The sequence below is a fragment of the Rhinopithecus roxellana genome, chromosome 20 (genome assembly GCF_007565055.1).
Source record: "Rhinopithecus roxellana isolate Shanxi Qingling chromosome 20, ASM756505v1, whole genome shotgun sequence".
NCBI classification, from domain to species: Eukaryota; Metazoa; Chordata; class Mammalia; order Primates; family Cercopithecidae; genus Rhinopithecus; species Rhinopithecus roxellana.
Window position 1 is genome coordinate 8,420,609 of NC_044568.1, and position 68,097 is coordinate 8,488,705.

Genomic DNA, 68,097 nt, shown 5'->3' on the forward strand with positions numbered 1-68,097 from the left:
ATGTCTGGGCAGGGCAACAGTAGTCCCTGCTATGCACAACTGTCCCCCACATCCCATTGGTTTTCCAGGATGGCTTCCCCTCTCCAATGATCCCCTGTGCCTGGCTGGCCCTCCCATTAATCTCCAGCATTTAACAGCTCCAGTTGGTTTCTGTTGCTCTGAAGGATGCAGAGGGTCTCTCAGGCTCTGGTGCCTTGCAGAGCCTGCCACGGCTGCTGGGATCCCAGCCCTGCCACTCAGTGAGTGGCCCTGTGGTCTCGGACGGGTGATCGACGGCGCTGCCAGGTTGTGATTAAGAGACGGTAGAGCCAGAGAAGGGTTGTCAGCCACCAGCGGGCTTTGGGTTTCCTAAAATTTCATTCTTCTGAATCTACATTCACCATTTGTGACTTTTACTATATCCATAACTGTCTGTTCCCACTTTCTTATTAGTTTTCTACTTTTTTTTTTTTTTTTTTTTTTTTTTGAGATGGAGTCTTGCTCTGTCACCCTGGCTGGAGTGCAGTGGTGAGATCTTGCCTCACTGCAACCTCTGCCTCCTGGGTTCAAGCGATTCTCCCACCTCAGCCTCCCGAGTATCTGGGACTACTGGTGCCCGCCACCACGCCCAGTTAATTTTGTATTTTTAGTAAGACAGGGTTTCACCATGTTGGACAGGCTTGTCTCAAACTCCCGACATCAAGTGATCCGCCCACCTCAGCCTCCCAAAGTGCTGGGATTACAGATGTGAGCCACCACGCCTGGCCCCCCAGAATTTTTTTATATTTAATATTTTAGAGTCAGCATCTCTCTCTGTTGCCCAGGCTGGAGTGCAGTGGAGTAAACATAGCTCACTGTAGCCTTGAACTCCTGGTCTCAAGAAATCCTCTTGCCTCAGCTTTCCAAGTAGCTTGGACTACAGGCCGGAGTCACTACACCCAGCTAATTTTTAAAATTTTTGTTTTATTATGATTTTTTTTTTTTTTTTAGAGGAATCTTGCTCTGTCGCCCAGGCTGGAGTACAGCGGTGCGATCTCAGCTCACTGCAACTTCCACCTCCCGGGTTCAAGCGATTCTCCTGCCTCAGCCTCCCCAGTAGTTGGGATTACAGGTGTGCGCCATCACACCTGGCTAATTTTTGTATTTTTTAGTAGAGATGGGGTTTCACCACGTTGGCCAGGCTGGTCTCAAACTCCTGGTCTCAAGAGATCCGCCTGCCTCAGCCTCCCAAAGTGCTGGAATTATAGGCATGAGCCGCCACATCCAGCCTATTGTGATTTTCGTCTTAATTTTTTTTTTTTTTTTTGTAGGGACAGAGTCTCACTATGTTGCCCAGGATGGTCTAGAACTCCAAGCCTCAAGCAGTCTTCCTGCCTCAGTCTCTGAGAGTGCTAGGATTACAGGACTGAGCCACTGCCTGTAATCCTGGCATCTCCCCAGGATTTAAGGTGAATGACCTCTGCCTCTGTTTAAAATGGGCATGCATACAGCCAGCTCAGACTTTGACAATGACCAACCTAATTTGATCAGAGTTCTGTCATTTTGAGGGTTCCTAGCTGTGTGACCTTGGGCAGATCACTCAAGGCACCTTTCTGTGCCTCAGTCTCCCTATCTGTAAAATGGAGTTAGTACGAACTCATAGGGTTGTTGTGAAGATTAAAGACTGTCTCAGAGCAAGTGTCTGTTAACTAAATAAGCCCACCACAGTACAGATAGCACCACTGAGGTGCAGGGAAGGGAAGGGATGGGCTCGAGAGTCCTTGGAAGACCCTTGATGCCAGGCCAGAGCCTCGCCTCCTCTCAGCCCCTTGCCAGCCCCCGCTGGCCTCACCTTCAGACACCTGCTGGAGGGTGCTCTCCCTCCACCCCTTGTTAGCCCAAGCCCCACCTCTGCCCTGGCTGCTGGATTTGCCCCTCACCCCAAGCCCGTGAGGGAGGCGGGTTCACATCTGAGGCCCACAGAGGGAACAGAACCTCCCCCACGCCACTGCCTTTGTGTGTCCCAGGGCCAGGAGGAGGGCGCGGTGGATTCTGGGCTCCCACCCCCACCCCCAGCCCCCACACACCCGCATTATCTCTCAGCAGCAGCCACTGAGCCTCCCAATATCTCTCTGATCCCCCAAATTTCCGGTTCCCCAAAGACAACTCAGGATGTGGGGAGGGAGGGGCAGGGAGAGGAGGAGGGAGACAGAAGAGAGAGATCGCAGCAAGAGACAGTGAGCCACACAGAGACCAGAGAGAGAATCTCCAAGACAGAGACCGAAACTAAGGCAGAGACGCAGAGACAGATGAGAGAGACAGAACAGGTCCCAAAGAGTGAGAAAAAGAGAGAGATAGACAGAGGAAGAGAGCTGGAGAGACACGAACAGACTAGAGACAGAGTCAGAGCCAAAGGGGTGCGGTGACCCCGAGACACACAGAGACAAAGACACAGGGAGACGGGGCAGAGGCAGAGAGACTGAGGGCCAGGCAGACACAAAAGCGGCAATGGAATAGGGAGAGGGGAGGCTTGGGGTGTGAGATGCTGGGAGCACCCGGAAACTAAAAGTAGGTTGGTGAGCTTGAGAGCCAGACGGGTGACAGGGAGACATGCACAGGGGCCTCCCAGGTACACAAGGGGGAGGGAGGCAGGGACAGAGACCCTCAGCGTGTAGGTAGGAGGCCAGAGACCCCGTCCCTGTCTTTCTGTCTTTCTTTTTTCTTTTTTTTTGAGATGGAGTCTCGCTCTGTCACCCAGGCTGGAGTGCAATGGCGTGATCTGGGCTCACTGCAAACTCCATCTCCCGGATTCAAGTGATTCTCCTGCCTCAGCCTCCCAAGTAACTGGGATTACTGGTGCTGGCCACCACACCCAGCTAATTTTTGTATTTTTAGTAGAGACAGGGTTTCACCATGTTGGCCAGGCTGGTCTCAAATTCTTGACCTCAGGTGATCTGCCCGCCTCGGCCTCCCAAAGTGCTGGGATTACAGGCATGAGCCACCCACGCCCGGCCTCCCTCCCTGTCTTTCTCAGGGATCCAAGGACCCTCCCAGCCCTCTCAGGGCCACAGATTCTCCAAGTGTCCATCCACGAGGCTTATAAAGCCCTTGGCATAGGCCCAGCCCTGGAGCCCCCCCCCCCGCCACAGCCCCAGAGCCAGCAGCCCCAGGGAGAATCCCAGCACGGGGGTATGCTCGGAAGGGCTCCCGCTGCTCACCACACTCCTTGTTTATGAATGGGTGATAAGGAGAAGAACTCCCACAAGGGTCACAGTAAGAACCAAGTGTCTCTACAGCAGTGGCACCTTGCCCAGCAGATGGTAGGTGCCTGGAGATGGGGCCTTGTTGATGAAGGCTGGTGCTCCCACAGCATCCTGTCTAGATGAGTCAGGATGCTTTCATCTGCAAACGACAGAAACCCAGATGAAGTTGAGCCAAGCCAAAGAAAAGAAGCGTGCTCATTAACTCCTGCAGCTAAACAGTTCATGGGCAGATCCAGCTTCAGGAACAAGTAGATCCAGGACCTCTGTATTAGGGTTCACTAGAGAGACAGGACTAATAGGACAGATAAATATTCGAAGGGGAGTTTATTAGGAGAATTGACTCACACGATAACAAGTGAAGTTCCACAATAGGCCGTCTGCAAGCTGAGGAACCGGCAAGCCAGTCCAAGTTCCAAAACCTCAAAATTAGGGAAGCTGACGGTGCAGACTTTAGTCTGTGGCTGAAGGCCCAAGAGCCCCTGGCAAATTACTGGTGTCAGTCCAAGAGTCCAAAAGCTGAAGAACGTGGAGTTCAATGTTTGGGGGCAGGAAGCACAGGGGAAAGACGAAGGCCAGAAGACTCAGCCAGTCTGCTCTTCCCAACTTCTTCTGCCTGCTTTTTTTGTTGTTGTTGTTTTCTTTTTGTTTTTTTGAGACAGAGTCTCACTCTGTCACCCAGGCTGGAGTGCAATGACGCCATCTCGGCTCACTGCAACCTCCACCTCCCAGGTTCAAGCGATTCTCCTGCCTCAGCCTCCCGAGTAGCTGGGATTTCAGGCACCCACCACCACACCCGCTGATTTTTGTATTTTTAGTGGAGACCAGGTTTCACCATGTTGACCAGGCTGGTCTCGAACTCCTGAACTCAGGTGGATCCCACCCGTCTCAGCCTCCCAAAATGCTGGGATTGCAGGTATGCGCCCAGCCCTGCCTGCTTTATCCTAGCCACACTGGCAGCTGATTAGATGGTGCCTACCCAGATTGAGGGTGGATCTGCCTCTTTCAGTCCACTGACTCAAATATTAATCTCCTTTGGCAACACCCTCACAGACACAGCCAGGATCAATACTTTGCATCCTTCAATCCAATCAAGTTGACACTCAATATTAACTATCATAAGTCCACCCCTTGTCAATTTGAACCCATATACGTCTCCTGAAATCATACGTAATTTTCGAATATAGACAATAATAGGCCGGGCACGGTGGCTCAGGCCTGTAATCCCAGGACTTTGGGAGGCCGAGGCGGGTAGATCACCTGAAGTCAGGAGTTCTAGGCCAGCCTGGCCAACATGGCAAAATCCCGTCTCTACTAAAAATACAAAAATTTCCTGGGCGTGGTGGTGCGTGCCTGTAATCCCAGCTACTCAGGAGGTTGAGGCAGGAGAATGGCTTGAACCCAGGAGACGGAGGTTGCAATGAGCCGAGATGACACCACTGCACTCCAGCCTGGGGGATAGGGCGAGACTCTGTAACATAATACAGCTATCCTTCATACAACCGGAAGCACACCAGTCCTTAACCTAAATGCTATTACATAAAGTTAGCAGCACATAAATGCTGATATGAGGTCAATAAATCTTATGTCACATGATAAAGGAAATAAAATGAAGATATTTTCTTAGTGTATAGATGCACAAACATGTTCTTAACAAAATAACGAGGAAATACTCATGACAATTACAGTCCTCGTTTCTGCAACTGGTCATGCGGTCGTAGCTGGTATTGATGACTACCTTCTTCTACTACCCATTCTGTATTCCCTTTGCCTTTTACAAGCACCTCAGCAAGTTGTGGTTTTTTACCTGGTGGAGTGACCCAAACTTTCATTCCTGAAGGGTCTGGGCCATTTGTAGTCCTGCCTGGATTGGGCTATTGTAGTTTCCCATTGAATTTAATCACAGATCATGGTACTATTAAGAGATGCCCTACAGATCTCCTGTATTCCACGCATACTCTTCCTTACCGCTATTGTGGAGTGGTAGACTGATTTCATCTCGATAGTCCAGTCAATCACCCCAGCCAACACTGTGACTCCCTTCTTCTTAGCCTGTTGACTCAAAGGTAGGAGGAGCTCGACGCGTCCAGGTGGCAATCTTAACTTTCAGTTTAAGGGAATCATTGTGTCTCCTGGTGGCAGTGTTCCTCCCTCTGGAACTAAGACCTCTAGGTCAGCGGAACATAATGTAGTGGGAACAGGAAGCAAAAATGTTGCTCACAGATCACTAGGGTTGATGGTGAGTGGTGCCACTTCCACTTCCACCCCTTGATCCCTGGACCGGTGAATCCTGGCGATGGGAGAAACAGTACCATATATTGGATGCTGATTCAGAGAATACCCGGCCTTCTGGAGAACTTTACCCCAGCCCTGCAAACTATTGTCAACTAGTTGGCATTGTAATTGAGACTTCAAAGGCCATTCCACTGTTCTATCAATCCAGCTGCTTCAGAATAACGGGGAACATGGTAAGACCAGTGAATTCCATGAGCAGGAGCCCATTGCTGCACTTCTTTAGCCGTAAAGTGAGTGCCTTGGTCTGAGGCAATGCTATGTGAAATACCATGATGGTGGATGAGGCATTCCATGAGTCCACAAATCGTAGTCATAGCAGAAGCCTCACATGCAGGATAGGCAAACCAATATCCAGAGTGTCTCTTCCAGTGAGGACAAACCTCTGCCCTTTCCATGATGGAAGAAGCCCAATATAATCAACCTGCCACCAAGTAGCTGACTGGTCACCCCAAGGAATGGTGCCATATCAAGGGCTCAGTGTTGGTATCTGCTGCTGGCAAATTGGGCATTGGGCAGTGGCCGTAGCCAGGTCAGTCTTGGGGAGTGGAAGTCCGTGTTGCTGAGCCCATGCGTAACCTCCATCCCTGCCACCATGGCCATTTAGTTTATGCACCCATTGGACGATGACAGGGGTGGCTGGGGAAAGAGGCTGAGTGGTGTCCGCAGAACAAGTCATCCTATTCACCTGATTATTAAAACCCTCCTCTGCTGAGGTCACCCATTGGTGAGCACTCACATGGGATACAAATATCTTCATGGTCTTCGACCCCTCAGAGAGGTCCATGCACATACCTCTTCCCCAAATTTCTTTATCACCAACTTTCTAATCATGCTTCTTCCAAGACCCTGACCATTCAGTCAAACCACTGGCTACAGTCCATGAATCAGTACATAATCGCACATCTGGCCATTTCTCCTTCCATGCAAAGTGCAAAGCCATGTGCATTGCTGGAAGTTCTGCCCACCGGGAAGATTTCTCTTCACTGCTGTCCTCCAGGGATGTCCTGGAAAGGGGCTGTAGTGCTGCAGCTGTCCACTGTCGGGTGGTGCCTGCATATCATGCAGAACCATCCGTGAACCGGGCCCTAGTCTTCTCTTTCTTTGTTAACTGATCATAGAGAACTCCCCATGAGGCTATCAGTGCAGGCTGGGGAAGGGAAAGCAGGGTGGCAGGAGTGCAGACCATGGGCATTTGAGCCACTTCCTCATGGAACTTACTTGTGCCTTCAGGACCTGCTCAAGCCCAATCACGTATGTACCACTCCATTTGATGATGGAATGCTGCTGTGCATGACCCACTTTATGGCTAGATGGGTCAGAAAACACCCAGTTCATGACAGGCAGTTCAGGCTGCATGGTGAATTGATGACCCATAGTCAAACATTCAGTTTCCACCAGAGCTCTGTAACAGGCCAAAGGCTGCCTCTCAAAAGGAGAGTAGTTATCTGCAGAAGACGGCAGGGCCTTGCTCCAGAATCCTAGAGGCCTCTGCTGTGATTCACCTATGCAGGCCTGCCAAAGGCTCCAGACAGCATCCCTATCTGCCACTGACACCTCAAGCACCATTGGATCTGCTGGATCATATGGCCCAAGTGGCAGAGCAGCTTGCACAGCAGCCTGGACCTGTTGCAGAGCCTTCTCCTGTTACTGGAACCCACTCAAAACTGGCAGCCTTTCAGGTCACTTGATAAATGGGCCAGAGTACACACCCAAATGAGGAATGTGTCTCCTCCCAAATCCGAATAGGCCAACTAGGCATTGAGCCTCTTTCTTGATTGTAGGAGGGGCCAAATGCAGCAACTTATCCTTCACCTTAGAAGGACTATCTCGACAGGCCCCACACGCCTAGACATTTTACTGAGGTAGAAGGTCTGTGAATTTTAATCAGATTTATTTCCCATCCCCTGGCACACAACTTCTCACCAATAAGTTCAGTGTGTTTGCTACTCCTTGCTCACTGGATCCAGTCAGCATAATGTCATCAGTATAATGGAGCAGTGTGATATCCTGTGGAGGGGGAAAGCGATTAAGGTCTCTCCGAATAAGATTATGACACAAAGCCAGAGAGTTGATAACCCCTGATGTAGGACAGTAAAGATATATTGCTGGCCTTGCCAACTGAAGGCAAATTGCTTCTGGTGGGCCTTATGGACAGGAATGGAGAAAAAGGCATTTGCCACGTCAGTGGCTGCATACAAGGTACCAGGAGATGTGTTAATTTGCTCAAGCAACAAAACCACATCTGGTACAGCAGCTGCAACTGGAGTGACCGCTTGCTTAAGCTTATGATGATCCACTGTCATTCTCCAAGATCCATCTGTCTTCTGCACAGGCCAAATAGGAGATTGAACGCGGATGTGGTGGGAATCAACACCCCTGTGTCTTTCAAGTCCTTGATGGTGGCATTAATCTCTGCAATCCCTCCAGAGATGTGATATTGTTTTTTACTTACTATTTTTCTAGGTAGAGGCAGCTCTAATGGCTTCCCTTTGGCCTTTCTCACCATAATAGTACTTACCTTACCAGTCAGGGAGCCAGTGTGGTGATTCTGCCAGCTGCTAAGTATGGCAAGTATGCTAAGTATAATGTCTGTGCCAATGACGCATTCTGGCACTGGGGAAATGACCACAGGATGAGTCCAGGGATCCCTGGACCCACTGTAAGTCAGACCTGAGCTAAAACTCCATTGATTACCTGACCTCCATTAGCCCCTACTTTACCTGCAGACCCACAATGATGTTTTGGGTCCCCTGGAATCAATGTCAGCACAGAGTCAGTGTCCCGTAGTCTCTGAAAGATCAGCTACCCTGGTAAGAGCCCGGAGGTCTCCCTACAGAAGGATGGGAGAAAGATTAACAGCATAAATTGTCGGTAGTCTAATGGGGTCCTTCCTCAAGTGGACACGGCCTCCCTTCATTCAAGGGGTTCTGGGTCTGTAAACTGGCTCAAGTCTGGAAATTGACCGAGGGGGGCCGTGATTCTCTCTCTCTCTCTCTTTTTTTTTTTTTTTTTTTTTTTTTTGGAGACTGAGTCTCACTCTATATCCCAGGTTGGAGTGCAGTGGTGCAATCTTGGCTCATTGCAACCTCTGCCTCCCAGGTTCAACTGATTCTCATGCCTCAGCCTCCCAAGTAGCTGGGATTACAGGCACCCACCTGAAGTAGAGATGGTGAAACCCCATCTCTACTAAAAATACAAAAAAATTAGCTGGGTGTGGTGGAGCACACCTGTAGTCCCAGCTACTCGCTTGAACCCAGGAACCCAGGAGGCAGAGGTTGCAGTGAGCCGAGATCATGCCATTGCACTCCAGCCTGGGCAACAGAGAGACTCTGTCTCAAAAAAAAAAAAGAAAAAATTAGCCTCTCTGAGCCTGTTACATTTTCCACATAATGGGGCTCCTTTTACCTTACAGACAAGGGTGTTGTGCGACTCAGTGAAACAGTAAGTGTGAGGCTGGGCACGGTGGCTCATGCCTATGATTCCAGCACTTTGGGAAGCCAAGACAGGAGGCTCGATTAAGGCCAGGAGTTTGAGACCAGCCTGGGCAACATAGTGAGACCCCCGTCTCTAAAAAAAAAATTAAAATTAGCTAGGCATTGTGGCACACATCTGTAGCCCAGCTACTTGGGAAGCTAGGGTGGGAGGATGGCTTGAACCCAGGAGTTCAAGGCTGCAGTGAGCTATGATCATGCCACTGCACTCCAGCCTGGGTGACAGAGCAAGACTCTCTCTCTCTCTCTCTCTCTCTCTCTCTCTCTCTATATATATATATATATATATATATTTTTTTTTTTTTTTTTTTAGACAGAGCTCTGATCTGTCACCCAGGCTGGAATGCACAGGCATGATCTTGGCTCACTGCAACCTCCACCTCCTGAGTTCAGGGATTATCTTGCCTCAGCCTCCTGAGTAGCTGGAATTACAGGCATCCACCACCATGCCTAGCCAGTTTTTCTATTTTTAGTAGAGATGGGGGTCTTACCATGTTGGCCAGGCTGGTCTCGAACTACTGACCTCAGCTGATCTGCCCGCCTTGGCCTCTCAAAGTGCTGGGATTACAGGCGTGAGCCACCACGCCCAGACTGAATTTTTTTTTTCTTTCTTCTTTTTCTTTTTTTTTTTTTTTTTTTTTTTTTGAGACAGAGTATCACCCTTGTCGCCCAGTCTGGAGTGCAATGGCACGATCTTGGCTCACTGCAAACTCTGCCTCCCAGGTTCAAGCGATTCTCCTGCCTCAGCCTCCTGAATAGCTGGGATTACAGGCGCCCGCCACCAAACACAGCTAATTTTTTAATTTTTAGTACAGACAGGCTTTCACCATTTGGCCAGGCTGGTCTTGAACTCCTGACCTCAGGTGATACACCTGCCTTAGCCTCCCAAGTGCTGAGATGACAGGCGTGAGCCACCGTACCCGGCCTGAATATTTTTTTTTTGATTAGCCCCCAGGGATTACATCAGCAGCCCAAGATGCCCTGATAGTGGTTAGAATGTGGTGGAAATAAGAGTATCTATGGTTATCATTTAGGAATATTTTTCTACAAGTGACAGAAAATCTGGCCAAAGTTGGCCTGGGCACAGACAGGGGCCTTCAATTGCGTCATCAAAGAGAAATGGTTCCCAGTGGGCCAGGTGCGGTGGCTCTCGCCTGTAATCCCAGCACTTTGGGAGGCCGAGGCGGGCGGATCACGAGCTCAAGAGTTCGAGACCAGCCTGGCCAATATGGTGAAACCCCACCTCTACTAAAAAAAACAAAATTACAAAAATTAGCCAGGCGTGGTGGCACACCCCTGTAGTCCCAGCTACTCGGGAGGCTGAGGGAGGAAAATCGCTTGCCAGGAGGCAGAGGTTGCCATGAACCAAGATCACGCCACTGACTCCAGCCTGGGCAACAAGAGTGAAACTCCATCTCAAAATAATAAAAAATAAAAAATAACTTAAAAAAAAAGATTCTGAAGTCAGATAAATTTGGGAAATAACAGATTACGCAAAAAGAAATAAAGACACACATCACGGGATTCCTCAGTGCTGTTGACTCTGAGAGGGGCTATTATGCCCAGGTGCAGTGGCTTACACCTGTAATCCCAGCGCTTTGGGAGGCTGAGACAGGAAGATTGCTTGAGCCCAGGCATTAAAGACCAGCCTGGGCAACATAGCGAGACCTCGTCTGCATAAAAAATTTAAAAATAAATAAATAAAGAATGCTGCTTTTCTCAAACTCTTCTGACCCTGAAGCGTTTCTTGAGAAGTTCCTCACGGGACTCATGGGCCACACAATGCATTTTGGGAAAAACTGCCCTCAAAACAACACAGTGAGTCAGAGCTATTGAAGTCACTGTGACTGCCTTGTTGGCAGCTGCCCTCCTCACCATGTCAGAGCCCCAGCTGCCATCCTCTGCCTTCCTTTGCCTGAGAGCTTGCCCTGGCCACTAGAGCCCACTATGCCCGTGTGAGTGGCAGGCCAGAAGTTTGGAGAATTAACACCCCCCATCCAACCCCAGGAGCAGCCCTCAACTAGTGACTTCCAGAAGAGGAAGTATAAATACCCCAGCTCCCTCCTCCAAGCAGGAGGACTCCACACCAGCCCCCAGTGTTCCCTGCAGCCCTGGACTCTAGTTGCCCACAGTAGTATCTGGCTTTATAATGCACTCTTTGTTGGTGGCCTTCTATTCCCTGTTTCAGTTCCTCACCCACTACCATTGTTTTCTGGGACCACCTCCCAAATAAACCACTTGCACTGGGACCCTCATCTCAAGGTCTGCTTCTGGGAGACCGCCAAATCAAGATGGCTGTTACTGCCTAATAGTTTTTACCAGCATACAGATGTCTCCCCAGAGCAATTCCAGAAAAAAGCTTTCTCTCTCATCACTAAAGCTACATTTTCTATATAACACCAGAGTTAAAGAAAAATATACATCTGGGCTGGGCACAATGGCTCACACCTGTAATCCCAGCACTTCGGGAAACCGAGGCAAGAGGATCACCTGAACCCAAGAGTTCAAGACCAGCCTGTGCAACATAGTGAGCACCCATCTCTATTAAAAACACTTAAAATTATCCAAGTGTGGTGGTGCTCGCCTCTAGTCCCAGCTACTTAGGAGGCTGAGGCAGGAGGATCACTTGAGCTCAAGAGTTCGAGGCTGCAGGAAGCTATGATCTTGCCACTGCACTCCAGCCTGGGTGACAGAGGGAGACCCCATCTCAAAAAAAAAAAAAAAAGAAGGAAGGAAGGGAGGGAGGGAGGGAGGGAGAGAGGGAAAGAAGAAAGAGAGAGAAAGAAGGAAGAGGAAGAGAGAAAGAAAAGAAAGAAGGAAAGAGAGGAAGGAAGGAAGGAAGGAAGGAAGGAAGGAAGGAAGGAAGGAAGGAAGGAAGGAAGGAAGGAAGGAAGGAAGGAAGGAAAGCAGGGAGGGAGGGAAAGAAGAAAGAGAGAGAAAGAAGAAAGAGAAAGAAAGAAAAAAGGAGAAAAAAAGAGGAAGGAAGGAAAGGAGGGAGGGAGGGAAGGGAGGGAGAGAGGGAGGGAGAGAGAGAGAGGGAGGAAGGGCAGGAGAAAGAGAGAAGAGAAGAAAGGGAGAAAGGGAGAAAAAGGGAGAAAGGGAGAAAGAGAAAGGAAAAGGGAAGGGAAGGGAGGTCTCTTTCTGCTCTGCAGCTTCCATCTGTAGGGAGTCTCCCCACCAACCATCCCAATGAGCCAAGAAATCTCAAGCCCAGTCCCGGAGATCTCATTGCAGTGCTTGCTCTGTTTGTTCTGCCTGGTTCATTGGCGGATGAAAGCCACATCCCCTGTCTGGGTCCAAGAAACACAGCTGGGAAACTGCTTAGCACCTTGAAGAAGGCCCCCACACCCCTCCACCAAGGCAACAACCAGAGTCGCGTGAGCCCTCCCTGTGTGGCACAGCCCACCGTGCTCCCATGACTCCACCTCCCAAACATCTCCTGATTCTACCCCTCCTCTCCATGGCCCCTGCCCCTTCGTTAACCAGCCCACCACCTTGTCTCACTGTTTATTCCAGCATGGATTATTCCACGGTCTCCCTGCCTGTAGTCTAATCACTCTTGCCATCCATCCTCCACATGAACCAAGCCAGGGATATTTGCGAGACCCAAATCTCATGTTATCCTCTGCTCCAAAGCCTCCAGGGCAGCTCATGGGTCTCGGGATAGAGTTTGTTTTCTGTTTTTTGTTTTTGTTTTTCTGAGACAGAGTCACTCTTTCACCCAGACTTGGGTGCAATGCCACAATCATAGCTCATTGCAGCCTTCAATGAGATCCTCCTGCTTCAGTTTCCCAAAGTGGTGCTTTCTGGAACCCCATAACATGGGAACTTCTCTCAATTCCTCAAACACACTGCAGGGCCTTTGGGGATGCACTTCCTAAGGTCTGGAATGCCATATGTGATGTATCCACTTGGCACAAACCAGCTAGTGACGCCTGGCCCACTGTTCACCGTCTCCTAAAGCTGTTTATGCCCCACCCTTCCACCCCAGTTCATTCCCTCCTTGGGCCTTGATCTCGCTTGGTTATTATGAAATCATTCAGATCTGCAAACACTTAAAGAAAACTGTGTTTTGGCCAGGCGCGGTGGCTCACGCCTGGAATTCCAGCACTTTGGGAGGCTGAGGCGGGCAGATCACGAGGTCAGGAGTCTGAGACCAGCCTGGCTAACATGGTGAAACCCTGTCTCTACTACAAATATAACCAAATACAAAAATTAGCCGGGTGTGATGGCAGGCGCCTGTAATCCCAGCTACTCGGGAGGCTGAGGCAGGAGAATCGCTTGAACTCGGAAAGCGGAGGTTGCAGTGAGCCGGGACAACGCTACTGCACTCCAGGCTGGGCTACAGAGCGAGACTCCATTTCAAAAAAAAAGAGAGAGAGAGAGAGAGAAGACTGTGTCTGGCCGGGCACAGTGGCTCACGCCTGGAATCCTGGCAATTTTGGAGGCCAAGGCAGGTGGATTGCTTGAGCTCAGGAGTTCAAGACCAGCCTGGGCAATATGGTGAGACCCCACCTTTATGGAAAATACAAACAATTAAGTGGGCATGGTGGGCCGGGCGCGGTGGCTCAAGCCTGTAATCCCAGCACTTTGGGAGGCCGAGACGAGCGGATCATGAGGTCAGGAGATCGAAACCATCCTGGCCTACACGGTGAAACCCCGTCTCTACTAAAAAATACAAAAAACTAGCTGGGCGAGGTGGCGGGCGCCTGTAGTCCCACCTTCTCGGGAGGCTGAGGCAGGAGAATGGCGTCAACCCGGGAGGCGGAGCTTGCAGTGAGCTGAGATCCGGTCACTGCACTCCAGCCTGGGCGACAGAGTGAGACTCCGTCTCAAAGAAAAAAAAAAGTGGGCATGGTGGTGCATGCCTGTAGTCCCTGCTACTTGGGCTAAGGTGGAAGGATCGCTTGAACCTGAGAGGTGGAGGTTGCAGTGAGCCAAGATTGTGCCACTGCACTCCAGCCTGGGCCACAGAATGAGACCCTGTCTCAAAATAATAATAATAATGATGATGATGATGCGACTGGGCACGGCGGCTTATGCCTATAATCCCAGCACTTTGGAAGGCCAAAGCCAGTGGATCACTGGAGGCCAGGAGTTTGAGACCAGCATGGCCAACATGGTGAAACCTCATCTCTACTAAAAATGCAAAAATTAACCTGGCATGGTGGTGCACACCTGTGACCCCAGCTACTCGGGAGGCTGAGGCATGAGAATCGTTTGAACCCAGAAGGCGGAGTTTTCAGTGAGCTGAGATCACACCACTGCACTCCAGCCTGTATGACAGAATGATTCTGTCTCAAAAAAAAAAAAAAGAATAGGACATTGTACATCTCACTAAAGCCTTCCTCGAACTCGTCCCCAGTCTCCTGCCTCTGCCTCCACCCAGGGTGACCACTGTCCTGAATTGGGAATTCCTCACTCCTACGCCTGTCTTGATACTTTTTTCTTTTTTTGAGATGGAGTTTCGCTCTTGTTGCCCAGGCTGGAGTACAATGGCACCATCTCAGCTCACTGCAACCTCCACCTTCTGGGTGCAAGCAATTCTCCTGCCTCAGCCTCCTGAGTAGCTGGGATTACAGGCATGTGCCACCACCCCTGGCTAATTTTGTATTTTAAGTAGAGACAGGGTTTCTCCGTGTTACTCAGGCTGGTCTTGAACTCCTGACCTCAGGTGATCTGCCTGCCTCGGCCTCCCAAAGTGCTGGGATTACAGGCATGAGCCAACTCTGGCGCCTGGCGCTATCTTGATACTTTTACATGGATGCACATCCCTGAACAATATACAGCATTTGCACATAGGGTTTTTTGTTTTTTGGTTTTTTTTGAGACAGCTCTGTCGCCCAGGCTGCACTGCAGTGGTGCAATCATGTAAATGGTTGTGTGTGTGTATATATATATACACACACACGTATATATAAGTATATATGTGTATATATAAGTATATATGTGTACATATGTATATATGTGTATATATGTGTGTATATGTGTATATGTGTGTGTATATATGTTTTATATATATAATATATAATATGTATATATACACATACATACAACCCGTCTCAGCCTCCCAAAGTGCTGGAATTACACGCATGAGCCACCGTGCCCGGCCACACTGTGACTTCTCTGTCTGCTCTTAAGCAGTGGGTGTCTAAGCTGTCTCCAGCTGCAGTCATTACAATGCTGCCCTGCCATAGTCTGCTTGTACCTGCCACTTTGGCCCATGTGCTGGAGTTGGTAAAGGTTTATAACCAGGAAATTTTTTCTTGAGACAGAGTCTCGCTTTGTCGCCCAGGCTGGAGAAAAGTGGTGCACTCTTGGCTCACTGCAACCTCCGCCTCCTGGGTTCAAGTGATTCTCTTGCCTCAGCCTCCCAAGTAGCTGGGGTTACAGGCGCTTGCCACCAAGCCCAGCTAATTTTTGTATTTTTAGTAGAGTCAGGGTTTCACCATGTTGGCCAAACTCCTGACCTCAGGTGATCCGCCCACCTCGGCCTCCCAAAGTGCTGGGGTTACAGGCGTGAACCACTGAGCCCAGCCTGGAGTTGGTGAAGGTTTATACCCAGGAATTTGTTAGGTAAAGGGAGACACATGGCTTCAGCTTCGCCAGACGTTGCCAGATTGGTTACACTAATAGCCCTTGTCGGTCAACTGTTCTTCGTCTATCAGCCCAGGCACAAAGGTGCCTCTGCTCATGTCTATTTCTTCCAAAGAAAATGATTTAACTCCACGTGTTGATGACCAGACTGTCCAATCCCCTTCCCAGACCCTCCCACCATCTTCTCCAACTGGGCCTTTTCTGAGCTTCCCCATTCAGGGCAGTCAGCACTTTATATAATAATCAGAACAAGGCGCGGTGGCTCACGCCTGTAATCCCAGCACTTTGGGAGGCTGAGGCAGGTGGATCACCTGAGGTCAGGAGTTTGAGACCAGCCTGGCCAACATGGTGAAGCCCCGTCTCTACTAAAAATATAAAAAATAGCCGGGCGCGGTGGCAGGTGTCTGGCGCCTGTAATCCCAGCTACTTGGGAGGCTGAGGCAGGAGAATCACTTGAACCCAGGAGATGGAGGTTGCAATGAGCTGAGACCGCGCCACTGCACTCCAGCCTGGGCACCAAAGCGAGACTCCATCTCAAAAGAAAAAAAAAAAAAGAAGATTGTTTCTGGCCAGGCACAGCGGCCCACGCCTGGAATGCCGGCAGTTTTGGAGGCCAAGGCAAGCAGATTGCTTGAGCTCAGGAGTTCGAGACCAGCCTGGGCAACACGGTGAGACTCCGCCTCTACAGAAAATACAATTAGGTGGGCATGGTGGTGCATGCCTGCTTGGGCTTAGGTGGAAGGATCGCTTGAGCCTGAGAGGCGGAGGTTGCTGTGAGCTAAGATTGTGCCACTGCACTCCAGCCTGGGCCACAGAATGAGACTCTGTCTCAAAACAATAACAATGATAATAATAATCCCAGCTACTCGGGAGGCTGAGGCAGGAGAATCGCTTCAACCCAGGAGACGGAGGTTGCAGTGAGCCAAGATTGCGCCACTGCACTCCAGCCTGGGCGACAGAGCAAAACTCCGTCTCAAGAAAATCATCATCATCATCATCAGAACGAGGAGGCTGCCAGTCAGAGCAGCAGTGACCTGATGGGACCCACAGCCACAGATCTAATCCCAGCCGTACCTCTTCAGCTGTGTGCCTTGGGCAAGTCACCTCACCTCTCTGAGCCTGTGTTTCCTCTCCTGCATAATGGGGACACTAAACTGTAACTGACAATAGAGGGGTTATGATGACTGCATGTAATGAGCATGGCAATGCAATGGGCGCTCCCTGAGGAGTCGCTGTCACAGGCATGCACCACTGCACCTGGCTGACCTTGAACGGAGCCGCCGTTATTACCTTTGGAATCCATAGAGAACCACCAACAACTTTTCATCATAGAACAACTTTGGGGCCAGGCGCGGTGGCTCAAGCCGGTAATCCCAGCACTTTGGGAGGCCGAGACGGGCGGATCATGAGGTCAGGAGATCAAGACCATCCTGGCTAACACGGTGAAACTCCGTCTCTACTAAAAAATACAAAAAACTAGCTGGGCGAGGTGGCGGGCGCCTGTAGTCCCAGCTAATGTAGTCCCAGCTACTCGGGAGGCTGAGGTAGGAGAATGGCGTCAATCCGGGAGGCGGAGCTTGCAGTGAGCTGAGATCCGGCCACTGCAGTCCAGCCTGGGCGACACAGTGAGACTCTGTCTCAAAAAAAAAAAAAAAAAAAAAAAAAAAAAGAACAACTTTGGCTGTAGTGACGGATACCCCAAGTAAAGCTGGTTGAAGAAAAACTGCCATTATAGGCCCATGCAGTGCTTCAGGTATGTCCAGATCCAGGAGTCTTTTTTTTTTTTTTTTTTTTTGAGACGGTCTTGCTCTGTCTTCCAGGCTGGAGTGCAGTGGCGCGATCTCGGCTCACTGCAACCTCCACCTCCCAGGTTCAAGCGGTTCTCCTTCCTCAGCCTCCTGAGTAGCTGGGATTACAGGCACACGCCACCACACCGGGCTAATTTTTGTATTTTTAGTAGAGATGGGGTTTCGTCATGTTGGCCAGGCTGGTCTTGAGCTCCTGACCTCAGGTGATCCACCCGCCTCGGCCTCCCAAAATGCTGGGATTGCAGGTGAGAGCCACCACACCGGGCCCAGTTCCAGGAATTCTAATGACACTGTTAGGAAGCTGGCTCTGTCCCTCTCCAGAGCACTCTCTCCTCCACATTGGCTTCATTTCTAGGTGGGCTCTCCAAGTGGTGGCTCCAGGCCTGCATCTGTCCAGCTTAATCACTGCCCGGAAGAGATGGAGCTTCTCCTGCCCAGCACTTCCTGCCTGGATCCCAGGGCTGCTCCTCATTGGTCCAGGCCGGGTCACAGGCCCATACCTGAGCCAATCTCAATGGTCAGGGAAAGGATGGTGACCTTGGCCCAGGTCTAGGTCATGTGTTCAACAATCTCCAGGCCATATGCGATTATTCACCTTAAATCCCAGGGAGACACTGAGCACAGTGGCTCATGCCTGTGATCCCAGCACTTTGGGAGGCCAAGGCAGGAGGCTCACTTGAGCTCAGGAGTTCAAGACCACCCTGGGCAACACAGTGAGACCCCCATCTCTCCAAAAAATAAAACATTAGCCAGACATGGGGGCGTGCGTCTGTAGTCTCAGCTACTCAGCAAGCTGAGCCAGGAGGGTCACTTGAGCCCAGGAGTTCAAGGCTGCACTGAGGCATGATTGCATTACCGCATTCCAGCCTGGGCGACAGAGTGAGACCTCATTTCCAAAAAAGAAAAAACAGGCCAGGTGCGGTGGCTTACCCCTGTAATCCCAGCACTTTGGGAGGCCGAGGCGGGTGGGATCACCTGAGGTCAGGAGTTTGAGACCAGCCTGGCCAACAATGCTGAAACCCATCTCTACTAAAACTACAAAAATTAGCCAGGTGTGGTAGTGGGGGTCTGTAATCCCAGCTACTCAGGAGGCTGAGGCAAGAGAATTGCTTGAACCCAGGAGGTAGAGGTTGCAGTGAGCCAAGATCGCGCCACTGCACTCCAGCCAGGGTGACAGAGGGAGACCCCCATTTAAAAAAAAAAAAAAAAAAATTCTAAAACTACATGAAATGAGACTGGGAAAGGAGTGAATCACGGAGGAAAGCCAGGGTGAAATTCCCAAAATAGGGGAAATGGATCCCGGTCAAGTAAAGGCAATAGATGCTCACCATGCCCTTGCTCCACAAGATGAGGTTCACAGACCAGCAGCATCAGAATCACACAAGAGCGGCTCAGAAATGCAAAGTCTCAGGCCACGTCCTAGGCGAACTGAGTCAGAACCCGCCCCACAGTAAAGTCTGCCGGTGAGTCACCTCCCCATCAAAGTCTCAAAAGTGCTGTGCTGCATATTAACTTTTTCAGTTGCTTAGACGATTTTTTAAGTTCTGTTTTATTGAGAACCACAAAAGGTAAGAACTAAGAGAGTCCTCCCAGGTCATCAGGTCCCATCCCTTGGTCTACGGATAGCAAAACCATTGTCACAGCCAGCAGCCGCCACGTCCTGGGACTGTCTCATGGGGCGATGTGTCCTGAGCCTCAGCAGTGCCAGCCCAGGTCAGAAGGCCTCATTCAGAAGGGGGTGTCCCAGCCACTGTCTGCTGTCACTCACAGCACCTGGCTGAGCCCCCATGAAAGATGGAGACCCACAGACACACACACAGACACAGACACACACACAGACATCTCCAAATCTCTGATTCAGACTTGCACACGGGCACACACAGATGCACGCTCAACACAGACACACGCAGGCCTTTATTCTATTACACAGAGTAGGGCTGGGGCCAGGGCAGGTCATTGTTGTCAGGCTGCGTCAGAAGGTGCAGAGCGTTCGGGGGACACAGGCCGAACTGCAAAGTGGTAATAAGTTACGGGGGGATTTCTCAGGCTGTTGTCAGGCTGTAGCAAGGGCAGGATGCCATGTGAGGACCCCAGAGCCACTTCCAGCCGTCCCAGACAAGCTTGGTTCCAGGACAGACTTGGCCTCCACTGAAACACACCAGGGCAGGGAGGGATATGGATCAGGAGGCTGATGGGGATCTGCAGGTACCCAGAGACAGAGGGACAAGCCGGAGGTAGGGTTGGGCAGGGATCCTGGAGGGAGGGAATAGAGCCTGCGGGCCCAGGGCAAGGTGGGGACAGGGCAGGCCTCTCACCCAGGCCCTCAGTTCAGCTCCTGCAGATTCTCGTAATCTGGAGCCCCCTCTTCCTCCACTTCCTCCGCCTTCTGGGAACTCAAGGCGGCTGTAGGGGAGGGGAGGTTGGTCTCCAGCTTGCAAGCTGTCCCCCCAAGCCCCAGGCAGCCACCCCAGCTCCTGCCCCTCCCACAGCACACACCAGGCTCAGTCTTAGCCGCTCCAGGATGCAGCTCCTGGGACACATTCACATACTCCCGGCTGCCATCTGTGGAGACAGATCAGAAGGAGGGGCAGCCATGCAAAGGGGTCAGGAGGGCAAGAGAGCAGGGGGAGGCCCAGACAGAGGGGGCAGAGGGTGTGGGCAGTCCCAGGGTGGGGTCTGCTCACACTGAGAGCATGGTGGGGCGGCGGGGTGCAGGGGCAGACACCGAGGAGCACCGGTCACTCACCTAGAGACGCTTCTGCGCTCTCCCCGCTCTCCGGAACGTTCACGTAATCATCAATGGACTCCACTGTGGGAAAGCCAGCCCCACCTCAGCACTGTGACCAGAGACCCTTGGCCACAGGTTCCCAGAGAACCCCCAACCTCAGTCATGCAGAGCTCCCCAACGGTAGACCCCAGAGGCTCCCCACACAGCCACCCCCATTAGCCCCACAGAATGGAGAGAGGGCACTCCAGGCTGGCAAGGATGGTGTTGGTGATGGTGATGGTGGCCTAGCCAAGGGTGAGGGCTGTGGAGAGCGGGGGAGGAGGTCCACTTGACCGGGACTGAGGAGGGTTCACGAAGGGTCAGGCCCCAGCACAGCCCCTAGGCTGGGGAACAGGGATGGAGTGCGCCTCAGAGTAGTAGGAGTTTGGTGGCGTGTGTGAAGCGGACATGACACACTTGGCCCAGCAGGAACCTCCTCCTCCCTGACCCCCATCCCCGCCCGCCCCCTGCCAGCCACTGCCTATGTCCCACTCCCATGTCAGCCCCTCATGGCGCCTGTCATCATCCATGTTATTTGGGGGTTTTTTGTTTGTTTTTGTTTTTCTTGAGACAAGGTCTCGCTCTGTTGCCCAGGCTGGAATGCAGTGGTGCAATCTCGGCTCACCGCAACCTTGACCTCCCGGACTCAGATGATCTTCCCACCTCAGCTCCTACCAGGCCAGGCTAAATTTTGGATTTTTTGTAGAGACAGGGTCTCCTTATGCTGCCCAGGCTGGTCTTGAACTCCTGGGTTCAAGTGACCCACCCGCCTCAGCCTCCCAAAGTCCTGGGATCACAGGTATCGGCTACCATGCCTGGTTATTTGGGTCTTTTATTTTATTTATTTATTTGTTTTTGAGATGGAGTCTCCCTCTGTCGCCCAGAGGGCTGGAGGGCAGTGGTGTGATCTTGGCTCACTGCAACCTCTGCCTCCCGGTTCAAGCAATTCTCCTGCCTCAGCCTCCTGAGTAGCTGGGATTACAGGTGCCCGTCACCACGCCCTGCTAATTTTGGTATTTTTAGTAGAGACAGGGTTTCACCGTGTTGGCCAGGTCGGTCTTGAACTCCTGACCTCAGGTGATCCACCCACCTCCCAAAATGCTGGGATTACAGGCGTGAGCCACCACGCCCAGCCTATTTGGTTCTTTTATGTGTTTCATATTTGTTTTTGAAGATCGCCCCGGTTCAATCCCAGCTCCAGTACTAACTAACCACATAACCTCAGCCAAGGGACCTTACCTCTCTATGCCCTAGTTTTCTCCTCTGTAAAATAGGGCCTGTGACACAACAGTGCTGTTAAACAGATAAACCCTGCATCACACAAAGGGGGACAACTGGAGCACAGGAGGGCGAGGGCAGGCCCGGGAGCTCCAGGGCGGTGAGGTTAGTGAGTAAACACATGTCAGACTCTTAGCAAGGCATGCAGGAGGCCCTCGGTGAATCTTAGCTATTTTATCTTTTTTTTTTTTTTTTTAAACACAAGGTCTCACTCTGTTACCCAGGCTGGAGTACAGTGGCATGATCTCGGCTCACTGCAACTTCCTCCTCCTGGGCTCAGGTAATCTGCCCATCTCAGCCTCCTGAGCAGCTGGGACTACAGGCATGTGCCACCACGCTTGGTTAATTTTTTTTTATGTTTTGTAAAGATGAGGTTTCACCATATTGCTCAGGCTGGTCTTGAACTCCTGGACTCAAGCAGTCCTCCTGCCTCGGCCTCCCAAAGTGCTGGGATTACAGGAGTGAGCCAGCATGCCCAGCCAGCTATTTTATCAGGACAGTCTGCCTCTTTAACTGTTATATCCATAGCATTAGCCCAGCAGAGGCACGCAGTAAACGCGGAATGAATGGAAAAAAAGAAAAGAAAGAAAAGAAAGGAAAGAAAGGAAGAAAGAAAGGAAGAAAGAAAGGAAGGAAGGAAGCAAGGAAGGAAGGAAGGAAGGAAGGAAGGAAGGAAGGAAGGAAGGAAGGAAGGAAGGAAGGAAGGAAGGAAGGAAGGAAGGAAGGAAGAAGAGAGAGAGAAAAGAAGTACTTGGATAGACAGTCTGGAGCTCAGGAGAGAGCAAACTGGGAATTTGGATGGCAAACAAAGCCAGGGTGTAGAAGTGATAGCCCAGGACAAGTACACACAGAGAGAGCAAAGCAACAGAAATGTAAAGAATGTCAGATATTGGGGAAAGCCCAGAGGATGTGACCAGGCAGGATGAGACCATAAGGAAGGGTGAAAAGCAGCTCAAAGGAAACAGGGCAGTGCAGGAAGCAGAAGAAAACTGACAAACACACACAGACACACAAGACAGCCTCTAATTAATATACTTAGAGATGTACAAGATGGTATTGCCTCCATGAAACAAGAACAGAGGCTATAAAAAAAGAACAGTCAGAGAACAAGAGCTTCTGGATAGCAGAAATAAAATTGCAGTGGAAGGGTTGAAGAATAAAGTCAAGGAAATTTCCCAGATGATAAAAGGAAAGGACACAGAGATAGGAAAGAAGAGAGAGAAAGTTAAGAAAATCAGAACAGGGCCGGGCACGGTGGCTCACACCTGTAATCCCAGCACTTTGGGAGGCCAAAGTGGGAGGATCACTTGAGCCCAGGAGTTTAAGGCCAGCCTGGGCAACATAGCGAGACCCTGTCTCTACAGAAAAATGTTTTAAATAAGCTAGGTGTGGTGGCATGGGCCTGTGATCTCAGCTACTTGGGAGGCTGAGGCCGAGTAGCCTACTTGGGAGGATCACTAGAGCCTAGGAGTTCAAGGCTGCAGCGAGCTACGATTGCACCGCTGCACTCCAGCCTATCCCTAAAAAAATTAAATAATAAAAACAAATGCCTGACTCACTGGAGCAGGCACTGTCTCGGAGGCCGGGGGTGCTGAGTGCAGGAGCTGATGGGGCGGCAGTGCTAGCGGCCGGAGTGCTGTCGGGAAGCACCACCCTGAAAGGAAGTGGAAAGGGCCGGTGAGCGAGGGGGGATGCACAGCCTTAGCCCTAACCTCTCACCTCCCACCTAGCCACTCACAGGTAGCCCGGATTGTGATAGTCGTCCTCATCCTCATCCTCATCCGCATCCTCACAGGCTGGTTCTGGGGGTAACGACACAGGGGTCAGCCTAGCCCAGGATGGGCCCCAGCCTCCCCACCCAACCCGGGCACCTCGGATCCCAGACGCACCCTCGTTCTCGTAGCTCGCCACACTGTTGGCTTCAAAGAGAGGGCGAGAGGGAGACTGAGTCAACTTAGGCCAGGCCTATCTTCTGCCCAGCCCCGGCCTCCTGAGTGCTTCCCCACACTTACCACCATCGGAATCCTGCCTGGAAGATGGCGTCCGGTGGGAGCCCCCAAGGGGCTGTGGGGATCTTCTGGGAGTCAAAGGTGAGGGGTCATGCCTGAGGTGGGACTCAGGGGGCAACAGCAGTTGCAAAAGGGAAAGGGGCCCCCAATCCAAAAAAGTGAGGGGGTGGAGAGTAGAGTTTGGAAGGATAAGGGCTGAGCAGCTACTCACGGGATGGGGAGCAGGTCTGGCTGGTTCAGGGGTGGGTAGGAGGTGACAGGCGGGTAGGCAGGTGGCCAGGGGGCGACTGTGTCTGAGGACACAGAACCAAGTTGAAAGAAGGACTCCAGACATCGTCAAGGCCTCAAAGAACAGACTAAGCCCCTGAAACCCCCGCACCCTGGACAGGCCTGGGGGAGCCATCTCCCCTCCTCCCAGCTCAGGTCAAGGCCATGTGGGCAGCCCCAGGGTGGTGGGGGAAGGCTGAAGGTTCACGCTCACTCCCACACCAGGGAACCCTCTCCCTGGAACCTGAGGTAGGGGATCCTCCTTGTACTCACGAGGCCGTTTGATCTGGATGCCCCTTGGATACAAACTGGTAAAGGAGACACAGCTTGGGGATGGGGCTGGGAGAAGCCCCAGCCCTGCCCCGCCATGGGGTGTGGAGGGAGACCCAGGGCAGCCAGGGCGGACTCACCTATCTGAGGATGCGCTGTCGTAGGAGCCTGGGAAAGACAGGGCTGGTGAGGCAGGAACAGGGGGTGCTTAGGGCAGAAGGTGCTGGGGTCCAGGGACTCTCAGACATGCTGGGATCAGGACAGAGGCAGGGACAGAGCCAGGAGAGACACAGGGGCTGGAAGTGGATGAGGATCCCGTTGGTGTGCCTGGGCCCCAGGAACCCCCACCAGTTTCCCACTCACCTGGCAATCTGTGGCAGTGCACACACAGTGCCATCAACACGGCCAGGATGGGCAGCAGCAGGAGCCCCAGCACGCAGGGGACAAGGATGGCCTCCTCCATCTGCAGGGGAGCTCGGAGCAGGCCAGCTGCACCCCCAGGCCCCTCAAGGGCAGAGCCAAGGCCAGACAAAGACGGGGTGAGGACCGGGTGAGGACCAGGCCCAGCAGGGGGCAGGGGAAGGTAGGCACCAGGTGATGGGAGAGCCCAGGAGGAGGCGGCTGTGCCCTCCCCGGGGCTCCCGGGATGGGTCCCCTCTTTTACTGGGCTGAGTGGGCGTCCAGCTGGCTGTGGAAAGTCCCTGCTCCCAGGGTGGTCAGACCAGGGCCTGGGCTGAAGTCGGGGGATCCAGCCACCCCTGCGTCCCAGCCCTACCTGCCCCTCCTCAGCGCCCGCCTCTCCCTGTGCCCGCCCTCCCACCCGCCTGCGGCAGGAAGCTGTGGTGAGCGCCGGGCGAGGGCAGGAAATCATCGAGCTCTCAGCCGGCTGCACCCGCCCCCTTCCCACCCCACCCCACCAGTGGGGAGGGGGCAGGAGGAGGCCCAGGAGCCACCCCAGGCACTCACCAAGGGTCTGCTGGCCCCCCTGGATGGGGACAGCCACCTGCCAGCTGGCAGTCATGGCCTTTACATCCAGGACCCAGGGAGGCAGCAAGCAGGGAGGCCCTGAGAGTGGGAATTCTGGGGTACAAAGGGCAGCGCCCACCCCCACCTCAGCCAGGCCTGCGGGGCAAGGGACAGGCTCCAGAGAAGCAGGGGCGTGACTCACAGTCACACTGAGCCAGCTCACTGGGAGGAGAGCAGTCGCCCATCTCAGTCACCCAGCCTAGAAGGGCAGAGACTCACCCAGAGCCCCAAGGAATGACCCACAGTCTTCGGGAGCCCTGGGGTGAAGACGGGGTGCAAGATCAGAGGCCACCCAGAGAAAGACGAGAGCAGGCACCTGGGGTCTGGCTACAAATTTTATTCCGTTACAAATAGCACCGAGCCCCTGGGGCTGCCCCTGTGGAGGGGGATCCCCCTCCTGGACCCCCACCACCTCCCTTGAGCTGCCCATGTAGTGTCTGGGAGCTGGGACATGGCCCAGGGTCCCTCTGGAAGCTGGGCCAGGACAAGAGGTCAGGCCCAGGCCCTTCGTGGGGTGGGCCCAGGGCCAGCTGCGGCAGATGTGCAGGCAGGTGAGCGGCGGCCTCTCAGATGAGCACGCTGGCCACGGGCACACGGGTGGAGCGGCCCCGCTGGGGCACCACAATCTGGTCGTCTGTGGGCCCTGCTTCGTGCAGCAGGCCTGCGGGGGGAGGGTCAGAGCCAGGGTGAGCTGGATGGACAGACAGACAAAGCCAGAGAAGGGCAAACAGGCAGCGGGAAATGGATGGGGCAGTCACAGAGCCACCCGAGGGGTGGATGCAGACTGGAGGCCAAACAAGGCGAGAGCTGTGCACTTAGCTGCTTGGTGCACAGGAGTGGGCAGACAGATGGACGGACAGACAGGCAGATCAAGAAACTGGCCCGGGCACAGCTCCTAACTGACCCTGCACGTGCAGCTGCGCCCGCCGGCGGTCGCCCTCAATGAAGATGGCGGTGCCCAGGAAGGCTGCGCCACCCAGTGCCCCGACAAACGCGCAGAGCATGAGCGAGAACTGCAGAGCTCGGAACTCGGACAAGAAGGAGGGGGGCCAGTTCCGGCGCAGGCGGTCAGAGATCTGCAGGGAGAGGAGACAGGAAAGCCTGGGAAGTCAGCCTCACAGATGAGCCAGGGAGGGCGTGCCCCCGAGCTCCAGGGAGAAAGACAAGTGGAGCCCAGGAAAGGGAAGGAGGTTTGAGCCAGACGCAGTGGCTCATGCCTATCATCCCAGCTACTCGGGAGGCTGAGGTAGGAGGATCGCTTGAGCCCAGGAGGTCAAGGCTGCAGTGAGCCGTGATCGTGCCACTACACTGCAGCCTGGGCAACAGAGTGAGGTCTTGTCTCAGGAAAAAAAGAAAAAAGAAAGGAGGAGTTTGGACCACCAGGGTGAGGTCCCTGGCCTTACTGGTAGAAATATTCAAAAACAAAATCTTTCTCCTCCAGTTGACAATGGAAGGTGAGAAGTGCCCAGCGCACAGGACACAGACACTTCACTAGGGCCAGGCTGTCTGATCCAGCCCAGGCTCAGGCCACCAGCCAGGTCTGGAAATGTAAGTTCTCCTACCCTGTGCCAGCCAAGAAACAATGCTCACCAGACCAATGAGGTAGGGGCTCCCAGCGTCGCCCAGCAGGTGGGACAGCACAATCTGGAAGGCCTCGGCGGTGGAGCGTCGGGTAGGGATCACCACGTACTGTGGAGGAGTTGGTGGAGCTCAGTGGGTGCTCTGGGCTCCAGGAGGCAGGAGGCAGGGGGCCAGGAGACCATCAAGGGTCCGCCTAGGCCGGGGTCAGAGGTGGGCCTGGGGTTGAGGTCACAGGGCAGGCCAAGGGTCTGCCACAGATGTTATTTTTTGTAGAAGGTAGGTTGAGGCTGGGCTTAGAGGGGTAAAGGCAACACTCCTGACCCCAACCCTGCTCTCATCAGCCTCTGGGCTGACACTGGAGCTGCCCAGCGACTCACCAGCAGAATGTCGGCCACGATGGCCCAGTTCATGGACAAGAGGGTCTCTCCAATGAAGATGAAAATCTGTGGAGAGAGGGTGGGGGGTTCATGGCAGTAAGGGCAAACACATGGAAAGTTGACCATGTCCCAGCTCATCTATTAACTAATTTAATCCTCACAACACCCCAGTGAGACAGGTGCTACTGATATTCCCATTTTACACATGACGAAACTGAGCACGGAGAGGTTAAGTTACTTGTCCAATGTCACACAGCTGGGAAGGCCAGAGCTGTGATTCAAAACCAGGCATTCCACCTCGAGTGGCCATTACACTGACTGCTCCTCCACCCTGGACCCAGGCCATCCCCCTTGACACCTGCTGGCTACTCACATAAGTGGCCACGATGCTACCACGGGCGCAGGCAAGGGACAGGAAGAGGAAGGGTGCAGAGCCCAGGAGGCCAGCGGCACACACCAGGGGATCAGCCCGAGGATTGGAGTGGCGGAGCCGGCGGCTGATCTCCACGCCCAGGCCCACGCCCAGGACTCCGGTGAGGCAGGTGATGAGCCCAAAGATGAGACTGAGGGTGAGGGAAGGGAATGGGGGTTTGTCTCTCTGCCTGCCAAGCCCCCTACGCTGTCCATCCTAGCCACCCTCACAACCAAGGTCCCTACAGACACATGGTTCGCACAGCCCTAAGTGGCAGACATCATCCCATCACTTATTTGCCAGACCAGGAAATGGGAGATTCCAGGAGAGCAGGCAGCTTGTGAAGTCAGGAGTCAAACTCCCTGCCTGGGTCTGAGCCACAGATGCTCTTCACTCCAGCCCTGCCACCCGCAGGCCCCCCGGCATAGCCCCATCTGGGCACCTGTCAGAGGAAGAGCAGGAGTCTCCGGGAAGGCAGGGTGGGGTCTCCCCAAGGACCACACGGGAACGCAGCAGGAATGCCGGAGCCCACAGAGCCAGGGAGCCCGTGACAAAGGCCACAGCAGTGAAGCCCAGGGAAGACAGGACGAAACTAGGACTGCAGATAGTTGGGAGGGAGAGAGTAAGACCCCACGGAGGTGTCGAGAGCGGAGGGGACCTCTCTTCTCCCTTCCTGGCTTATTTTAGTAAGGTCACAACACCATGTGCAGAGGCGGTTCTGGCTCCCAGGATCTGGGCCTGTAATTCAAGCAGCTGCCACAAGGGGGCAGTAGCGACCGAATTCCTGGCCTTGGGGTGTGGCCAGGAACAGGAACATTCCCACTTAAACTTCAAACCAGACGCCAGGGGGGCTTCAGATGGTGGTCTAGGGTGGGAATAAACTCACTTTCTTGCCAGAGCCCTCAGATCTGCCCACCACGAGGTGGGGTTCAGGGGTGGCGAATCTGAGTGGCGCTCCACAGCTCCCCTTGGCGGCTCCCGCACTACCAGGAACAGCAGCAGAACAGGCCACCACTCCTAGACCCGGTGTCACCTGGGAGACAGAAGGCTTCAGGATAAGCACAGGCAGAGACACATTTAAGCCCTGGGCTGGGGGAGAGTGTGGGGTGCAATAACTCCAGCCTGAGACCTAAAATACCCAGTTAAGTACCTGCTCCAAGAAGCCAAACCTGCAATTTAGGGGAAGGGGGCTGCCACTAGAGTCCACCCTATTTTTGCAAGCCTAGCTTTGCTTCCTTTTGGGTAATTTTCTTGTGGGAAACCAGTACCCCTACTTCTCTCAGTCCACTTGGTTTAAATAGGTTCCCAGGCTTGGCCAACAAGAAGACTGTTAACCACCCCAGCCTCGGTGACAGATTCCGCAGAGGGCACGTGACACATGTTCATCTAGTCAGACACTATCCTGGAAACATGGCCCCAGGGTCCAAGGTGCCAATGTTGCTAAATGGAAAGATAATCATCTGGAGCTCTCACATCCTTAAGAATGATGTTAACACAGAGGAAAGTAAAGCTCAGAAGAGAAGGGCAGAGTAGGAGCCCTGGATCCAGCTTTACCTGACTGAAACTCAACTGGGACTTTCAGGAAAAAAGTCAAGACAGCCCCTTTAGGGGGCTTACAGTTTTACAATGGGCTTCCGTCACCTGCACGCAAGAATTCTGTCTAGCACATGGCTTCCAGGTAAGGGCAGCCAGCCTCCTGCAGGCTCAGCAGAATGAGTGCTACCTCAAAAAAGGGGTGTTTGGAGCCAGGCGCATGGCTCACACCCTTAAGCCCAGCACTTTAGGAGGCCGAAGCAAGAGGATTGCTTGAGGCCAGGAGTTCAAGACCAACCTTGAACTGGGCAACATACAAAGACTCCGTCTCTATAACAAAAAAAAAATGTGCGTGTGTGTGTGTGTGTGCAATGACATGATCTCTGCTCACTACAACCTCTGCCTCCCGAGTTGAAGTGATTCTCCTGCCTCAGCCTCCCGAGTAGCTGGGATTACAGGCATGCATCACCATGCCCGGCTAAATTATGCATTTTTAGTAGAGACAGGGTTTCGCCATGTTGGTCAAGCTGGCCTCAAACTCCTCACCTCAGGTGATCCACCCACCTCAGCCTCCCAAAGTGCTGGGATTACAGGCACAAGCCACCACACCTGGCAAAATTTTTTTTTTTTGAGACGGAGTCTCGCACTGTCGCCCAGGCTAGAGTGCAGTGGCGCAATCTCAGCTCGCTGCAACCTCCACCTCCTGGGTTCAAGTGATTCCACTGCCTCAGCCCCCTGAGTAGCTGGGATTACAGGCATGCACTACCACACCCAGCTAATTTTTGTATTTTTAGTAGAGACAGAGTTTCACCGTGTTGGCTAGGCTGGTCTTGAATTCCTGACCTCAAGTGATCCACCTGCCTCAGCCTCCCAAAGTGCTGGGATACAGGTGTTAGTCACCACACCCAGCCTACAAAGAGAAAAAGTTTTTTTAATTAGCCAGGCATGGTGGCGGGCACCTATAGTCCCAGCTACTTGGGAGGCTGAAGTGGGAGGATCACTTGAGCTCAGGAGTTCCAGGCTGCAGTGAGCTATGATTGTACCACTGCACTGCAGCCTGGATGACACAACAAGATCCTGTCTCTTAAAAGAAAAATGGACAGTGGGAAGGGGTCCGAAGGTAGGAAACGGGGATCAGGGAGAATGTCACTAACTTACCCCCAGGCCAAGACCAGACTCACCCTCAGAGCCCAGTGCCAGTCCCCAGCCATATCCTTCACTTTGGAGCCTGCAATGTAGCCCAGACCACTATGGGAGGGAGAGAGAGGAAAAAGGGGGGACAGCCAGTCAGTCCAGTCCTTCACGCCAGGCCCTTCTGCCTTCCCCCAGGCCCCAGGCCTGCTCACCTGCCCACCGGAATGGCAAAGTAGAAGATGCTGAGCATCCGGCTCCGCTGGTCGGCCACAAAGAGGTCGGCAATGAGAGTGGGCGCAATGGTGGAATAACTGGCCTCTCCGACCCCCACCAGGCCCCGGGTCAGGAGGAGCAGCCAGAAATGCTGAGGAGAGAGACCGGGGAGAGGTGGCACCCCAGCCTGCAGCCAACCTCCGGGCTACCTCACCAGCCCGCTCCCAAGAGGCAGCAGGGATGGCGGGAGATGCCTGGGTTTTAGAATCACACAGACCTGAGCTTGCATCCTGGCTCCACCACTTACTAGCTGCGATTTGGGGAAAATAACTTAACCTCTCTGAGCCTCAGTTTCCTCATCTGCAAAAGGAGGATAACAACAACTTTTCACAGAGCTATTGCAAGGACTAGACAATAAAAGGTCTAAATAAGACAACCCCTGCTTGCCTGGTAGGGGAAAGTTTTTTAATTTTTTTTAAATGAATAATGACCTTAGATGGGAGTTTATGTGTCTACCAAAGACACCTGAAGCTAAGGACGGGTCCGGTCACCCAAGGAAAGTACATAGGTTCTGGGGCTGAGGATAGAGTTCCGGGATGGAGTGAGAACAGGCAGAGGAGACTTCAAAGGAACAAAGAAGCAACAGTCAGGGAGACAGGAGGAAAACCAGAAAAGTGTAGCATCGCAAAGGTAGGAGAGAGTTTCAGGAAGGAAGAATGGGTCAATAGCGCCAGAAGCTCTCAAGAGACCTAGCACGAACAGGACCAGGAAGTTGGAGCTGTGTTTAGCAACCAGGAGGCCACTGTTGACTTTGGCAAGAGCAGGGTCCATGGAGTGGTGGGAGTAGAAGTTAGCGGCAGCGCTCGAGGGGTGAGCAGGCGTGAGGAAGTGCAGGCAGAGTGACGGCATCTCTCTGGCTGCTCTTTCACCCACACTGGCGTCACGCTCTTAGGGCCCTTCAGGAAGTCTGATCAGGAAGGAGAGGAGGGAGAGAGGGCAGGCCAGGTAGGGTTTGGAGTGTTTAGGTATGGAGTAGAAGGAGTCAGTGGTCAAAGGAAGAGGGGATGATGGACAGAGAACACTCTGGAAGAAAAGGGGAGAGGGTGGGGTGGGGCAGGTTAACTCAGGCAAGGAAGGGTATAAAATGGCATGGACCAGGGAAACTGCAGGAGTCCCTGAGGCCCAGTCTGCCATGGCTCCAAGGAGCAGCAGCAGAGACTGACAGGGAGTGGGTGTGGGCAGAAGCGGGAGCCAGCTCGGGGCCTCACCTCTCCGGGGATAAAGGATGACCCCAGTGTCACCAGGGACCAGAAGGCAATGCCCCCGCACATGAGATACTTCCGATTGTACCTGTCACCCAGGTAGCCAAACACAGGTGCCAACACCATGTAACTGGAGATGAACACTAGGGGGAAGGAGAGAGTCACAGCTCAGTCCAGGTACCCCTACCTCCCACTCCCACCCCAGCTGGAACCACTAAAGCACAAGAGATGCCCACCTTCTCCTCACGGAATTCACAACACCCCCACATCCCCGCCTGAAGCCCATCAGAGCTTCCTGCCAGGCGGACACTCCAGCTCCATCCTGAACACCTTTCCAAATTTCCCATTGTACAATGGATGGTCCCACTACTTGTCAATTCCTCCCACCTAGCCAAGACAAGCTCCAAACTCCATATATACCATGGCTCACAATGCCCCCGTCCGATCTAGCCCCTCCTACCTCTCCAAACTCATGGTCAGCCTTTTTCCCTTCCTCTCTCTGCATCCCAATGGCCCAGTTGTCAAGGTCAATACCACTAGGGGTTTGCGCACCTGCTGTCTCCTCTATCAAGGACATTCTCTCCTCTCCCCTGAAACTTCACAGAGCATAGTTCCTTCAGGTTCCAGCTCAGACACTTGCCCAGGGCCAAGGGTCAAGCATGCCCAGGTGAGCATACATCCAGTCCCTGACTCTCACATTTACTGTTTTCTCTTATTTTTTTTAGACAAAGTCTCGCTCTGTTGCCAAGCTGGAGTGCTGTGGCATGATCTCGGCTCACTGCAACCTCCGCCTCCTGGGTTCAAGCAATTCTCCTGCCTCAGCCTCCCAAGCAGCTGGGACTACAGGGGCATGCCACCAGGCCCAGCTAATTTTTGTATTTTTAGTAGAGATGATGTTTCACCATGTTGGTCAGGATGGTCTCAGTCTCCTGATCTCATGATCCGTCAGCCTCAGCCTCCCAAAGTGCTGGGATTACAGGCATGAGCCACAGTGCCTGGACTATTTTCTGTTACATAACACCTATCCCTATGGGAAAACTGTCCCACTTTAGTTTAGGGTTTTACTGACTATTGCTCCCTCATGCATAGCATACCATCAGCTCCCAAGGCAAGGTCCTTGCCTGTATTGGCCATGACTGTGCTTCTTTCACTCACTTAAGCCACAGCCTAGTGCAAAATAGGTGCTCAATAACCATGTGCTGAATTAAAAAGTGAATAAATGCGGCTGCCTAGAAAGAGCTGCTGCTCTTACTCAACACCTCTTCAGAGATTTGAAGACTTTGCCCTATGATCCCATTCTCATTGCTCCAGACTTCGCCTCAAATACCTCCAGTTCCTCATTGGCCTGGAGTAAAGAAAAGAACACTGCAAGACCTGGTTTCAAATTCCTGTTCCGTCTCCAACTGGTGGTGTGACTCTGGGCAAGTCTTAACTCTTCTCCAAGCCTCAGTTTCTTTATAAGCTGTAGATATCACTACCTACTTCCTTTATAAAATAGGAACAATAACACCTATTTTTGGCTGATGGAAGGATTAAAAGACAAGGAGTGTAAAAGTTCTTAGCAAAGTCCTACAGATGTAATCATCACTTCCTCCAGGCCTGCCACACAATGAGTACTCAGAAATGGTTGACAAATGAAGGAAGGAAGGAAGGAAGAAAAAGAGGGCTTGACTCTAGCTTTGCCTCTCCCACAAGCCCCAGAGTTGTGAACAAGTAAAACGCACCTCTTCCCATTCCAGACACCCTCTCCTGCCTTTATTTATTTATTTATGAGATGGAGTCTCGCTCTGTCATCCAGGCTGGAGTGCAGTGGTGCGATCTAGGCTCACTGCAACCTCTGCCTCCTGGGTTCAAGTAATTCTCTTGCCTCAGCCTCCCAAGTAGCTGGGATTACAGGCGCCCGCCACCAAGCCTGGCTAATTTTTGTATTTTTAGTAGAGATGGGGTTTCGTCGTGTTGGCCAGGCTGGTCTTGAACTCCTAACTTCAAGTGATCCACTCATCTTGGCCTCCCAAAGTGCTGGGACTACAGGCGTGAGTCACTGCACCCTACCCTCCTGCCATTATTTACTGGGTGTCTACCATCTGCCAAACACTGCGCTAGGCCCTTCACAGGCAATCTTTCAGTTAATCTTCACATCAGTCGTAAAAGATGATTTGTGTTATTAGTCATTCCATCTTATAGACAAGGAAAATGAGGCTTAGGGAGGTTGAGTGCCTTGCCTGCCATCACACAAGAAGTGGAAGAGCTGAGATTTAAACCCAGGTCTGTCTTCACCTGGGTAAAGTTATACTTAGTTATACTAAACTGACTCCCTCTTTAAATGTAGTGCCCCGGCTGACCCCCGAGCGACATCAGGGCCATCACCTCCCCTCTCTGGCCACAAAACCTCCATTAATGAGCCCCCAGGCAGGAAAGCATGTGGTCCCAGTTGGGACAGAACAGAAAGAGGAGCGGCTGTGTGACCAGGAGGTATCTCCACTCACCGGTCTGGATAAGCCCAGAGCTACTGTCCCCGATGTTGAAGAACTGCTCGATATCGGGAAGGACGCCTGAGAAGGAAAAAATTCAGGATGGTCCGGCAAAGCAGCGCCACCCTGGGGACCCTGGCTCCCCTCTCCTAGACTACCTTCCTCCCAGAAGTGAGTCCCTACCAGCCACGGTGAAGCGGTCCATGTAGTTCAGGAGATTGATGTAGCACAGCACCGCCACTATGAGAGCCGAATGGCCGGGAGACAGGCCGGTGATGCGCTGCAGCCCCTCCTGGTCCGGGACCTCGGGCTCCTCGGACTTCGGGTTCCCCATGGACCCTGGCAACCCCGGGTTGCCAGGCACTGGCCCGTCGTCCGGGTCATCCGCCTGGCTGAGGAAGGGCGCGGTGTCGGACCCGGCCATGGTCCCGGAAGCCGCGCCCGCCCGCGCTCCGGTCCCACCGACGATCCCACCTGCGAGGGGAGGAGGCTGGAGAAAGGAGGATAGACTGAACCCAGGCGAGGGAAGTGCGCCCAGAGACGGGGAGCTTGCCTCGAAGCACAGAGCACGACTGAGAAGGGACCCGGGCCCTGTCACGCCTCCCCGTCTCAGTAGACACACAGCGCGGAGGGGACGTACGGAATACACGTGATGTTGGGGACAGGAGCGGGCTGAAGAGGGCACGATCCCGCGCTGAGGCCACCCCTCACCCGGGATAGGAGCCCGCTGCACTTGCTGTCGCTCAGCCCCGGCGCTGCACCACGGCAGCCGCCATGTTGCTCAAAGCCGGTCATGTGACGCGGGAGCCGGGGTGGAGGGGTCCCCACGGGCAAGCGCTCGACACGTGACCTGCCATCTGACTACGGAAGCTTCTTGGGCGTTCTGCCCGGGCTCACACGTCCTGTGACGGCCGACCGGTCGCTGGAGTAACCAGGAGTCTTCCCAGATCCTGCGGTCCCTGGAGCGTCAAAAAGGGCGTGTCGGTGACTTGGGGTCGCCTGCCCTTCCGAATTTCAGCTGTCTTATCTGGAACCCCCACGTGGCAGACTCTTTCTTCATCAAACGGGATAATGGGGTCTCAAAAGGTTTTGGAAGCAGTAGATACCTCTAAAAGCCAAGGAGCAGCCCTAGTTCTCGGGAACCATCCTCTCTTCCTCCCAGGGTCTGGTTGGAGGCTTTTTACGCTCAGTAAAGGATGGATGGATGGATAGATGGATGGATGAAGCTTGAGCAGCGCGATGGATGGAGGCATGGAGGGATGGAGGGACGGGCGGAGCTGAGCAGCGCCCCGCCCTTTGTTGAGATTCTCCAACCCTGCTAGCCTTGTAAACTCCCGAGCCTTCACCGTGGACACTTAAATACCTATTAAAGGAAGCGTCTCCACCCGCCCCTCCTGGAGCATGTTTTTCCTCACTCCAGTCGGGATTGCAGCCCTTCAGCGGAGCCTCCGGGGGGCTTTTGTAGGGCAGGCAGAGACTCCGAGCCTAAGGAGACTCCCGCTACAGGACTGGGGTCAAAGGGATAACTTGGAGTGATTCTTTAGTGGCACCCTATAATCTCCAAGGTACATCTAATAAACAGGCACTCTTAAGTAAAATTAGTATAGTTCTGTGCAAATACAGCTTGAAGACCCAGCTTGCAACCAGCCCTTGAAGCCCCTCTACTGAAATTCTGGAATCTCGTGGGGAGAGCATCCCCCCCACCCCAAAACGCCTTATTAGAAATTATTTCGAGTCCGAATACCCATAATCGGCTTTGCCCCCCATATTAGGTGCCTCGTGTTTCAGAACCTTAAGCTTGGTTTCCCCTGGCGGACAGGAACTTCAGGTTGCAGCCATTTAATTCCCTCAACAAAATATTATTGAACATCTATATGCCTGGCATTTTACCAGGTTTCAGGGAAAGGCCGACTTACTCGCTTCCCTTGGGAGCTTATCTAGAGAGTGATACACATTGTAAATTGCACCTGTGAAGTGAAAGGGCAAGCCACAGGTTGAATCAAAATATTTACAAAGCATCTATCTGCCAAAGGACTTGTATCCATGTAAAGAACTCTTTTTTTTTTTTTTTTTTTTTTTTTTTGAGACAGAGGCTTGCTCTGTCACCCAGGCTGGAGTTGGAGTGCAGTGGCAGGATCTCGGCTCACTGCAACCTCCACCTCCCGGGTCCAAGCGATTCTTGTGCCTCAGCCTCCCAAGTAGCTGGGATAACAGGCACACGCCACCACGCTCAGCTAATTTTTTGTATTTTTGGTAGAGATGGGGTTTCACCAGGTTGGCCAGGCTGATCTTGAACTCCTCACCTCAAGTGATCTGCCTGCCTTAGCCTCCCACCATGCTGGGATTACAGGGGTGAGCCGCCTTGCCCAGTGTCATTTTAATTTTTATGTTTGTAGAGATGAGTTCTCGCTCTGTTGTCCAGGCTAGTCTGGAACTCCTGAACTCAAGCAATCCTCCTGCCTCATCCTCCCAAAATACTAGGATACAGGTGTGAACCACTGCACCCGGCTCTTTTGTCCATTTTAAAAATTGTGTTTTTGGCCAGGCACAGTGGCCCATGCCTGTAATCCTAGCACTTTGGGAAGCTGAGGTGGGAGGATCACTTCAGCCCAGGACTTCAAGATCAGCCTGGGCAACAAAGCGAGACTCATCTCTACAAAAAACTAAACAAATAAAAATTAAATATACATTTTCCATATGACCCCGCAATTCCACTCCTAGGTAGCTATCAATGAGAAATGAAAATGTGTCCAAACAAAAACCTGTATATGAATATTCATAAACACATTATTCATAATAGCCCCAAAATGAAAAGAATCCACATGTCCATCAACGGGGCATAATCTATTCATACAATGGGAATAGCTTAGCAATGAAAAGGAATGAACTGTCAGAGACATTCGGACCAGAGTGACTCCATCTTGAGTGAGGGTTAGGAAAATAAGGCTGGGACTTGCTGGACTGAATTCCAGAAAGTAAGGCATTCCTAGACTGGAGATGTTTATGGTTAAGGAAACAAATTAATAATGTTTACTAAGCCAGGGGCGGTGGCTCATGCCTGTAATCCCAACACTTTGGAAGGCTGAGGCAGGTGGATCACGAGGTCAGGAGTTCCAGACCAGCCTGGTCAAGATGGTGAAACCCCATCTCTACTAAAAATAAAAAAAATAAAAAAATAAAAACAAATTAGCCAGACATGGTGGTGGGTGCCTGTAATCCCAGCTACTTGGGAGGCTGAGGCAGAGAACTGTTTGAACCCAGGAGGGTTCATGAGCCGAGATCATGCCACTGCACTCCAGCCTGGGCAACCGTGTGAGACTCAAAAAAAAAAAAAAAAAAAATTAGCCAAGCATGGTGGCACACACCTATAATCCCAACTACTCAGGAGGCTAAGGCAGAAGAATCACTTGAACCTGGGAGGCGGAGGTTGCAGTGAGCTGAGAGAGCACCACTGCACTCCAGCCCAGGCAACAAGAGCAAAGTTCCATCTCAAATAATAATATAATAATGTTTACTAAACAGACCCAGACTTGGGAGTGTCCAGATATCCCAATATATGGAGAACAAAGGCATTCCTAATTTTGCTTTAAAGATAAGAATATTGATTCTTGCTAAATATAGTAATTAAAATTAGCCGGGCGCAGTGGCTCATGCCTGTAATCCCAGCACTTTGGGAGGCCAAGGCAGGCGGATCACGAGGTCAGGAATTCAAGACCAGCCTGGCCAACATGGTGAAACCCCCGTCTCTATTAAAAATACAAAAATTAGTTGGGCATGGTGTTCCCGTAATCCCAGCTACTTGGGAGGCTGAGGCAGGAGAATTGCTTGAATCGGGACCCAGGAGGCGGAGGTTGCAGTGAGCCGAGATTGCGCCACTGCATTCCAGTCTGGTCAACAGAGCGAGACTCCATCACAAAAAAAAATATATATATATCCTTTTATCACAAACCCTTGTAGCAGAGCACATCTCCCCATACGTATGAGTCTTGTACATAAGGTGGACACCTTCCTTCCTCTTACTTCCAGGAATGTCCTACTCTGTCTATGGAGTAGCTGTACTTTCACTAGTTTACTTTTTTTTTTTTTTGAGATGGAGTCTCACTCTGTAGCCCAGGCTGCAGTGCAATGGCATGATCTCAGCTCACTGTAACCTCTGCCTCCCAGGTTCAAGTGAGTCTCCTGCCTCAGCCTCCCAAGTAGCTGGCATTATAGGCCCCCACCACCTCACCCAGCTAATTTTTGTATTTTTAGTAAAGACGGGGTTTCGCCATGTTGGCCAGGCTGGTCTTGAATTCCTGACCTTAGGTGATAAGCCCACCTCGGCCTCCCAAAGTGGTAGCATTACAGGCGTTAGCCACTGCGCCTGGCCCAGTTTACTTTCTTAATAAACTTGCTTTTACTTCACACTGCGGACTAGTCCTGAATTCCTTCTTGTGCAAGATCCAAGAACCTTCACTTGGGGTCTGGATTGGGACCCCATTCTGTAACAGAACTACTGATACAAACTCAGAAACATTGTGTTAAGTGAAAGAAGCCAGACACAAAACACTGCATACTGTGTTATTCATTTATATGAACACCCAGAGAAGGCAAAAGTAAGGTGATAGAAAGCAGATTAGTGGTTGCCTGGGGTCATGGGCAAGAAAAGGAAACTTTTGCACAACCGTGTACATCTACCAAAACTCACTGAAGACCAGGCATGGTGGTTCACACCTGTAATTCCAGTGCTTAGGGAGGCTGAAATGGGAAGACTGTTTGAGGTCAGGAGTTTGAGGCTGCAGTGAGCTATGATTGCACCACTGCACGCCAGCCTGGGTGACACAGCAAGACCCTGTCTCTACATAAATAATTTTTTGAAAAAATTCACTTAACTGTATGCTTAAAATGAGTCAATATTTAGGTATACTAATTAAACTACAATAGGCCAGGAGTGGTGGCTCACTTGAGTTCAGGAGTTCGAGACCAGCCTGGCCAACATGAGGAAATCCTGTCTCTACTAAAAATACAAACAGCCAGGCGTGATGGTGAACATCTGTAATCCTAACTACTTGGGAGGCTGAGCCAGGAAAATTGCTTGAACCTCACTGCAGAGGTTGCAGTGAGCCAAGATTGTACCACTGCACTCCAGCCTGGACAACAGACTGAGACTCTGTCTCAAAAAAAGAAAAGAAAAGAAAGTATCATTCTGGCTGCAGCAAGGAAGATGGCTTTGAGAGGCCAGAGGGAAAACAGCCACCCATGAAGCAACTGTGGCACTAGCCTAGGCTGCAGGCAGTGGTGGGTTGGTCTAGGACACCATTAAGAGGGGCAGAGGGAGCTGATTTGGGAGGGAGCTGGGCTGTTAAGTTGAATGGGTGATGCAGTGGTGTGGGAGATGAAGAGGGATCAAGAATGAAGCTTTTGGCCGGGCGCGGGGGCTCAAGCCTGTAATCCCAGCACTTTGGGAGGCCGAGACGGGCGGATCACGAGGTCAGGAGATCGAGACCATCCTGGCTAACACAGTGAAACCCCGTCTCTACTAAAAAATGCAAAAAACTAGCTGGGCGAGGTGGCGGGCGCCTGTAGTCCCAGCTACTTGGGAGGCTGAGGCAGGAGAATGGCGTGAACCCGGGAGGCGGAGCTTGCAGTAAGCCGAAATCCGACCACTGCACTCCAGCCTGGACAACAGAGCGAGACTCCGTCTCAAAAAAAAAAAAAAAAGAATGAAGCTTTTCTGGCTCATGCAGAGATGGATGGTGCTGGGATTCCTTAAGACAGGAATTCAATCATTCAGCAAACATTTGTTAGGATACTACTGTGTCAAGGTGTCAGACACCAAGCAAGAAACTTTTTTGAGATGGAGGTCTTGCTCTGTTGCTCAGGCTGGTGTGCAGTGGCACAATCACAGCTCACTGCAGCCTCAAACTCCTGGGCTCAAGCGATCCTCCCGCCTCAGCCTCCTGAGTAGCTGGGACTACAGGCATGCACCATACTCTTGGCTAATTTGTTTACGTTTGCAGAGATGGGGTCTCGCTAGATTGCCCAGGCTGGTCTGGAACTCCTGGCCTCAAGTGATCCTCCCACCTCAGCCCCCTGAAGTGCTGGGATTACAGGTGTTAGCCAGGAACTCCTGGCCTCAAGTGATCCTCCCACCTCAGGTCCCTGAAGTGCTGGGATTACAGGTGTTAGCCACTGCAGCCCAGCCAAGAGATTTTTAAGAACAAGAGTTTATTTTTCAGGGAGCTTATAGTCCCATACGGGAGCAAAACCTGGACGCATGGATGGGTGTACCAAGCCAGAATCCAAGCAGAGGTGGGACACACAAAAGACGATGTGACCAGTCCTATGAGGAGCCTTATGGAGGAACTGACCCTGAGTTGGAGGGGGTGACAGAGGTAGGGAGGTAGGAAACTGTAAAGGCATAGAGAAAAAAGGCAAAATGGTATCTTGCTACTTCAAGTGTGATCAGCTGCATCACATCACTTGGGACCTTGCTGGAAATGCAGCATCTCACGCCCCATCCCAGCTGCTGATCCAGCATCTGCACACTAACAAAGTCCCCAGACAACCTGTGTGCACACTGATGAGAGAGTCTCTGGTCTCCTTGAGAATTTTGAGCCATACATCAGACCTACCTGCATCTATACCGGGCTGTGCAATGGGAGGCCCTGTGGTCTGGAGCAGGTTCATTCATCTTTCTAGGCTTCTGTTTTTCTTTGCTTTGCTTTGCTTTTTTGAGACAGAGTCTCACTCTGTTGCCCAGGCTGGAGTGCAGTGGCACAATCTCAGCTCACTGCAACCTCCGCCTCCCAGGTTCAAGCGATTATCCTGCCTTAGCCTCCCGAGTAGCTGGGATTACAGGCGTGCCTCACTACATCTGGTTATTTTTATTTTTATTTTTTCGTAGAGATAGGGGTTCACCACGTTGGCCAGGGTGGTCTCGAACTTCTGACCTCAAATGATCCATCCGCTTCAGCCTCCCAAAGTGCTGGGATTATAGGCATGAGCCACTGTGCCCAGCCCTAAGCTTCTGTTTTTCTTCTGTAAAATGGGAATAAGAACACCTACTTCACAGGATTGCTCCGAGGATGAATGAGGTTATAAAAAGAGCCAAGGTTGGTATGTGGCACTGAGTAAAGGCGCATTAAAGTTTCAAGGGTCTCTAATCAGGAGAGGAAGCTCATCCAGAACCAGGTGCAGTGGTTCATGCCTATAATCCTAGCCCTTTGGGAGGCCAAGGCAGGAAAATTGATTGAGGCCAGGAGTTCCAGACCAGCTTGGGAAACCCAGCGAGATTCCACCTCTACACAAAAATTTAACAACTAGCAGGTGTAATGTCATGCACCTGTAGTCCCAGCTACTCAGGAGACTGAGGTGGGAGGATTGCTTGAGTCCACAAGATCGAGGCTGCAGTGAGCTATGATAGCACCACTACACTCCAGCCTAGGTGACAGAGAAGACACTATCTCAAAAAAACAAAACAAGGCTGGGAACGATGGCTCACACCTATAATCCCAGCACTTTGGGAGGCAGAGGCAGACTGCTTGAGCTCAGCAGTTCAAGATCAGCCTGGGCAACATAGTGAGATCCCCCCTCTACAAAAGATACAAAAAAATTAGGTGGGCATGTTGGCATGCACCTGTGGTCCCAGCTAATCAGGAGGCTGAGGTGGCAGGATCACTTGAGCCCGGGCAGCAGAGGTTGCAGTGAGCCAAGATCACACCACTGCACTCCAGCCTGGTGACAGAACAAGACCCTATTTAAAAAAAAAAAGAAAAGAAAAAGAAAGAAGGAAACATCACCCTAGATATTCTTTTAGACATGTAAAAGGATGAACACTCTCATCATAAAAGATAAAGAAATGCAGTCTTTTACAATGAATAAGTACTCTTTCCCATATCCTTCCCAGATTAAGTCAGGGGAAGGTATGAGGAAACTGAAGCCTTCCAGCACTTGCTAGGGTACACGTAAAAAGGTACATGCACTTTGGTTAGCAATCTGACAGTATTCAAGAATTAGTGACCAGTGATTCCACTCTCAGATGGAAGCCCCCGAGAAAAATCCGACACAGGTACCCCAAAGGGAACACTATATTGCTTGCAATAGCGACATGCTGGAATTAGAACTAGGTTTGGTTATAAGTGATAGAAACCCTAAAATAAGTGATTTAAAGCGAGGCAGCAGTCCCTCTTTCATGTGAAAGCCCAGAGGTCAGCAATGCCAGGCCAATGAGGTGCCACATGGATGCTGTGATCCAGGCGCCTTCTCTCACCATCCTGGCCCATGTGGCTTCTGTTTCAGAGGTCACCTAAAGTCAGCAGGGCTGCTCCACTTCCGGTAAGCAGGCAGGAGGCAAGCAAAGGAGAGGGGACAAGCTGCCCGCTATGCACACTTCTGGGAAGTGATACTCCATTCCACTTATACCCCAGGAGCCTGTATGGGCACTTGGCTACATCTAGCTACAATGGAGGCCAGGAAGTACTGTCTTAATTTTTTTTTTTTTTTTGAGACAGGATCTTGATTGTTGCCCAGGCTGGAGTGGGTTGGCACAACCGTAGCTCATTGCAACCTCAACCTCCTGGGTTCAAGCGATCCTCCCACCTCAGCCTCCCAGGGTGCTAGGTGGGATTCCAGGTGTGTGCCCCCATGCCCAGCCAGTTTTTATTCTGAGTGTCTCTGTGCCTCACTAAAAACCATGGGTTCTAGTACCGCAGAAGGAGGAAGAATGGATGTGAAGGACTAACAGTTTCTGTCACAAGGGTCTTAGTGGGGGGTCACATGAGGGCCACAAAGACAAAAATCCTCCAGTATACACAAGTTGAACATATTGCCATTTATTCTGTTGAGGTTAAATGTATAATTTTAACATATTCAAACTTATTAATGGACATTTAAAAAGCTAAAAAGTGGAGAGCTGTACCATGTTGTAGATTCTTTTAATGTCATAAAATTCAAAGGAATGCCACATTCCAACAAAACATTTTAAGAAATTGACATACTTTTGTTAAAATCATGCAAATGTCAGAGAAAGGTTAATGGCTTTTTTTTTTAGTAGACATTACTGAGAAAAATGGCTTATTGTATCACAAAAAGTGAAACTTGGATCTCATATACAAAGGTGTATTTCACTGGATCTTTTATTTATTTATTTATTTATTTATTTATTTATTTATTTATTTATTTCAGACAGAGTTTCACTCTTGTCGCCCAGGCTGGAGTGCAATGGCGCGATCTCGACTCACTGCAACCTCTGCCTCCTGGGTTCAAGCAATTCTCCTGCCTCAGCCTCCCGACGTAGCTGGGATTATAGGCGTGCGCCACCACACCTAGGTTTTTTTCTTTCTTTGTTTGTTTTTTGTATTTTCAGTAGAGACAAGGTGTCACCACGTTGGCCAGGCTGGTCTTGAACTCCTGACCTCTGGTGATCCACCACCTCAGCCTCCCAAAGTGCTGGGATTAAAGGCATAAGAAACTATGCCCAGCTGATTTCTTTTTCTTTTTTTAAGAGACAAGGTCTCACTGTGTTGCCCAGGCTGGTCTCAAACTTCTGGGCTCAAGCAATCCTCGTACCTTGGCCTCCTGAGTACAAAAGTGCATCTCAAATAGTTTTAAAATGATGTTCAATATTTAGCAACCAGTACAGCCCAGCATTAACCAATCAGAAGAAGTGTCTGACTGTTGAGAACAGATGCAGCCAAGGTGCCACCCCTGTGTGTACCAGCTGGACTTCAGCACTGTGTAGTGTTTTCAATATGAAAGGAAAAGCTAAATAGCTAACAGGAGAAAATGTAAAATATCTTAACAACTCTATCAAATAAGCAATCAAAAAGCAACCAACTGCAGAACAAGATAGTTCATAATACTGTCTACACTAAAATTAAATTTTTCTTTTTTTTTTTTTTTTTGAGATACAGTCTCTCTCTGTCACTCAGGCTGAAGTGTAGTGGCGCTGTCTTGGCTCATTGCAACCTCCACCTCCCGGGTTCAAGTGATTCTCCTGCCTCTGCCTCCCGAGTAGCTGGGATTACAAGCATGCACCACCACGCCCAGCTAATTTTTGTATTTTTAGTAGAGATGGGATTTCACCAACTTGGTCAGGGCGGTCTTGAACTCCTGGCCCTAAGTGATCCACCCACCTCGGCCACCAAAAGTGCTGGGATTACAGACGTGAGCCATCACGCCTAGCCAAAATTAAGAATTTCTGTTCAGTGAAGATACCCCTAGATAAAAGAAATTTTCAATTTTTTCCCCTTTAAATTTTTTTTTTTTTTTTTTTTTTTTTGAGACAGAGCCTTGCTCTGTCCCCAGGCTGAAGTGCAGTGGTAGAACCTTGGGTCACTGCAATCTCCACCTCCCGGATTTAAGTGATTCCCCTGCCTCAGCCTCCAGAGTAGCTGGGACTACAGGTATACGCCACCATGACCAGCTAATTTTGTTGGCCAGGATGGTCTCAATCTCCTGACCTCGTGATCCACCCGCCTCGGCCTCCCAAAGCCCCCTTTTTAATTTTTTTTTGTAGAGACAAGGTCTCGCTATGTTGCCCAGGCTGGTCTCAAACTCCTGGGCTGAAGCGATCTTTCTGCCTCAGCCTCCCGAAGTGTTGGGATTACTGGTGAACCTCCATACCCAGCCCAAATGTCCATTCTTGGAATTATTTGCAATTGCCCAGGAATGTACAAGCAACTCCTGAGAATAAACCAAAAAAGATAAGAAACTCCATGAGAAAATGGGCAATGCACAGGCAAGGAAACCAGAAAGGCTAAATGAAAAAATTCCCCAAATGAATGCTGATCAGATCAATGTATATTAAAGCACAGCACCACTATATACCTATCAGAGTGGCAAAAATTAGGTAGTCTGGCAATACAAGTGCTGGCAAGGATAAGGAGAAAAGGGTGGCCTCAAGTAGGGGGGTCAGTCACCATTCTAAAGAAAATCTGGAAAACCATAAAGAAACTGACCTCTGTGACCTATAAGCCCACCCTGGGTACATATGCCACACAAGCACAGAAGGGAACACACGAAAGGATGTTTATCGTGGCCTGTATCCGGTGCCGAGGGGGTCAGAGGCACCCAGGTGTCCCCCATTGAGGTAATGTGTGTAAGTGGCAATTGACATTGTGGAGTGCCACGTGGCAGGTCAAAGCAATACTGCATTTCTAGAAGAGGTAATGGGGCTAGATCTTAGCACACATTGAGTGAAAATGGCGTAAGACGTATTGCACAATAGCACTATGTACAGTAAAAGCATATGTTCACACATGAAACGTGGTATTTTACAAATACATTCATATTCAAAGACGTGGGTGCTTATGGGAGAGGATGGTGTAAAGGAAGGGAAAAAAGCCATAAAACCAGAGAATCTTTGCATGGGATTGTATTCCTGAGATCCCAAACCAAAGGGATGAATGTGCTGTTATGCCTTAAATGTGTGCACCAGGAAACGTAAACTAGAAAGGGTGGATCTGAAGGGTCCTCGGGTGAGGAAGACCCCCAGGGCTGAGAATCCACCACCTTCATCCTTCAAAAGAGTACCCCAGTTGTCTGCTTACACTTCAGCCAGCAGGTGTGAGCTTGGTCATTTCCTGCAAACCAGGCAACCACACCAGTGTATAAGCCTCAAGTAAATGTCACTCCCAAGCTCCAAATGGGACTAAGTCCTCTGCTAGGCTAGGCATGGTGTAAGTCCCAGGCCTGGAAGCTCCCACCCAACCCTCATTTGTTTCAGTTCACTTTCAATATATGCATAGTTTCATAGAGCAGACATTTCCATGAGGAAAACAGGATGATGGTGAAAGGGGAGGGGTGAGGGGACATCTCCATGTCACAGAGGCTGCAAAACTCAGCATGACTTGTGGACAGAGCCACAGGCCACCCAGGGCAACACCACCCACACAACTCACCAAGTGGTTAACGGCTCTAAACCAGGGTCAACAGGAGGGGACAAAAGTCACTCCTTGATTTTGCTGCAGCTTAAAGGTAAGTTCTACCTCAGCTTCTGCTAGCCCTTATGGGGCAAAAAAACGGGGAGTCATTCTCCCCAAGTCCAGGCTGGGCCATTAAACAGGGAGTGGGGTGTCAGCCCCAGACCTCAATGAGGTCCCCAGATTCCATGCCCAGGTCAGCTGGCAGCTCCCTGCCTGAAAGCTTTGTCCCATCAAAGAAGAAGGAGAGCTTCCGTCCCGACAGTCCCATGGCCTCCTCATAGCGGGACATGAGGGTCTTTAGAGGGGAATCCTGGATGGAAAGAAATAAAAATGTACATCAGAACATGAAAGGGGGTGGGGATCCTGTAGGGACAGACAGGAAACTTGGGACAGGGAGGACAGGGGAAGGGGCGGAAACAATAAAGTCAGGGCCCCATGCGGGAAAAGGAGAGAGGACAAAGAAGCCAGCCCAGCCCGGCTCCTCTCTGGGAGCTGGGACAAATCCTGTCATCCCTCTGGGCTCCAAGTTGCTCAGGCAGAGGGTGGGGGCCACAAGCCCAAGGCTTAGGGGTGCAGGCTCTGAGTCAGGCAAGTCCTCCCAGCCTCGGCCTCCTCCCCCATGAAACGGAAGTGTGTACCAATGACTAAGAGAGCCCAGATTCTAGAGTAAGGATGAGCCAAGCTGGAGTCCAGGCTCTCACACCTATTAGATTGTGTGAACTTAAAAAAATGTTACAGGTTGTGTCCCCCAGAGAAGACACCTTGTGGTCTTAACCCCTGGTAAGTGTGAATGTGAATGTGATCTGATTTGGAGATGGGGCCTTTGCAGACGCAATCAAGTTGAGATTGTACTGGATTAGAATGAGTGCTAATGCCGTGGGACTGGTAGACAGCTCACTGCAACCTCTGCCTCCTGGGTTCAAGCAATTCTCCCACCTCAGCCTCCTGAGTAGCTGTGACTACAGGCACAGGCCACCGTACCCAGCTGTTTTTGTATTTTTAGTAGAGACAGAGTTTCTCTATGTTGCCCAGGCTGGTCTCAAACTTCCTGAGTTCAGATGATCTACCCACTTTGGCCTCCCAAAGTGCTGGGATGACAGGCGTGAGCCCCTGCGCCCAGCCTGGGACTGGTATGCTCACGAAACAGACACAGAAACAGACATGAGGGGGAGCGCACGCATGGTGACAGAGCAAGAACACCAAGGACTGCGGGCCGCCAGCAGGAGCCAGGAGGAGACAGGGCAGGTTCCACAGAGAGACCCTGAGGGACTGTGTGATGTTGTCAAATATATATTTGGTCTTTGTATGTTTCCTGGTATAAAATTCCTAAAATCTCTGGGAAAGAGTTAAGTATCTTTTTGTATGCTAATTAGTTGACTGGTGGCTGACAGCCCCTAGAGAGCTTCAGGAACGGTGATGGTCACTAGAAAGACCAAGGTAGGATAAGAGAGTTGGGACTTTTTCCCCACCCCCCAACCTCCAAGGAGGGAGAGAGTGAAGGTTGAGCTACCACCAATAATCCATGGTTTAATCAGTCATGCCTATATAACAAAGCTTCCATAAAAATCCAAAGGACAGGGTTTGGAGAACTTCCCAATCGTTGAACATGTGGTGATTCCCGGAGAATGATGCCCAGGGAGGATATGGAAGCTCTGCACCCTTTTCCCATGCTGTGCCCTACACATCCCTTCATCTGTATCCTTTGTTAACATCCGTTATAATAAACCAGTAAATGCAAGTGTCTCCCTGAGTTCTGTAAGCTGCTCTAGCAAATTAAACCCAAGGAGGGGACCAGGTACAGTGGTTCATGCCTGTAATCCCAACACTTTGGGAGGCCGAGGTGGGAGGATGGGTTGAGCCCAGAAGTTTTTTTTTATTCTTTTTTTTTTTTTTTTTCCTTTGAGACGGAGTCTCACTTTGGCTCTATTTCGGCTCACTGCAAGCTCCGCTTCCCGGGTTCATGCCATTCTCCTGCCTCAGCCTCCAGAGTAGCTGGGACTATAGGCACCTGCCATCACACCCGGCTAATTTTTTGTATTTTTAGTAGAGAAAGGGTTTCACCATGTTAGCCAGGATGGTCTCGACCTCCTGACCTCATGATCCACCCAACTCGGTCTCCCAAAATGCTGGGATTACAGGCGTGACCCACCATGCTGGGCCGAGCCCAGGAGTTTGAGTCCAGCCTGGGCAACATAGTGAGACCCCATCTACACAAAAAAAATTAAAAATTAACCAAGGGTAGTGGCACACACCTGTAGTCCCAGCTACTCAGGAGGCTGAGGTGGAAGGATCACTTGAGCCCAGGAGTTTGAGGCTGTGGTAAGCCAAGATCACACCACTGTACTCCAGCCCAGGCAACAGAGCAAGACCCTGGCTCTCTCTTTTTTTTTTTTGTTGAGACGAAGTCTAGTTTTGTCGCCCAGGCTGGAGTGCAGTGGCTTGATCTTGGCGCACTGCAACCTCTGCCTCCCGGGTTCAAGGGATTCTTCTGCCTCAGTCTCCTGAGTAGCTGGGACTACAGGTGCACACACACCTTAAAAAAAAAAAAGAAAGAAAGAAAAAAATCCTGAGTTTGTTTTTTTCCCCCATATCTTCAGAGACCCTGGCTCAGCTAACACCTTGATTTCAAACTTCTACCCTCCAGGCCGGGCGCGGTGGCTCAAGCCTGTAATCCCAGCACTTTGGGAGGCCGAGACGGGCGGATCACGAGGTCAGGAGATCGAGACCATCCTGGCTAACACGGTGAAACCCCGTCTCTACTAAAAAATACAAAAAACTAGCCGGGCGACGTGGCGGCGCCTGTAGTCCCAGCTACTCGGGAGGCTGAGACAGGAGAATGGCGTGAACCCGGGAGGCGGAGCTTGCAGTGAGCTGAGATCCGGCCACAGCACTCCAGCCTGGGTGACAGAGCGAGACTCCGTCTCAAAAAAAAAAAAAAAAACAAAAAACAAACAAACTTCTACCCTCCAGAACAATGAGAGAATAAATTTATGTTGTTTTAAGCCACCCAATTTGTGGTACTTTGTTACAACAGCCAAAATACAAAAGTGGGGTGCTGCTGGAATAAATAGTTAAATGTAACAGTGGATTTGGAATTGGATCAAGGCTGGAAGAATTTTTTTTTTTTTTTTTTTTGAGCTAGGGTCTTGCTCTGTCTCCTAGGCTGGAGTGCAGTGGCCCAGTCTCGGCTCACTGCAGCCTCAATCTCCTAGGCACAAGCGATCCTCACACCTCAGCCTCCTGGGTAGCTGGAACTATAGGTGTGTGCCAGCATGCTGGGCTAATTTTTGTATTTTTTGTAGAAGCAGGGTTTCACTATGTTGCCTGGGCTGGTCTTGAACTCCTGAGCTCAAGCAATCTGTCCATGTTGGCCTCTCAAAGTGTTAGGATTACAGATGTAAGGCACCCGCCTGGCCGAAGCTGGAAGAATTCTGAGATGCATGTTAGAAAAAACCTAGACTGCCTTGAAGAAACTGCTGGTAGAGGCCGGGCGTGGTGGCTCAAGCCTGTAATCCCAGCACTTTGGGAGGCCGAGACGGGCGGATCACGAGGTCAGGAGATCGAGACCATCCTGGCTAACACAGTGAAACCCCGTCTCTACTAAAAATACAAAAACTAGCCGGGCGAGGTGGCGGGCGCCTGTAGTCCCAGCTACTCGGGAGGCTGAGGCGGGAGAATGGCGCAAACCCGGGAGGCGGAGCTTGCAGTGAACTGAGATCCGGCCACTGCACTCCTAGTCCGGGCGACAGAGCGAGACTCCGCCTCAAAAAAAAAAAAAAAAAGAAACTGCTGGTAGAAATATGGACATTAAAGGGAATGTCCCTGCAGACTCACAAAGAGGAGAGGTGCAGAGAAAGCTCCTATCATCTTAAGAGGATGCATATATTGTTATGAACAGAAGGCTGCTAGAAATATGAATATTAAAGGTGTTTCTGGTGAGGTGTCTGGAGGAAATGAGGAATATGTTATTGGTAACTGGAATAAAACTTTCCAATAAAGGTGGTGCAATCATGGCTCACTACAACCTCGATCTCCCAGGCTCAAGCAATCCTCCTGCCTCAGCCACCTGGGGAGCTAGGACTACAGGAGTTGGGATTACAGGTGTGAGCCACCACACCTGGCCCAATTTCTCCCTTTTAAAATGGGAATGTGTATCCTATGTCTGTCCCATCACTGTATTTTAGAAGTGAATAACTTATTTTCTAGATTTCATGGGTCCACAGAGAGAGGAATTTTGTCCCAGAATGGACCATACCAAGTCTCATCCAAAACTGATTTAATGATTTAGAAAATAAAATTAGGACTTCTTGATTATATTTAAATGAGATTTTGGGCTTAAGAGTTGATGCTGGGATGGGTTAAGACTTGCAGGGATACTGGAATGGGATGTATATATTTTGCAGATGGGAAGGCCATGAATTTGATGGGGGCTAGAGAACAGTGTGTTAACGGTTGAACTGGATTCCCCTGAAAAGGTACTTTGCGGTCCTAACCTCTAGTAAATATGAATGTAACTTTATTTGAAAGTAGGGACTTTGGGCCGGGCGCGGTGGCTCAAGCCTGTAATCCCAGCACTTTGGGAGGCCGAGACGGGCGGATCACAAGGTCAGGAGATCGAGACCATCCTGGCTAATACGGTGAAACCCCGTCTCTACTAAAAAATACAAAAAACCAGCCGGGCGACGAGGCGGGCGCCTGTAGTCCCAGCTACTCGGGAGGCTGAGACAGGAGAATGGCATCAACCCGGGAGGCGGAGCTTGCAGTGAGCTGAGAGCCGGCCACTGCACTCCAGCCTGGGCGGCAGAGCAAGACTCCGTCTCAAAAAAAAAAAAAAAAAAAAAAAAAAAAAAAAAGAAAGTAGGGACTTTGCAGATATAATCAAGTTGAGATGAGGTTGTGCTTGGTTAGGGTGGGGCTAGCCCAACATGACCTATGTCTTTCCAAGAAGAGAGATGAACACAGAGACACATGGAGAACACCATGTGATCACAGAGGGAGAGACTGGAGTGACACAGCTGCAAGCCAAGAAACTCTGGCCACCAGCAGAAGCTAGAAACAGGTAAGGAAGGTTTCCACCCAGATTCTCAGATGGAACCAGGCCGTGCCAATACCTTCAATTCAGACTTCTAGCCTCCAGAAGTGTAAGGAAATAGGTTTCTATTGTTTTAAGCCACCCAGTTTGTGTATTTTGTTACAGTAGACTTAAGAAATGAATGCAGCAGGCCAGGTGTGGTGGCTCACACCTGTAATCCCAACACTTTGGGAGGCCAAGGCGGGTGGATCACTTGAGGTCAGGTGTTTGAGACCAGCCTGGCCAACATGGTGAAACCCCATCTCTACTAAAAATACAAAAATTAGCCCAGCATGTGCATCTGTAATCCCAGCTACTCGGGAGGCTGAGGCAGGAGAATCACTTGAAACTCAGAAGGCGGAGGTTGCAGTGAGCCAAGATCATGCCAGACTCCAGCCTGGGCGACAGACTGAGACTCTCAAAAAAAAAAAAAAAAAATGACTGCACCAAGTTGCTTATTCCATCTCTCTAGAACTCAGTCTTCTTATTGCCAACTGAGGATAACAGTGCTTTCCCACATCAGATTGTTATGAAATTAAATAAGATCCTGAACGTAAGGATATTATCCTTCTGCACAGGGACTGGCACTTAGCCGTGTGGCCTTCATTGTTATTTTGATGGGTTTTACTGATTACCGTCCAAGGGTCCTTTCCGTTTTAATCAGAAGGAGTCAGGAGACCGAGGCAGCACCCAGACTAGGGCAGACAGCACCAGCAGTAGCGATGAGGGAAGCTGAATGATGGGTTTTCCCACTACCTAGAATGTCTGGGAACCCAAGAACATGCAGGGCAGTGTCTCCTGCAAGTCTAGATTAGGGAAATCCATCCTCCATTAACTGACAAGAGAGACGAGAGGCAGCAGAGGACAGGGTGAAGGGCGTGGAGAGCCATCTCTCCCACTCACTCGAGACAGTGAGACTTCCAGTGTCTGGTGTTTCTCCTTTCCCTGCACCCGGAGCTGGAGCTGTTGGGATGTCTCTGTGGCCTCTGGAGAACTTGCTAGTACCACACAGTCTGTGGGAGGCAGAATCAGGAAGCCAGGGCTAAATGGGGGCTTGGAAGCAGGGCCCGTGCTGAACCTCTCCCTGTATCCCCTTCCCCTGGCAAATGCCTCAAGGCCCCACCTCCCTGCCTTCCTCTCACCAATGATGTCAGCCACTCCGAGCTTTAGGGTCCTGGGAGTGGCAGTAGGTGATAGCTCTGTCTCTCCAAAAAGCAAAAGGATCCTGCTTGGGGACACCCCAAGGTGGGTGGCCATGTGGTCCACCACACTCTGCAGGGGCTCCGACTAGGGATGGGGACAAGAAGCAAAAGAGGTCTTCCTGCCTTGAAATCCACACCCCCCCAAACCACCCAAACACAAGCTCTGGCCTTAGCTACTTGCTAAACTCCTCAGCTGTGAGTTTCATCATATTTACCTAGTAAGGTATAGAATAAAATCGTGTCAGCAAGGGGTACAGGCGAGTAACACAAAGAAATATAGCAGCCATGGGTTAGGACAAAGAAAGGGGTGATGGGGATTGTAGCAAACTGGAACTCACATGCCACCTAGACAGGCTGGCTGTTACACAGTTCCAGTTGATTGGCACTGCGTGGGAACGTGGGCCAGTGTGACATCGTCCTATTTTTTTCTTTTTTTTTGAGAGGGAGTTTTGCTCTTGTTAACCAGGTTGGAGTGTAGTGGCGCAATCTCGGCTCACTGCAACCTCCGCCTCCCGGGTTCAAGTGATTCTCCTGCCAGGCTGGTCTCGAACTCTTGAATTCAGGTGATCAACCTGCCTCGGCCTCCCAAAGTACAGGGATTACAGGTGTAAGCCACCACACCTGGCCGCATCTTCCTATTTTTTAAGAGAAGCCAGAAATCTGGACCTTTTTTTTTTTCCTTTCTTTGTATAATTTTAGTAGAGACGGGCTTCACCATATTGGCCGGGCTGGTCTTGAACTCCTGATCTCAAGTGAGATCTGAGGCAGAGTCTCACTCTTTCACCCAGGCTGGAGGGTAGTGGCGCAATCTTGGCTCACTGAAACCTCCTCTCCCTGGGTTCCAGTGATTCTCCTGCCTCAGCCTCTGAGTTGCTGAAATTACACGGACCCACCAACACGCCCAGCTAATTTTTGTATTTTTAGTAGAGATGGGGTTTCATCATGTTGGCCAGGCTGGTCTCAAACTCCTGACCTCAGGTGATCTGCCCGCCTTGGCCTCCCAAAAGTGCTGGGATTACAGGTGTGAGGCACCACACCCAGCCAGAAATCTGGACCTTTGTATGAAATCACCCATCACAAAGGTGACAACAAACTCGTATATTTTTAAAGCACTTGGTCAGGCATGGTGGCTCACACCTCTAATCTCAGCATTTTGAGAGGCCGAGGCGGGAGGCTTGCTTGGGGTCAGGAGTTCAAGATCAGCCTGAGCAACAAAGCAAGATCACACCTCCATTTTTTTTTTTTTTTTTTTAGAGACAAGGGTCTTGCTCTGTCACCCAGGCTGTAGTGCAGTGGCACAATCACAGCTCACTGCAGCCTCCAACTCCTGGACTCAGAAGATTCTCCTGCATCAGCCTCCCAAGTTGCTGGGACTACAGGTCTGCACCACCATGCCTGGTTAATTTTTTTATTTTTAGTAGAGACAAGGTCTCACTATTTTGCCCAGGCTGGTCTTGAAGTCCTGGCCTCTAAGTGATCCTCTCACTTTGGCCTTCCAAAGTGCTGGGATTACAGGAGTGAGCCACCATGCCTGGCCCCCATCTCTATGTTTAAAAAATAAAATAGGCTGGGCACAGTGGCTCATGCCTGTAATCCCAACACTTTGGGAGGCCGACGCAGGGGATCGCTTGAGATCAGGAGTTCAAGACCAGCCTGGCCAATATGGTGAAGCCCTGCCTCTACTAAAAATACAAAAATTAGTCGGGCATGGTGGCGGGCACCTGTAGTCCCAGCTACTTGGGAGGCTGAGGTGGGAGAATCGCTTGAACCTGGGAGGCGAAGTTTTCAGTAAGCCAAGATCATGCCACTGCACTCCAGCCTAGGCAACAGAGTGAGACTCTGTCTCAAAAAATAAAAATAATAAAAAATAATAAAATAAAATAAAATAAAATAAGTCTACAGGGCAAAGAAAGCAGACACACGGTTGGAAAAACCATGGGCTGCGAGTCTGCAACCTCTGCCTTAGTTGCTTGACTGATACACAGTGCATCAGTAATGGTAACGTCTGTCATCATTCCTGGTGTTGAAACAGGTTTATCCCTACAAAAGTATCATGCTTTGCCAGGAAGCTGGGGGAACTCAGGGTTACTGAGTGACATCTGCTGTGTCCAGGGCAGTGAGAGCAAGTCCAAGAGGGAAGCCCAGGTTCCTAGGGAGGAAGGTAAGAGAGACTCCCAAAAAAAGCTTCTTAGAACTGACAGGATGCTTCACACTTGGAATCCCAGCACTTTGGGAGGTCAACGAGGGACAATTTTGGAACCAGCCTGGACACAGTGAGACCACTTTTTGAAGAAAAAAAAAAAAAAGACACAGGATGCTTATGAGGAGCCTTGAAGAATGGGTAGAAAGTTTGCCAGAAAGAGAGGGGAGCACTGGGAAAATGCAGACGGAGGAAACAGAAAGTGTGAAGGCAGGACAGACTGAAAAGAATGATGGGCAGCTCCAGAGAGCAGGATGGGAAAAGGATGACAGTCCCTTCTGCCAGGACACCCCTGCTGGACACCACCATCTCTCCAGAAGCAGATCCTTAGGTCCTTCTCCCATGGGCCTCAGGCACTCACCATTCTGAGGGGCAATCTGACCAGGTCAGCCCGGCAACGGATTTTGAGCGGGAAGAGTCGGGGGGTCTCTGGGAGGGTGGGCCCTTCCACCAAGACCACTTCGTCCTCTTGGCCCTGCTGCTCTTGGCCCTGAGGTAGCTTGGGGCTCAGGCAGGAACGGAGATCCTGGAGGCGCTTGTTCACCTCACTGCAGTGCAGACAGGACTCTGGGTCAACTGGAGTCAGCCACCCTCCCGGAGTGCCCTCTTCCATCCCAGCCAGAGCCCCTACACTTGGCACCTTAATTTCTTGAGTGCCCGAGTATGCTTTCTGCTTTTGGTCCTTGTTGAAGGTGGGGACAGAGGAGAGTTGTCCAGATCCCTGTAGAAGCAAGAGACGGTAGGACGGAGGCAATGGAGGGAGTCTGGCCCCACAAATCCCTAAAAACCAGATTCTTGGACAATCAAGAGGAAGCACAGTCGGACACAATGGATCACACCTGTAATCCCAGCACTTTGGGAGGCTGAGCCAGGAGAATCACTCGAGCCCAGGAGTCCAAGACCAGGCTAGGCAAGATGGGGAGACCCTATTTCTACATAATTAGCCAGGCATAGTGGAACACAGCTGTAGTCCCAGTTACTCAGGAGGCTGAGGTGGGAGGGTCACTTGAACCCAGGAATTTGAGGCTGCAGTAAGCTATGATCACACCACTGCACTCCAGCCTGGGCAATGGAGTGAGGCTCTATCTCTAAAAATGTAAAAATACATTTAAAAAATAAAGAGGGAGCAGCTTCCAATAACCCCCATTTCACTGGAAGGCAGGGGTACGGGAGAGGGAAAGCCTGAGGCATCATTTTTATATTTACATGACCTGAATATTAGGGAAGAAAATGCCTCACTTTTGAGATTGTCACTTCCCAGGAAAACGTCCAATAATATCTGACAGACGGCAAGTACTTACCATATGTCCAGTGTTGTCCAGGCTGGTCTTGAACTCCTGGGCTCAAGTGATTCACTCCCCTTGGCCTCCCAAAGTGCTGGGATTACAGGCAAGAGCCATTGTGCCCAGTCAAGTGTTAACTCTTGATTGACTTAGCAATTTATTGACACAAGTGCCACTATTATTCCCAGGTTTCGGGGAGTTTTTTGTCTGTCTGTTTATTTGCTTTTTAGAGACAGGGTCTCACTCTGTCACCCAGGCTGGAGTACAGTGGCACGATCATGGCTCACTGCAGCCTTCGACTCCTGGGATCAAGTGATCTTCCCACCTCAGCCTCCTGAGCAGCTGGGTTTACAGGAGTATGCCACCATGCTAGGCTAATTTTTATTTTACTTTTTATAGAGACAGGGTCTCTCTCTGTTTCCCAGGCTGTAAAACGGGGTTTTACAGATGAAGAAAGAGAATCATGGAGAGGACAGAAGCCGGATTGGAACCACACCTTAAACTCGCATTACTAGGGTCTCAGAATCCACTCCCAAGGGTGGTCCTGAAGGGTTCACTGTCACCTCCCAGGGTAAGCCACCTCTTTTCCCGAGCACTTCATTCCCCACATGAACCTCAACAGTCCTTCTATCCCTTCTTCTTACCCTTTCAAGAGCCACCCAAGGGTCCTACCTGCCTCCGCTTACCCCTTCAACTCATTTCCTGCTCCCAGGGCCCAAGGGCCCTGGCCTCACTCACAGAAACTCTGTCTTTTTCTTCTCTTCTTTATCCTTAGTCCTCAGCTTTGTCTTCCAGGGAGAGCCTGGTGATGGCGAGCCCTCCTGGTAGAGACCACTCGAATCTGCCAGCTCCACCTCTGGGGGCAAAGGAAGAGAAGGTAGAAGGAGGTTATCCAAGGGAGGCCAGCAAAGGCCAAGAAGAAACAAGTCAGAGGCTTCAAGAAGATCCCAGGAAAGGAGGAGACCACGGAGCCCCTGGCACACACAGGGCCACACGATAATACTGGGAAAGGGGGCAGGAGATGAGACTGCTATTTAGTATAAAGATAGCTCATATTAACTTAAAATTGACTTACATTTCTCATGAAAGGAAACCAGGTATTATTTTCTATAATACAGAAATTTCTATTTGCCCGCTGTCAATAAAAGATCATCACAAGGCCGGGCGCGATGGCTCAAGCCTGTAATCCCAGCACTTTGGGAGGCCGAGACGGGCGGATCACGAGGTCAGGAGTTCGAGACCATCCTGGCTAACACGGTGAAACCCCGTCTCTACTAAAAAAAATACAAAAAGCTAGCCGGGCGAGGTGGCGGGCGCCTGTAGTCCCAGCTACTCCAGAGGCTGAGGCAGGAGAATGGCGTAAACCAGGGAGGCAGAGCTTGCAGTGAACTGAGATCCGGCCACTGCACTCCAGCCTGGGCGACAGAGCGAGACTCCGTCTCAAAAAAAAAAAAAAAAAAAAAAAGATCATCACAAACCACAAAAATAAATACTGTGAAAATTAAAAAATAAGAAACCCTAGATCAGTGGCTCTCAACCAGGGACAATTTTGCCTCTGAGGGGACATGTAGCAATGTCTAGAGACAATATTGGTTATCAAAATGTGGAGGGCGAGGGGGCTGAGGTATAATACTTCCCAGGGATGGAAGTCAGGATGCCGCTAAACTTTCTACAATGTACAGGATAGCTTCTAACACCAAAGAATTTTCCAGTCCAAAAAATACCAGTAATGCTGAAGGCGTGAAATTCTGTCCTAACTAAATATAGCAGCTGCGAGAGGCCTGTGATTCTACATTTCTTTTTTCTTTTTTTTTTGAGACTGGGTCTTACTGTGTCACCTAGGTTGGAGTGCAGTGGCATGATCATGGCTCACTGCAGCCTCGACTTCCTGAGCTCAGGTGATTCTCCCACCTCAGCCTCCTGAGTAGCTAGGACTACAAGTACACATCACCACGCCTTTTTTTTTATTTTTCTGTAAAAATAGGGTCTCATCATATTGCACAGGCTGGTCTTGAACTCCTGGGCTCCAGCAATCCTCCCATCTCAGCCTCCCAAAGTGCTGGGATTACAGCACTTTGAGCCACTGCGCCCAGCTGATTCTGCATTTCTAGCAAGCTGGGCCCATGTTTTGAGTATCAGGGATAGGGGTACCTTTTGCATAGCACTTCTATGTCCTAGGTACTGTCCTAAAGCATATATCTAGCCAAGAGGCAGCTCTCCCTATATTCCCTTTCGTTAATTCTCACCAAAATCTGCACCAAAATGGGGTCTACTATTATCCCCACTTTCATAATGAGGAAATTGAAGCATTGAGAAATTAAGAAACTTGCCCAGGCCGGGCATGGTGGCTCACGCCTATAATCCCAGCACTTTGGGAGGCCAAGGCAGACAGATCACCTAAGGTCAGGAGTTTGAGATCAGCCTGGCCAACATGATGAAACCCCATCTCTACTAAAAACACAAAAATTAGCCAGACATGGTGGTGGGCACCTGTAATCCCTGCTACTCAGGAGGCTGAGGCAGGAGAATGGCTTGACCCTGGGAGATGGAGGTTGCAGTGAGCTGAGATCGCGCCACTACACTCCAGCCTGGGTGACAAAGTGAGACTGTCTCAAAAAAAAAAAAGAAAAAAGAAATTTGCCTAAGATCACACAGCTATTAAGAGATAGAGCTGAGGCTGGGCACGGTGGCTCATGCCTGTAATCTCAGCACTTTGGGAGGCCAAGATGGGTGGATCACCTGAGGTCAGGAGTTCAAGACCAGCCAGGCCAACATGGTGAAACCCCCATCTCTACTAAAAAATACAAAAAATTAGCCAGGCGTGGTGGTGCGCGCCTGTAATCCCAGCTACTGGGAAGGCTTGGGCAGGAGAATTGCTTGAACCCAGGAAAAAGAGATCGCGCCATTGCACTCCAGCTTGGGCAACAAGAGCGAAACTCTGTCTCAAAAAAAAAAGAGAGAGAGCGAGAACTGAGATTCAAACCCAGGCCAGATGGCTCCTGTCTGCTTTTAATCACCCCACCATACTCCCTCATGGCACAAGAGTCTTGGTCCAAGGTCTCCATTCGCCCACTGGATTATTTCCTTTTTAGACTTGATTCCTATTCCCTGCCCTTGAGTTTGCAAAAAATGCATCACTGGGGGAGGACAAAGACAGGGCATCCCTGATAAGATTCAGAGAACACCCTGCTGGCTCCAGTGTTCCCAAGGAACTTGCTGTAGATGTAACAAGGTGTCACAGATTCTCAACACCTCACTGCCTCTTGCCCTGCCCAGGACTACGGAATCAGCACCTCTTTAGGTGGCACCAGAAATGTATACATTAATACATTCTATGCTTGTTAACAATCCAGCTCCTGTGGCTGGGATGCAGGAATCCCCTCTCCCACACCCTTCCCTTGAGCCTCAGGAGACAACTGACTGCAGAAATATAAACCACAGAAAGTCTCCTAAGAGAAGCCAGCGCTGCATGCCTCTCCCTGAATGCCCTCCCTTACCTTCCTCATCCCCTGGAGGATAGAGTTTCAGGAGGGATAGGTCATCTGGTATAAGGCAAAGGCTACTTTTAACCTGCAAAGACAAGGAGGGAGACGGGTCAGGCCCAAGTCCTCCCCCTACAGAAGGAAAAAACGGGGTGATTATTCCCTGACAACCAGCTCCCAAATCCTCCCTAAGATCGTGGACACCTTGACCCTCTCCTGGCAACCTAGGAATCCAGCTTCCCCAGGATTCAGAATGGAAGTACCCTTCACCCTTTCCTCCATCTGCCTAAGACAGTCTGAAGATGTGTGCTTCCTTGTCCTTTTTAACTAGGTTACTAGTCGCCCCTCTACCCCAGACTCTTAGGGATTCTCAGCCCCCTAGCTCACACGACCATCGGGGGACCCCGGCCTCCTGGAGCTGCCCAGTCCTCTCTGAACCCGCATGGACTCCAACCCCCAATACCCCAGCTCCCTGGCTTCATTTGCCACGGGCCCCAACCTCGAAATCCAACGGCCCCAGGTCCTCCCAGTCCCTCTCCAAACCCTCAAGAACCCCAGTTCTTCAGCCTCCTTGTGCCCCCAAGACTCTAGCTCCTAGAAATCCTAAACTTCCAACGCATCCCACCCTCCTTCACCACCCTGGTCTGCAGAAAGTCCCGGAGCCCTGCCTCTCCCTGCCTCCAACACCCTAGCCCCCCAGGACCAGCCCCAGAACCCCAGCCTCAACACCCCTACAGCCCTACCCCCGCCGGAGGCCAAGCCCCTGGCCCTTCCGCCTGTCCCCTCCCCGGGACCAGACGCACCTTCCCCGAGTACACCGGAACCAACGGAGCCTCCCCCGGATCCAGTACCAGCCGCCGCCGCCGCCTGACCGGCTCCCGCGGGGGTCCTGCGGGCCGCGCGTCCGCCCCTTCGCTGTCACTGTCGCTGTCATCCCGGGACGCGACCGGTCCCGGGGACTCCGAGGGTGCAACCTCAACCTCGTCGGCGGCACAGCGAGCGCTGGTGACCTCCACAATTTCCTCATCGCTGTCGCTGACCAAGTCCACAGACACGACGTCCAGAGTGCTCCGGGATGGAGACCGCTGGGCCCGAGGACGCCGGCCCCGACCGCCCCAGCCGCTCCGACCCCCTCGGCCCGTACCGCTACCTCGGGACAAGCGACCGCGCTTCCCCACAGGCTCCGCCATAGCACACGTTCCTCCACAACACACGCCCGCCTCCTCTCACCTCGCCCTGCCCCCTTCAGCGACTTTCGCCTTGCATTGGACAAGCAGCCTGCTCGTCAGCACCTCTTCACGCCCACACGCGCGGGATCCGCCTTCCCGCCTTTTCATTGGTCTCTGTACCCGCTCATCATGCTCCCACCTCTGAAACTAAGGCGCCAAAGATTCCAATCACCTCGGGGCAATCACCATAGGTTTCGATTCAGTCGGCCTCACCCATTGGCTGGGCCTCCTCTCCACAGCTTAGCTTCTCCCGGACCCGCCCATCCAAGACACCCATCTTCCGGCTTGGTTAGGGGCAGGGCATCCTGGGAAATGTAGTCCTCGAGTGGTAAAGTTTCCGGGAGGAAGAAGACGGGCCTGGAATTCCTTGTGGAAACCGCGGATTTAACCAGGCGCGGTGCCTCACTCCTGTAATCCCTGTACTTTGAGAGGCTGAGGCGGGCAGATTGATTGAGCTCAGGAGTTTGAGACCAGCCCGGCCAATGTAGCGAAACCGCATCTCTACTAAGAATGCAAAAATTACCCAGCTTGGTGGCACCCCTCTGCGGTCCCAACTACTCAGGAGGCTGAGGTGGGAGTTTCGCTGGAGCCCGGGAGGCGGAGATCGCACCACTGCACCCCAGCCTGGGTAACAGGGCCAGACCCTGTCTCAAAAATGCTTTAAAGAAAGAATAAGGCTGGCCGGGCACGGTGGCTCATGCCTGTAATCCCAGCACTTTGGGAGGCCGAGGCGGGCGGATCACCTGAAGTCAGGAGTTCGAGACCAGCCTGGCCAACATGGTGAAACCCCATTTCTACTAAAATGCAAAAAAAAAAAAAAAAAAATTAGCTGGGCATGGTGGTGTGCGCCTGTATTCCCAGCTACTTGGAAGGCTGAGACAGGAGGATCGCTTGAACCCGGGAGGTGGAGGTTTCAGTGACCTGAGATCGAGCCACTGCCCTCCAGCCTCAGTGACAGAGCCAGACTGTCGCAAAAAAATAAATAAAATAAAATAAAATAAAATTTAAAAAAGGCCAGGCGCGGTGGCTCATGCCTGTAATCCCAGCACTTTGGAAGGCTGAGGCGGGCAGATCATGAGGTCAGGAGATCGAGACCATCCTGGCTAACATGGTGAAACCCCTTCTCTACTAAAAATACAAAAAATTAGCCGGGCGAGGTGGCGGGCACCTACAGTCCCAGCTACTCGGGAGGCTGAGGCGGGAGAATGGCGTGAACCCAGGAGGCGGAGCTTGCATTGAGCCGAGATCACGCCACTGCACTCCAGCCTGGGCAACAGAGCAAGAGCAAGACTCCGTCTCACACACACACACAAAAAAGGCTGAACTACGTTTGACTAAAGATGTTGTCAAGTCCTCTTACTTGAGGACCAGTCATTGTTTATCTTGAAAACATGGTATTGCAACCGCCCCTATAAACTTGGGAAGAAGGGAGCGGGAGAAGTGTAAAGAAACCAAGCTTGTGGTGCGCTCAGCATTGATCTCAGGGCAGCTGCTCCCTGACCTGCTTCCCCAAAGCCATCCGGTGCCTGTGGCCTCACAGTCACATAGCCCCTGTCACAAGATTATAGTTCCCCCTAACTGCTCTCGAATCATAGCTTGGACATCATATTAGGTATTCCGTTTGAGATATTCCTTCAGGTCTTGATGGAACTACTGACTCAGCTGACCTGAAGGACCCCACAAGGAGCTGACTCCCCGCAAAATGCAGCTTCTACACCCTGACGATTTCATCCCCCTTCCCAACCAATCAATGACCCCAATTTTCAAGCCCATCACCCTCCACAAACCCCTTAAAAACCCCAGCCCAGAACTCCTTGGAGAGAGATTTGAGGGTCTCCTCCCATCACCTCACTCGGCACCCTGCGATCATTAAACTCTCTGCTGCGTCCCCACGGTCTCAGAGTCACAGAGCTGTGACTACACAGTGGGCATATGAACCTGCAACTCCTGTAACAGTATGGAATTTGAAATTTTATCTTGAAAACAGGATAATGGTTTATACCTGCTTGGCTGTAATGAAGGATGAGATATTTCTTTCTGCCTTTGCAATCTTTTAGCAGATTGCCAGTGATGATTCTAATTTAATGCTTATTCAAGCTGGGCGCAGTGACTCATGCCTGTAATCCCAGTACTTTGGGAGGCTGAGGCAAGTGTATCGCCTGAGATCAGGAGTTCGAGACCAGCCTGGCCAATATGATGGTGTATTTTTCTACTAAAAATACAAAAAATTAGCCAGGCATTGTCGTGGGCATCTGTAATCCTAGCTACTCGGGAGCCTGAGGCAGGAGGATTACTTGAACCCAGGAGGCAGAGGTTCTGGTGAGCTGAGATCATGCCATTGCACTCCAGCCTGGCCAACAAGAGTGAAACTCCATGTCAAAAAAGAAAGAAAAATTATGCTTATTCAATAATAAAACCAGCCCAGGCATGGTGGCTTATGTCTGTAATCCCAGCACTGGGAGCCTGAGGTGGGAGGATCACTAGAGGTCTAGGGTTCGAGGCCAGCCTGGGCAATATAGCAAGATCCTGTCTCTACAAAAAGTAATAATAATTAGTGGGTGTGGTGATGCACACCTGTAGTCCTTGGGAGGCTGATTGAGCCCAGGAGTTCAAGGCTGAAGTGAGCTATGATCTCACCACTGCACTCTAGCCTGGGCAACACAGCAGGACCCTCTCTCTGAAAATAAATACATACAATTTAAGGCCAGGCACAGTGGTTCACATCTGTAATCCCAGCACTTTGGGAGGCCAAGGTGGGAGGATCACTTCAGGCTGAGCATTAAGACCTGCCTGGGCAATATAGTAAAACCCCCAACTGTACGAAAAATAATAATACATTTTAAAACTTTTTTTTTTTTTTGAGATGGAGTTTTGCTTTTGTTGCCCAGGCTGGAGTGCAGTGGCGCAAATCTCGGATCACTGCAACCTCCACCTCCCGGGTTCAAGTGATTCTCCTGCCTCAGCCTCCTGAGGAGCTGAGATTACAGACATGCTCCACCATGCTTGGCTAATTTTTTGTACTTTTAGTAGAGACGGGGTTTCTCCTTGTTGGTCAGGCTGGTCTAGAACTCCCGACCTCAGGTGATCCGCCCGCCTCAGCCTCCCAAAGTGCTGGGATTACAGGCGTGAGCCACCATGCCCGGCCCATTTCACAAGTTTTTAATCAAAAATAATAACAAAATTGTTTTCTGTCTCTACTATGTGGAGAAGTTTGTTGGGTTGAGATATTTTGTTTCTTAATTACATTTCCCGAACACACTCCCCAACACCTCCTACCAACAATATTGTGCACCTCAGAGACTACACGCCCTCCACACATCCACAGCGTTGGCAACTCTTGCACAACATATATCCCAACACAACACAAACACGCCCCTTCAACACTTCACGCTTCCCACTTTGCCTCCAACCGCATAACCCCCTGCCGCCTCACACTTACGTCCTACGCCATACGTCGCGCAGGATACCCACACGGCACACACCCAATACCACATGCTGCTCGCACACCCACAGTGCTCACAAAACTCGCGCCTCATACATCCACGCAGAACGGCATGTCGACCTCTGCCCTCGTCCCATCCCATACGCCTCCATCCCAACCGTGGCACCGATGTGCCCTCCATGCGCCCCCCAGCTGGACCAGCACGCATTTCCCTTCCCCATGCAGACTCGGCCAAGGTCAAGACTGCAGGCGCACAACAGCCAGCAGGTGGAGCTGTTTTCCAGGAAACGGAGGCTCCTGGATTCCACCGACTTCCCAGCCCCAGGAGGCCTTCAGCCCCTCTCGGTAGCCAGGCTGCAGGTCAACCTTGGGCGCCCCCGGGAAGCCACTGCAAACTGCAAGCAGGAGGTGGCCCTGAGAGCCTGAAATTTTCAAGTCTCCTTTCCCCAAACCTTGCTCAAGAGCTGAAAGTTCACCTGTAAGTCCCAGCTACTAGGAACGGTGAGATGGGAAGATTGCTTGAGTCCAGGAGCTTAAGGCTAGTCTGGGCAAAAGGCTAGCGAGACCTCATCTCTGGTTTTGGTTTTTGTTTTTGTTTGAGACGGAGTCTTGCTCTGTCGCCAGGCTGGAGTACAGTGGTGCGATCTCGGTTCACTGCAACCTCCACCTCCTGGGTTCAAGCGATTCTCCAGCCTCAGCCTCTCAAGTAGCTGGGGACTACAGGGGTGCGACACCACGCCTGGCTAATTTTTCTATTTTTAGTAGAGGTGGGGTTTCACCATGTTGGCCAGGATGGTCTCGATCTCTTGACCTCGTTATCCCCCCACTCAGCATCCCAAAGTGCTAAGATTACCCCGAGCCCAGCCGAGACCTCATCTCTTAAAACAAACAAACAAACAAACAAACAAACGTATTTTTTGGCCAGGTGCAGTGGCTCACGACTGTAATCCCAGCCCTTTGGGAGGCCGAGGTGGGAGGATCACTTGAGGCCAGGAGCTCGAGACCAGCCTGGGCAACATGGCAAAACCCCTTCTCTACCCAAAAATACAGAAGTTAGCCAGCCGGGTGTGGTGGTGCACGCCTATAGTAGCAGCTACTCAGGAGGCTGGGGTGGGAGAATTACTTGAATCCAGGAGTTCAAAGTTACGGTGGGCTATGATTGTGCCATTACCCTCTAACCTGGCCTAGCCTAGCCTAGTGAGACCCTGTCTCAAAAAAAAAAAGATGTCAAATAATAAAAACTCATGTTTGAGTCCTTGCTAAGACATTATTGTATGCTTTATATGTCATTTAAGACTCATTAATAATCCTCATTTTCTGAATTACTATTTCATGGTCTATTTTACAGACCAGGAAACTGCAGTTCAGAGAGCTTGTCATGTAGCTGGAAAGGGGTGGAGCCAGGATTCACATAAACCCAGCTAGTCTGGGCCAGGCACAGTGGCTCACGCCTGTAAACCCACCACTTTGGGAGGCTGAGGCAGGCGGATCATCTGAGGTCAGGCGTTCAAGACCAGTCTGGCCAACATCATGAAACCCCCTCTCTACTAAAAATATAAACAAACAAAAAAAATCTAACTGGGCATGGTGGTGTGTGCCTGTAGTCCCAGCTACTCAGGAGGCTGAGGCAGGAGAATCGCTTGAACCTGGGAAGTGGAGGTTGCAGTGAGCCAAGATTGCACCACTGTACTCCAACCTGGGCGACAGAGCCAGACTCCATTAAAAAAAAAAAAAAAAAAAAAAAACAGCTAGTCTAATTCCATGGCACTTGGTGGGAGGCAGCACACCTTTGTTCCAACCTCAACTTCTGGGAGACTTCCCAGAGTGGCAGATCTCACAAGGGTGTCTCCTTCCTCTGCACCCTGAATGCATAAAGCACCCATCACAGCACTTCCCACAGCCGTTCATTCACTCCTCCTCCTCCTTCCCCACTCACTCCCTGACTCTTCTCATCCCCCAGCTGGGGAGCAGGGGCACAGAGATGACTTGGACATGGATCTGACCCCAGCAAGACAGGATGTGTTCTTTTTATTTTCTATTTTTTGAGACAGAGTCCTGCTCTGTTGCCCAAGCTAGAGTGCAATGGCGCGATCTCAGCTCACTGCAACCTCCACCTCCTGGGTTCGAGCAATTCTCATGCCTCAGCCTCACAGGTATCTGGGACTACAGGCGCAAGCCACCATGCCTGGCTAATTTTTGTATTTTTAGTAGAGACGGGGTTTCACCATGTTGGCCAGGCTGATCTCGAACTCCTGACCTCATGATCCACCCTCCTCGGCCTCCCAAAGTGCTGGGATTGCAGGCGTGAGCCACCAAGCCTGGCCAGCAGGATATTTTCACCAGGAGTCACAGGCTCAGGTGCTTCAGACAGGCAGGAAACCAAGATGAATGAAGCAGGCTGGGAGAAAGGTAGTAGGGAACGGCAAGGATTACAGCCATGTGAGAGCTTATTTTAGCTGAAGGTTAAGGTAGGGGATTATGGCAATGCGAGCAGCTGGTGGGGAGCAGATCAATGCTGCACCACATGATCTGGATTTTTTTTTTTTTTTTTTTTTTTTTTTTTTGGAGTCTCAGAAACTTGTGTTCAAGATGCAAGCATAAAGAAGTGCTAGTGGCTGGGCGCGGTGGCTCAAGCCTGTAATCCCAGCACTTTGGGAGGCCGAGACGGGCGGATCACGAGGTCAGGAGATCGAGACCATCCTGGCTAACACGGTGAAACCCCGTCTCTACTAAAAAATACAAAAAACTAGCCGGGCGAGGTGGCGGGCACCTGTAGTCCCAGCTACTTGGGAGGCTGAGGCAGGAGAATGGCGGGAACCCGGGAGGCGGAGCTTGCAGTGAGCTGAGATCCGGCCACTGCACTCCAGCCTGGGCGACAGAGCAAGACTCGCCTCAAAAAAAAAAATTTAAAAAAAAATAAATAAATAAAAATACAAAAATTAGCCAGGCGTGGTAGCTCAGGCCTGTAATTCCAGCTACTTGGGAGACTGAGGCAGGAGAATCGCTTATACCCAGGAGGCAGAGGTTGCAGTATGCCGAGATGGCACCACCTACTCCAGCCTGGGTGACACACTGAGACCCTGTCTCAAAAAAAAGAAAAGAAAAGAAATGGTGAAAATAATATTAATAGTATACCTACCTCATAGGGTTGGTAAAGATAAAACGAATGAATATACACAAACATACATAACATATCCATAAAATATACATAAAATATTTGAATACAATCCTGGCACATAATACATGTTTAATATCTTTGTGAAGTTATTGTAAGGATAAAATTTGCTCATTGATATTAGTGCTTAGAACATAGTAAGGTCGGGCACTCTGTGGCTCACACCTGTAATCCCAGAACTTTAGGAAGCTGAGGCAGGTGGATCACCTGAGGTCAGGAGTTCGAGACCAACTTGGCCAGCATGGGGAAACCCCATCTCTACTAAAAATACAAAATTAGCCGGGTGTGGTAGTAGGCGCCTGTAATCTCAGCACTTTGGGAGGCCAAGATTGGTAGGATCACTGGAGCCCAGGTATTCGAGACCAGGCTGGCCAGCATAGTGAAACCCCGTCTCTACTAAAAATACGAAAAATTAGCTGGGCGTGGTGGCAGGCACCTGTAACCCCAGATACTCGGGAGGCTGAGGCAGGAGAATTGCTTGAACCTGGGAGGCGGAGGTTGCAGTGAGCTGAGATCGCACCACTGAACTCCAGCCCAGGGGACAATACGAGAATCCATCTCAAAAAAAAAAAAAATAGAGCTGGGCGTAGTGGTTCACATCTGTAGTCCCAGCTACTTGGGAGACTGAGGTGTGAGAAACTCTTGAGCCCGGGAGGTCGAGGCTGCAGTGAGCCATGATTGCACCACTGCACTCCAGCCTGGGCAACAAAGCGAGAGTCTGTCTCAAAAAAAAAAAAAAGTATAATAGATGCTCAATAAATAAGTACTCAGTGACAATGAATAGCATCTTCTAACTAGACTGCTAATTCCTGGGCTGTTTTTTCTCCACTGGGCAACTGCTGAATGAATGATAATTGGGTACCTGGATGGTAGGAGGGGGCTGATAGTGAGGGATCCATTGGCAGTGGGCAAAAGAGGGCAGTAGGTGAAGGCTAGGCCATGGAAACGGAAAGCCCCTTTGTTTTCTTTTTCTTTTTATTTTTTGTTGAGATGGAGTCTCGCTCTGTCGCCCAGGCTGAAGTGTAGTGGCACCATCTCCGCTCACTGCAACCTCCGCCTCCCAGGTTCAAGTGATTCTCCAACCTCAGCCTCCTGAGT

General features: G+C 51.1%; 3 protein-coding genes across 6 annotated transcripts; all 3 read right to left on the reverse strand.

The window, feature by feature from the left end:
* Positions 1-18,937: 18,937 nt before the first annotated feature.
* LAT (linker for activation of T cells) lies at positions 18,938-24,864 on the reverse strand. 4 transcript variants are annotated; one of them, XM_030924922.1, is made up of 12 exons: positions 24,364-24,864; positions 24,141-24,168; positions 24,004-24,038; positions 23,675-23,756; positions 23,467-23,528; positions 23,344-23,373; positions 23,193-23,256; positions 23,014-23,108; positions 20,156-20,218; positions 19,906-19,971; positions 19,725-19,812; positions 18,938-19,557 (listed from the first exon to the last, which is right to left on the reverse strand). In XM_030924922.1, the coding sequence occupies exons 1-11, from the start codon at positions 24,461-24,463 to the stop codon at positions 19,733-19,735; spliced, it is 705 nt and encodes a 234-aa protein (XP_030780782.1). In that variant the 5' UTR covers positions 24,464-24,864; the 3' UTR covers positions 18,938-19,557; positions 19,725-19,732. The 4 variants fall into 4 exon arrangements, with proteins under 4 accessions (XP_030780782.1, XP_010386946.2, XP_030780781.1 ...); XM_010388644.2 differs by having other exon boundaries at positions 23,467-23,531; XM_030924921.1 differs by having other exon boundaries at positions 23,193-23,373.
* A 479-nt stretch (positions 24,865-25,343) lies between these two features.
* On the reverse strand, positions 25,344-34,924 carry SPNS1 (sphingolipid transporter 1 (putative)). The gene is given in 14 exon segments (XM_030924920.1): positions 25,344-25,687; positions 25,931-26,102; positions 26,617-26,715; positions 26,985-27,050; positions 27,358-27,547; positions 27,839-27,994; positions 28,283-28,401; positions 28,403-28,429; positions 30,111-30,177; positions 30,276-30,427; positions 31,545-31,681; positions 34,025-34,090; positions 34,193-34,499; positions 34,721-34,924. Coding segments are annotated over 14 exon segments (1,737 nt in total). The 5' UTR covers positions 34,805-34,924; the 3' UTR covers positions 25,344-25,592.
* A 10,333-nt stretch (positions 34,925-45,257) lies between these two features.
* NFATC2IP (nuclear factor of activated T cells 2 interacting protein) lies at positions 45,258-60,418 on the reverse strand. Its single transcript, XM_010388648.2, has 8 exons — positions 59,957-60,418; positions 59,169-59,241; positions 56,410-56,527; positions 55,029-55,109; positions 54,750-54,936; positions 52,129-52,273; positions 51,890-51,999; positions 45,258-46,225 (listed from the first exon to the last, which is right to left on the reverse strand). The coding sequence occupies exons 1-8, from the start codon at positions 60,341-60,343 to the stop codon at positions 46,067-46,069; spliced, it is 1,260 nt and encodes a 419-aa protein (XP_010386950.1). The 5' UTR covers positions 60,344-60,418; the 3' UTR covers positions 45,258-46,066.
* Between the last annotated feature and the right edge of the window lie 7,679 nt (positions 60,419-68,097).

Bases quoted from the DNA above. Each gene is read 5' to 3' on its own strand.
- LAT (XM_010388643.2), bottom strand. From the start codon at position 24,463: ATGGAGGAGGCCATCCTTGTCCCCTGCGTGCTGGGGCTCCTGCTGCTG. The intron at 24,169-24,363 runs GTGAGTGGGAAA...TGTCTTTCCCAG, and splicing joins GCACTGCCACAGATTGCCAG to GCTCCTACGACAGCGCATCC. The intron at 24,039-24,140 runs GTGAGTCCGCCC...CTCCTTTACCAG, and splicing joins GACAGCGCATCCTCAGATAG to TTTGTATCCAAGGGGCATCC.
- NFATC2IP (XM_010388648.2), bottom strand. From the start codon at position 60,343: ATGGCGGAGCCTGTGGGGAAGCGCGGTCGCTTGTCCCGAGGTAGCGGT. The intron at 59,242-59,956 runs GTGCGTCTGGTC...TTGTCTTTGCAG, and splicing joins TTCCGGTGTACTCGGGGAAG to GTTAAAAGTAGCCTTTGCCT. The intron at 55,110-56,409 runs GTGAGTGAGGCC...TTGCTTCTACAG, and splicing joins AAGAAAAAGACAGAGTTTCT to GGATCTGGACAACTCTCCTC.